Source organism: Morus notabilis, unplaced genomic scaffold, assembly GCF_000414095.1.
Source record: "Morus notabilis unplaced genomic scaffold, ASM41409v2 Scaffold2108, whole genome shotgun sequence".
NCBI classification, from domain to species: Eukaryota; Viridiplantae; Streptophyta; class Magnoliopsida; order Rosales; family Moraceae; genus Morus; species Morus notabilis.
In genome coordinates this window covers 1-54,974 of record NW_010361488.1, presented here as the reverse complement: position 1 = coordinate 54,974, position 54,974 = coordinate 1, and the positions used below count along the sequence as shown (strand labels likewise).

Here is a 54,974-nt window from a genome sequence, read left to right as displayed (position 1 = left end):
CCTGTGAGACTTGATGAGACATGAGCCATTCCCTTTTTAAGATCATTATGATATTTATAACACCATGGTCTAATGTGTCCCGGAACGTTGCAGTAGTGACAAATGGGAATAAACCTCCTACGTCGCTGTTGAAAATCTGAAACACGTTTTCCAATCACAGGTTATGGTTCCTGTGTGACTTGCTCCTTCACAAAGACAGTTTTGGATGTAGAACCTTTTCCAGAGAATCCAAGTCCATGATGATCACCATTAGCTTTTCCCATGGTTAGGATATGATCCAATTTTGAAGTTCCCGAGTTCATCATTTTCAATGTCTTCTGTGCATGTTCCAGTTCAACTTTCATCTCAGCCTCCTTCTTCTCTTTTTCACCAATCAACATTTTAAGATCATCCATGTTTCTTTTCATACCTTCCTTTTCTCTAAGAAGGTCATTCACACGATCCTCCAAATCCTTGCTCAGTTTGCATACTTTAACCCATTTTTCAAACATGGTTTTGTAAGCTTCCTGTATAGCATCTTCTGTGAGTTCTTCACCATCACTGCTGTAATCTGATTCTAAGTCAGACTCATATTTTTCTTTACTAGCTGATTCTGTCGTAGCAGTTGTTGTAACACCATCTGCAGCAATACTTGTGACACTTTCGGCAGAGGCATTTTCATCAGTAAAAACATTAAAAGCAACATAGTTGCTCACATGATCATCTTCTTCTTGACTCCCCTCTGATTCCTCGTCACTCTAAGTTGCATTGAAGGACTTCTTTTTCTTCTTAAGAGTGTTAGCGCACTTGGCTTGAATGTGCCCATATCCATCACACTCCCGCATTGGATACCCTTGTTCTTCGTTTTCAGGTCAACGCTATTTGCTGCAGATTTGTTTCTTTGAGAATTGTTGGTGTTGGGGTAATTAGTGTTCCGATTGTTGATGTTGCCAAAACTTGGACTCCGGTTCTTCTTGTTGAATTTTTTTGCCAGTAAGGTAAGAGTCTCTGCCAAGTCTTCATGATCATCCGAATCTTCTTCATGGTAAGACTTTTGTACCTCTGCTTGTAAAGCTATCTCTCTCTCTTTCTTGTCTTCATTTAAGTTCATCTCAAATGTGCGTAGAGAACCCATTAACTCATCAAGTTTCATGGTTCGAATATCTTTGGCTTCCTCGATTGCAGTCACCTTGTAAGCAAACCTCCGTGGTAGAGACCTCAAAGCTTTCCTCACAAGCTTCTCCTCTGAAATCTTCTCACCAAGGGCAAATGCCTCATTGGCTATACCACACAATTTTGAGTTAAACACAGAAATTGTTTCATGTTCTTGCATCCGGAGATTCTCAAACCTTGTAGTAAGGATTTGGAGTTTTGAGAGCCTCACGGCAGCCGTTCCTTCATGCGCCGTTTGCAGTATCTCCCAAGCATCCTTGGCTGTTTCACACGTTGAAATAAGCTTGAATTGACTCGCATCTACCCCGTTGAAAATGGCATTTAGCGCTCTAGAATTGTTGTTTGCCAACCTGTCCTCTTCGGTTGACCAAGTAATTTTGGGCTTCAAATTTTCCTTCCCCTCAGAGTCCTTTGTTACTGGATGATCCCAGCCAGTCCAGACAGCCCGCCAAGCCTTTTCATCAATAGCTTTGATGAACGCCTTCATACGTGCTTTCCAATAGGAGTAGTTTGAACCATCTAGGAGAGGAGGACGTGAAACTGAGCCGCCTTCTTTCATGAAATCCATACCTGCTGTAACAGACCAAATCCCAAAATCTCACCAAACACATATAACAACATCATTATAACATTGTCTGATACCAATTGAAAGGTCTGTTTTGGTTACTGGTGTCACAGAAAGCGTTACAACACTTTACTGTAACACTGTTATAACAGAAATTTCGATATTAAGTCAGCAAATCAGAAATGCAAGAAACTAAATGCAGAAACGTAAAGAACACTAGAAAATGGTATCGCAGTTCGGTACGCACACCTACTCTACGGGGCCACGCCCAGACAGTGATCAATCCACTAAGTTCAAAAGATTACAAGGACCGAAACGGTCTTACAAACTCAACGACTCCCTCCTTGAAGATGTTGCCGTTGCCTAGAACCTCCTTAGAAGACTTGATCAGCGAGCACGACTCATCTTGATGGGTTCCTCCCGAAACCAACAAAATCTTCTTCCGAAGAACCAATTCAAAATATGTTCTCACAATCCGTCACAACGTATCAAGTGATTCTTGGCCTTACAATCTCATTCTCACGTACACAGTTCTGTAATCCTCAGTACACTCTTACTCAAAACATTCATTCAGTGTATACAACCTAAACCGTGCTTCACCCCATCAAAAGACCATCACCAACATTCAAATCTGTCAACCATTAATTCACTTAGTCAACTATACACTTTCTGCAACCAAATCAATACGATTGTTGTGCCACCAAAACTTTCCTTAAGAAACTCCCTCCGTCTTGCGCCAGCCAAGGTTACCACCAAATTACAACCAATCTGCCTAAAATAGTTTTTCAAATAGTTAACCAAAAATAAGCCAATAACAAATACACTAACAACCGGTAATGTCCATTGACTTGCTTCTGATGTAAATTAAATTGTATACCATTTTTAAACTCTAATCGCTCATATTTATCATTTTTAATGTAAAATTTAAACTTAATTCTCTAAGAAAAGATACACTTGCATTTGAACTATTTAGATGTGGTATTTTCTACATACATTGGTTCGGCCTTTCTCTACCCATAGTGGCATAGTGGAAACTTTCAACAAGAAGCACCAGGCCCAGGTATTAATCATGTGACATTGCATGTATTCCACGTCCTTACTTGCTCCACAAATACTTGCGTCCAAAACCAACTTTGAAATGGACGGAAAAAAATAAGAATAAGAAGACGTTTGGTTCATGGATTCGAACCATGTGATTAGAATTATTTTCGATTTACGTGTGTTTTTTGTGAGAGAAAATATTGTAGCGAATCACGAACTATGATTCGAATTAGGGTACGAATCCCCTAACCAAACAACCTCTAAAGGTCTATTCCTCGTGAAAAATGCTCGGGAACCCCACCCGTGCTACACAATACCACTAAAAAAAATGGGTTGATCGACATGTAAGTTAGGATGTGGTTCAGGGCTTCAATCAATGTTTTGGAACTATCTGAACAGTGTAATTTACGTACTGCGAGATCCACATTCTATTAGTAAATGATGTTCAACGCCACAAGAGAGCGCCTATAACATTGCTCATTCTTAATATATGGAATGGTTTTTCTTTCAGTTTTCATGAGTAGTAGAGAAAATAGACTCGTTCACTCAACAAATTTCAATATATCCGAGAGTCAACTTTCCACTTTTTCGTTAAAAAGAATTATAGGGCCGAAAGCATAACACAGATTTGGGGTCCTGAAGTTTATTCTTATCAAATGAATTTTGGCATCTGTAAACGCACTGTAATTAATCTGCCGATGACCCAGTTGGCCAAATAATGGGAGCTAGGTTTTTGCGTGTCACACTTTCTTCTTCTGCAGCTACAAAGACTGGACAAACATTCAAACCAATTCAATGGACTATTATTTATTTTTTTTTTATGTCCTTTTTTGCAGGTAAAGCAATTAAATTGATATTGCTAAATCGATGTAAATGACATGGGACATGACGCTAGAGCTTCATGATGACCCTCACAGAGCCCCTTCACGGGGTATGGATCAGACGTTACATTAAAGTTGGGTTAGTTGGTGCACTCAAGTATAAGGAATTAAACGTTTTGCAGCCTTAGAGGTGTGTGTGTGTGTGTGTGTGTGTGTGTGTGTGTGTGTGTGTGTGTATGTATATATATGAATTATAATATCATGCACTAGCCATCACGTGATTTTCATGTCGTCTTGGTATCTGTCCGTGTAAGCACAAAACTTCAACGTCAAAAAGACCAGGAAACTCACAAGTGTTAAATATTCTCAATGTTTCTACATATGTATATTCGGGTGTCATTTGGTTGATAGCTAAGTTTGAACCATAATTCGTGTTTTTTTTTTGTCTCTTACAAAAATTTGAATTTCTATTCTCACTTTATGTTCAAGTTTATGAATCAAGCTGGTGTTTCTCAATAATCATGTAATACTTGGTATCGATGTATACTTAGTGGGAGTTTTCTTAAAAGTAACGTTACTCAAGAATTCATTGGATCATTAAAAAAGATCATATAAATGATATAAAGAAACGATATGAACTGTTAATTTTTTTTTTCCAGCAAACCGTTGACAATGGTTTTTTCAAAGGCTGAATGTGTGTGGTTTTTTTTTCATATTTTTTTATATCATTTAGTATGTGGTATAATTTTCAGTGCTCTTTTATTCTTGTGCACAATTTTATTGGAATGTAAAGTGAGACTGTTGTGAGATGAGAATTGTATGGGAAAATTCAAACTTATTTAGCTGCCAATATTATGTTAACCTAAAGCTACAAACTAGAATTATTCTTTCAATCTCGGAGCAAAAAAAAAATGTATAATCTAGATTATCAGAAGAACAAAGATTAGTAGAGATTCCAATTTGTTCGTCATATATATTTTTTTCTTTTTCGAAATTAGTGTAATGCAAATTACATAATCAATAGTACTTGATCGCCTTATTTATTAGACAGTAATTATTTACCAATAGTCACTTATATAACACTTTCTCTAAAAAAAAAAAAAAGTTGTCTATGACTAGTTAAATTCTATGTGGTCAGAATTTTACTATATGGTCTGGTCAGAAACAACAAGATCATGAAAATTTTGGGGTCAAACTGAATCAAGCAGCATACTACACTGAGAAACCTCATCAAGAAAATAAGTACATATTCAATATGTACATATCGAATATGCATTGAGCAATAGTATTCAAGTTTTATTTAAAGAAAAAAAAAACCCCCCAAATGCCACAAAAGGTAACAAAATGTCAGAAGTGATTTAATGGGAGGGCCATTTGAGATTGACCTTACAAGGCAGGCCCCTACTCAGAAACTGCAATGAATAATTATTACATAAGACATAGGAATTAGGAATATGGGTTTGGTTTTTTGTGAATTTGGGAGTTGCAGAGTGAGACAAAAGGAACAGTCAATAAAGTAGAGCTTTTGGAAGACACCTATTTGTAGCTAAACCCCTAGGGTTTTGTTTACGTTCTTTCTCTTTCTGCCTCAGCAATAGAGAGAGAGAGATGTGAGAGAGAGAGAGAGAGAGAGAGAGTTTTGAATTGTAGGGCAGAGATTTTAGATCCAAAAGGGATAACGTACTGATCAGTAGAATAGTAGAGAGGCATGTGGAGCAAAATGAATAATTCAACGGTCAAACTTCACCCACTCATGATCTGCATGCATTAATACTACCACTGCCTATCTTTTTCTTCCTTTCTTTTTTTACCGCCCTTCTTATTAATAAAAAAAATGTCCACCAAATTAAAGTATTTTGGCCAAGTGAAAGTTTTTGCAAGCTTTGAAGTTTGCTTTTTGAAGTGTTTAAAATTGCTAATTCAGCAACAACAAAAAAAGGTGTTTAATTGCTTGCTGGGCAGCTGGAGATATTAGAAACATATATATATTCTAAAAACCAATTGCAATATGTATCTAATTGTATGAACTAGGGTAGGTCCTTTTCTACGGTAGGGTTATTTACTAGTAGTATCCATTTCTAAAAATTAAATTTAATTAAAATTACATCAAACTAATAAAGTATGCATTTAATTTCTTATCTATCGATATTATTAAAAACAGTATCGGCAGTTCATTTTTCAAGACTACTATAGAAATCTCTATAGATACACGGCTTGATGAATTTAATAACTAACTTTTGTATGCATTTATACTGTTACAATCGCAGTAATGATCTAATGCGATACGTATAATTGTAGAATTTAGAAAAGTTAATACTATAGAGGTAGCACATGACATGCACGTTTATACTTGTACTACTAGGTCAAGAGTAATTTTGTTTGTATGTTTGTCTTTTTGCATAAAAAAGGTTAAAATTATAAGACTTTCTGGCACGTCAACTTATCGATAAGTCAAGTTTTATGTCCGTTAAATCTACATAAAATCACGTCAAAATAAAAAAATATACAGATTTAATAGTTAAAAAAATTTAACTTACGAATACGCCATGCGTATAAGAGAATTTCTCTAAAACTATAGAGTTGTGAAAAATAAGAATCTAAAAGCATTTGCAGACTAATCCGGGGATAAAACTTCTTTCTTCATTTTTTTTTTTTTTTTTGCTGAAATAAAAACTAGTTTGACTTCGTGACATTGGCAAAACAATTTTTCGTCTATCAAGAATACTCGTGCCTCGAATACATATCATTAAAATTAAAGAAAACTTATAATCAACCAAAAGTATAAAAAAAAAAAAAAAAAAATACGTTAATATATTAATAGATCAAATTTTTCTTATTAAATTTAAATAAAATCACGTAAAAATTAAAAATATATATAAATATATATAAATTTAATAATTAAAAAAATCTAACCTCTACGATCTCCGCATTACCCGTCAAAAGAAAAGTATGAAACAATTTAATTCCGTCTCTAGGAAGAGTTTAATTTTCGAATCCCAAGAAAACCAGCTCTCATCATCATATATATCTGTCTTGTCTCTTCGTCTGCAGAAAATGACACATCAACCTAATTTCCCGTTAAACAGCCAATTATAACATCAGCCATTAATATTTCATGATGACGGTACCAAATTCTTTGGTATATATAAGGAGCCATTTTCACCTTCTTCTTCATCTTTCATGGCACTGTTTTCCTAGCCAACTTAAGAAAAAAAAAATTTCTAACGCCATCTTCTGTAAATTTTGGCTCTAACCACGTAGTAGATATCTGGTCTCAAAGTCTCAACAATGGCTGATCAGTTGGTGGGTCAAAGAAAAGTGGTCTTGGTCACGGCTTATTATCTGGGACGTCAACTATTTATCGGTGAAGAAGTGTGTAATATCATGTGGTAGGTTTAACTCGGCGATATCTCTCCTGAGCTTATTACTCTTATATTTTTTACTTTTTATTTTGAATTTCACAAAAATCGTCTGTATTTTCTTGACCTTGCAAGTCCTATAAATTAAAGGATGTGGTCGAGATAATTCAGTGTGGTCGAGACAAGTTTAATGTACAAGAAACCCGTTATAGATTTGTGGAAGTTCTTCTACCCTTTGCATCCCTCCTGAGCTTCTTCAGACTGAGTTTTTACTCCATGAAACGTTAGGTTAATTAGCAGCCTGCTCTGTCACTTGTTTTGTAATAGTACGAGGCATATTTTATGTTTCAGTATGCATGTACAAGCGGTTTGGTTTTATATTGTTCTTTTATTCTATGTTTCTTTTATATTTGATATATATACGTGTATATATATACATATATATATTAACGTAACGCGCTTCAGGGAGTAATACTTAATTTCAACTGAGTATTGCTGTTTGATACGCTGTTACAGATTTCTGAAATAATCATCTGTTTGTTTATCTTTGCCTTGTAAGAACGTTATGAAACTAACTGTTGCCTGTGAGGAATGAAAAGGTGTAAAAGTCGTACACTATATGTGTGTAATATGCCCCTTTCTACACTTTCGTCCTTATGAATAAGGAAAGGAGATATATTCTCTTTTTCCTTGAGTTACCATGCAAGTACTTCCATAATGTCACGGCGTTAATTTGTTGACACAACTACGGATAACCAAGCAAAAAGTAGGTAAAATGTGCAGATAAATTTTTCTTAAACACCATTAACACAAACTGAGCTCATAAATCGGTTACTTGAAAACGAAGGGATTTAATTTTGGATATGTATACACTTAAGGGAATCACAAATGTCATTTCATCCCCCTCAAAAAAAAATAAAAATAAAAATAAAACAGAGAGAGAATCACAAATGTCATTCTGTTGAAAGACTTGCAGCTGATTGATCAGTGTTTTCCATAACTATCTTGGGAACCTTCCCTTAGTGAACTTAACCCTCATGTAAAAAACCGAAGAAAAAACACCTCGAAAAGCTAACTTTGCTTACATCAATCAAGAAGTGAGGGGAATAAGGCAGAACATGAAAGTAGGAGACCCATCATACCGTTGTTGAAAGCAATGCTCTAAAAGTTGAGAGTTCGCCCAAGTCATCAATTCTTAAAAATCTTCTATTTACTATAATGGTAATTAATCTGCCTAAAAGCTCGTTAAAAGTACAAACTATAAACCATGCCCTATAAACTCACCCATTTTACATTTCAATAATATATACAACACAAGAATAATTACACATTCAATAATACATCAAAAGCTATATCCCAGCTCATCTTGCAAAAAAGAGCAAAACACTCATCCTGCGTAGGTTAAAAAAAAATGAATATAACATCTTCTCCATTTTCTTATCAGTTTCTTGCAACATGTTAGGCCGCAAGAACCAGCACTTTAATTGTTCCCTGACTGTTGGCGGTGAGCATGGTGGGGCTATCACTCTTCCAACACACTGCACTAATGAAGTAAGATGCCGCTTCATCTTCCACATCATCCAAATCGGGCGAGCCAAATCTGTGCCACGTCACAGGCTTTGAGATTTCCTGTAAAAGTATATCCACAGAGCTTCGCTCAGTTTCCAGGTAATAAGTATGGAGGGCTGTTGTTTGAAGCGATGCTTACCTTATGGTAGACGTAAACTTCATTCGTTTCGCTACCACATGCAATGTACTCGCTATTTACTGTAAGACCGACGAAGTTCTTCTCATTTGAATGACCTCTAAAGGTTCGAACCTGTAAACAGTTTAATAGATTATGAGTTTCAACCACTTCGATCTAATTTTCATGTTCTGTAACCAATAACAATGAATGAAAAGAAAGAAAACAAAACAAAATCGTGTAGACGCCACCCAATGAACCGAAAAAATTACAAATGAAAAACTCCCTGGACAGAAAAGAAAGACATGGTCTTGTAGCCTCTCTAGCTTAAAACTCCAATCCTCCTAGGTTCATGGGCATAAAGAAGAATCTTATTACCATTCATGCTGTTATGTCCACTTTCCATCAACATCTTCAGATTAAAACAATTATTTATTTATTTTCTCTGAACTCATGTTACTGGATAAAGGTTACACGCTTAAACAGTTCTGCAATGCTCGGAATTTTCAACAGAAGTAGAAGAATTTCAAAATGAACAATCCTAGACAATTTCCAAAACATAATTGTCAAAATTGTCATCATATCGCCCTTTTTTCTTAATAAAGCAAGGCATCACTTAGCTCTTGATTCTTAAAGCATAAAAATTTACTTTTTCTTCATAAGAAAATGAATTACCAGCGTATTTTCCTTCACATCCCATAACCGTAATGTACTGTCTGTTGATGCAGAGGCAAGCTCATTGTTAGACAAGAATTTCACATATGACACTGTTTTCTTATGCCCGCTGAACACGTGCAGCGGTTGGCTAGCATTCCTTAAATCGTAATAGTGGATGTGATGATTTGCTGAACCAACCTGAAAATGGCAGCAGTTACTCACACGTCTTTATTGTTTGAAGACGACATATATAAGGAAATGAATGGTGATACTGGATAAGGAAAAGCACTATGACACTTGTTTTTAAGGTCCATTATACTAGGGGCAGGTTTACGTAAAACAGGGCTGATATGCCATGCCTGATTCAAATAGCATCATAAAAAAGGTTGGGAAAGAGAAACCTAAATCTTGAGTTATGGATGAATTCAAAAGGTGAAAATTTATAAAGACCGATACATATTCCTCTACTCAGTCAGGACATTAAGAGGAGCTCAAAGATGATAAATCATGAAGTCATATAAGTCCAATGTATTTCAACACTTAAATCAGGAGAATAAAATCTAAGGGCTCTAGATAAATTAAATGTAGATTTTCAACAATGACGAGAAAATTACCAGCTCAGCTCCTCAAAATACATTGTAGTAAGACGTGGATCAATCATGATGAGAATGGAAAGATTAAATTAAACAGATGCATAAGGCTTTTCTTTAAACTTTGTTTCCAGTAAGAGCATACCGCAATGTAATTGCTAGATCCAGGATTGTACTTGACACAACATATGTTTGCTTTCATGTCAATGTTAAGAACACTAGCTTCCTGATTTGTGCACCAAACCTTGACCTGTTTATCATATCCAGATAGTCAATATGGCCACTCAATCATGAATTACCCATTAATAAAAAATAAAAAATAAAAAGAGGATATATATGGACAAAAAATAATTCAGAAATTTATAATTCTTCAATAACAAAGTGAATGCGAATGAATCAGCTTGATGGTGGCAGTAAATTAGATAGGAACCAACGCAGCATTGCTATATTTGTTTTCTACTCCTGGCTTTAGTGTCTCTCTCTTTCTGGTTAGCACTTCGATTGATGTTTTACTCATCAAGAAAGAGAAATTACTCTTTCCACTTGTCCTTACGTGAGCTACATAAATCATGATACTAAAGTTCATAATCGCAAGTTTACCCATACAGGTGAAAGTGGGTGGAGTCATCTATCAGAGACGCAGAAAATGCATGTATTACACTACAGATAACAGAAACAGATGAGCACATATTAGTACCTTACAATCATCACTACCAGATACAAGCATTGAAGGCTCTGTACGTGAAAAATCGACACTCCATGCACGTTTTTCATGCTCTTCATATTCCATCACACTCTGCAGGAAAAAATTAAAAAAAAAATTAAAAAGCAAAGAAAAAAGTATAAAGCATAAATATGAAAAGAACTTGTGCAATAATTTAAATAATAAAAGCCAAGTTGAATGTTATATAATAATTACCTGCCGAGTGTTCACGTCCCAAACAGTTACAATCCCCTCATAATCACTACTAGCTATATGGTTCTTAACAAATTTGTTCCAACTCAAGCAACTAAGCTTTGACCGTGTAGACATCTCAACAACTGGGCAGTGCAGATCAGCAGGTTCATTTACAACCTGGAAATGGAAGCATATGCAATCATGAGCAAAATGACCAGTAACTTCCTTATAGTCAACAAGAGGATACAAAGCACCTATAATTTGAGATCATACCGAGGAGAAATCAAAAACTTTTATGCGCCGGGACACACCAGCAGTAGCAAATAACTCATCATCACAATCAAATTCTATGCTGCAATGAAAGTTAAAACAGTACGTGTAGATAATTGGCTCATAAAATTAAAAGGGGGAAAATCAACAAGAAATTCTTGGATTTTAGTCTCCAGTCAAAATAAAAGCCTTACTGGCAAGTCAAACACAGCCTAACCTAAAAAACTGCATGGATGGGATTAGTAATCAAAATAGAGGGGGAAAAAGTGAAGAAAACGTAAAAGAGCTAAAGGAACTAACACACTCACAACTTCATAAACACAAAGGTTCTATTGGATGTATGCAATATTAGTTTGACAGAGAGACAATGATATGCAAAAGAATAATTCACCTTGACACTATATTGGCTGAGTGAAACAGGTCCCCATGCCTAAGTTCAGCAATGACCCTCAAACGGCTGTTTCAAATAACCAACAAATACTGGATCAACAAATGAAAATAAAAAGAACAAACGAACAAAAGAAAAGACCATGGTATTGCTCATTCAGAAACTTTTTTTGAAAGGAAACCAATTTCTGTGTCCGTACCTATACCGCGTGAATGTACTCAACACTGACTGAAAACTTGCAAGACCTGCATTGTAACCCTCTCTATGTATGACATTTTTATCCCTCTCTTGTGGATTATATTGTTGGTTTGCCAATTGACGTCGCTTTTGCAGATAACACTCTTGAAGGTCATTAAACTGCATCCAGGGATGAAAATGAGAAAGAATCAAGGTCAGAATTTTTTTTAAAAAAAATAACGAATCAATAAATAAATAACAGTCGAGTTTTCTCAAAGTAACTTGGTTAAAAAAAATAACGAATCAATAAATAAATAACAGTCGAGTTTTCTCAAAGTAACTTGGTTCACTCAGATAACGAATCAATAAATAAATAACAGTCGAGTTTTCTCAAAGTAACTTGGTTCACTCAGATAATGAAACACTCATTAATATGCATACCAAGCATGTAAATGTAACCAAACTCAATCAGCTTGCATAAGCAATTTTGCAACAAAGTAAAAGAAAAAAATTCAACAGGAGATTGAATGCACTTATGGAGAGTTGGGGAAGTTCTTGACAGTTTATCCTTTCCTATTGTCCTCCCTTAACCAGAAAACCACCAGCTTATATTGAGATTATAGGAATATTAAAATGACTATCAGGCACAAATATAAGGAAAAGGCAAACATGGAAGCCAAAAACAGAGTCCTGTAAAAACAGACTCACCTGTGCATGGACTCGTTTTTTTCTCACAACAGCTAGACCCGATTGGTTAATATACTGTGAATCTGATCCACTCATAGAATCCTTTCTCTGGAGTCCCGAAGAATTTACTTGACCCCTTCCATCCAATTTCTTAATTTGAAGATTCCCAGAGGACATTCCTCCACGAAGATTAAGAGGACTGGAGATAGGACCGCTACTATTCTTGTCGATCAATGAATGCCACGGTTTTCTGGCACTGGAATCCTCTCCAACTGTCCGGAGCTTCAAAGAGTACCTTTCCTTTGCACGATACAAGTCCATCCTATGTCTCTCCACAGAATTTATGTCCTCTTTAACAAACTGGAGATCAGTTTGCACCTAAAACAAGAAACTGAATTCCATTAACTTGTCTATCATTTACTCTAAGTTATTCTGCAAAGATTAAATGCCAAGGCCACAAGTAGATGGGTTTAAATTTTTCCAATAAAACAGCAAACCTCGTTGAGCTCTTCGACTTTTTGCTTCCTCAAGCAATGCAAGAAGTCTAGCAGTATTTGCATGTTTCTCTCAGCTTCTTCTTGTTCCATTTTCCTCTTTTTGTCCGCGAGGAGGGCCAAGAGCGTATCTACCTCCTTAATTGAAACTTCGCAGCCCTGTCTAAGCATCAAAACAAAGTGTCACACGGGAATTCGAAAATCAACATATCCGGCAAAAATCACAAACCGTCAAAGAAATCGAGCACCTGCTGCAGCGCCTGGCGAAAGTGCTCCACTGGAGATGCCGTCTTCGATATTTGACGAGCACAAGTTTTCTTCAGTAACTACAAATATAGCACAGAGAAACCGTGTATAACAATTAACAATAAGCCACATTGCATTTCCAAGCATTCCATTTTTTCCGATTTCACAAATAGAACTTCTCTTAACCACATTCAAACACTAATCATAAATTTCGTCTCTAAACAGAATACTATAACACAAATAGTAATTGGCTCTAAACTTATTTATCTAGTTAATATATCGGCAAGCTAATATATAATGGCCTAAAAACAACTGAAATTCGTAAAGCTAAAAGACGAACAAGTTCCCCTGATCTCTGAGACTAGAAACTGATCGTAATCATATAAAACCTGAGGGTGTAAAAACGTAATCTTAGTTGTCATTTGTTTCCGGTTAATTCTCAATAATTTCTCGTTCGATCTTGATTAGATTCAGAGGATTATTCAATCTCTGCTACAACAACACTCCGATGAACGCATTTGACAGAAAAAGTGAAAAGAGAAGCGGTGAACAGAAGAAAAGGAAATCGAGAAGAAGGAGGCGAACCTTGTCGAGCAAGAAATTGGGGAAGAGCTGCTTGGTGGTGAGGAAATGGGAGCAGCAAGGGCAATCGCTCTTGTTGCGGAGGTGAGTGATGATGCACATGTAGCAGAAGCTGTGCCCGCACGCCGTCAGGAATGCGTCCTTTATCGTCTGCATGCAAATCGGGCAGAGGAAATCCTTGTCCACCTCCGTCGCTCCGGCAGCCACCGCCGCCGCCGCCGCGGCGTCCCCGGCAAGCGGATCCTGCGACGACGACGCGGCGCCGGCGACGGACGCCGATGTCCTCGATTCCGGCTTCACCGCCGGGACCAGAGCCCCGCTCGAAACCTCGTCCATCGGAATTCAAGCTTGATTCTCTCTCTCTCTGTGATATTGTGGTGTGAGTTCGTTTGGGAGAGGAGAGAGTGTTCAGAGAGAGAGAGGGAGGGAGGTGAAAGAAAGGAAAGAGTTTGAGAGTGGGACCCAGGGAGGGTGTTATGAGGATTGAGGATGAGAATAGTCCACGTGATGTTGTTGGCTTTTGCTTGCTGAGGCGGCTGGGTCCGATCGTTTTTCCTATGGCTGAAAGATGTGTTCTGATTCTCTGAAACTCTCTCTGCAAAAAGTAATTAGGATTTATGTGGCAGGCTTTTTTTTCATACTATATAATAAAAATCACGTTAAATTAAAAATATATATAAAATAAATAATTTGTGATATACATTTAATGATTGAATATAGAGAATTATAGAAATTTAGCCTCATTCATTTCATTGATTTGAGTTTTTAATTTTAAATTTTTACAGTGAAAAATTTTTAAAAAATGTCTTATCTAACTTTTTCTGCTACAGTGAACAACTCTTAGAAAATGTCACATCTCTAACTCGAATTGAAAACTCGAATCCGTGAAATGAACAAAGCCATATTTTTCTGATTCTATTACATAAATTCCAATATTTCAGTTAAAGTTTGTTAAATAAAAAATAAACAATTGAAAAAAAAAATAAGAGTGGTGACTACAATACAAAATCTTTGGGGCCCTAGTTGAGGTTTTTCTGTTAGAAAATGGGACAAACAACAATAACTATCCTCTTAATACATGATTATTAGTCGTGTACTGTACATTCATAATAAATTATAGGTACGTCGAGAGACTAAAACTGAATCTGTCATGTCGAGAGACGTGTTATTTTTTAACTCCATCAAAAGCTAAGCATATTGAGTTGTTGAGTTGTCACCTAATAAATAGTTTCAAAGTGCTTGTTATAAAACTCAAACTTAGGAATTCCCATTTACCCTAACTAATTTTCTTTCCATGCCTTCTGTTAATACTCTTCTTTTTTTTTTTTCCTTTTTTTTCTTTTTCATTTATGCAAGCATTGCCTTCTGTTAGTTGTTAAATTTGACAGCTAAATGGACAAGGCTGAACGGGCAAACTCTATTAAAATTGTATTGGCCTTAAAACGGCTTAGGACTTGGGCTTTCGATTCAAGGCTCAAGTAGGCCGAACCGGCCCACGTTCCAACCAGGGGCCCATTTAATTAGTCTATAGTAAAACCCTTTTTTAAGAGTTGAAATAAAATGTGGCTTCCTTTTCAAATATCACATATATCGCCTTTTTTAAAAATTGTATTTTTTTACACCCAAAATTGCCCTTCTATTTATTTTACTGGGCATTTTTTGTTTATAACTAACTGCCATAGTTTGTCTCTTCCAGCAAAGAAAAAAAAAAAAACAATTCATTTAAATCTGAAAATTTAAATTATTACCGCCCATTTCATCTAGCTTTTAACGTTTTTTAATTACTTTGGCTCCCTGCAATAGTTTTTGAGAGGTTATTGAGTTTTGAGAGCCGTGTAAGATTTTTTTTCTTTTCCCCTTTAATTTGCGTTTACATATATTACTACTCTTGTTATTGTTTCGTAGTTATATTGTCGTATCTTTTTTATTGTTTTGTATATATAATGATATGTGATTTCACCGGTATTGTTTTTTTTTTTTTTTTTAAGGCTTTTGACGTTTGAACTGATGGGATCGGCAACCAATAGTATTGAAGTTGGCAATGTATTTACGGAATTTTTGGATAATGTTTGATGATATGAATGATCGTGAGATGCACATAACCGACGATGATTTTGTTATTGACCATGTCGATGTAACAAGCATGCCAGATACTTACGATATAGACGATAATGCAGCTTTCAAATCCAAGTTTGAATTGCAAAAGGCATTGCATATGATCGCGTTGAAGAACAATTTCAAATTCAAAACAAAGAAATCAAATGGCACAGTATTAGTCGTTCATTGTAAGGAAGACAAGTGTGATTGATACTTTAGGGCTTCCAGGTTGAGAGGAGGGCACTTGTGGAAAGTTCGTAAATATGTCCGCGAGCATTCTTGTAAATTAGAGATTGTTCAATCAGATCATCGTCAAGCGAGTAATATGGCCTCGTTCATTTCGTGGATTCGAGTTTTTAATTCGAACTGAGATGTAATATTTTTTGAAAGCTTTTCACTGTAGTAGAAAAAATTAGATGTGACATTTTCTGAGAGTTTTTTACTGTAGAAACCTAAAACTGAAAACTCGAATCGGTGAAATAAACGAGACCTTAATAATTAATAGCCGCATGAAGGATAGATTTTCTGAAAAAAAAAAAAATGGAGATAGGACTACCCCTGGAGACATTATTGACCACGTGCGTCAGAAGCATAAGGCAAATATTAGTTATAACAAGGCATGGAGGGCACAAGGATTGGCATTAGATGCTATATATTAGGGGATTGTCTGATGAATCGTACTCAGAACTGCCATCTTATTGCTTTGTTTTGGAGTCCACTAATCCTGGTATAAACTTTATTCTTTATTTTTTATTTTTTATTAGACAATTAATATGTTTCCAGCTATTGTTATCTACATTATTTTAATGACACTATCATTATTTTGATGGACTTTGTTTTTTTTTTTTTTTTTTTTAACAAATGCAGGAACAATCACTGGATTAATGACCAATGATAAGGGTCGTTTCTTATACTTATTGGATTGCGCCATTGTCGCCCAGTCATTTCTATTGATGAAACGCATTCGAAGAACAAGTATGCCAGTGTGATGTTGATTGCTAGTACTCTTGATGGTAATAACCAGATATTCCTACTAGCATTTGTATTCGTGGACTCTTGAAAATAATAAATCATGGGAGTGGTTTTTAGTTAAATTAAAGGGAGTTAAAATATAAAAATTATTGTTGGTTCACCTCTTAATAGTTTAAGCTTTTGAGATTAATTGGTAAACTAACATGGTATCAGAGCGGAAGGTCTTGAGTTTTAATTTTTGTAATTGTATTTTTTATTCCCATTTAAATTATCATCATGTGTTGCGTTTTTAATATATCTCAGGCTTAAATATTTACGTGTTGAGCTTTCTAATTAATCTACCCACACAATTGCTCATTGTCCAACCCACACGTGAGGGAGAGTGTTAAAATATAAAAATTATTATTGACTTACATCCTAACAGCTTAAGCTTTTGGGATTAATTGATAAACTAACAAAGGAAGTAATCGGACAACGTGAAGATTTGGTTTTCGTTTCAGACAGGCATGATAGTATAGCTTATGCTGTTGCGAAAGTTTTTCCCATGCCCAACATGGTTTATGTATCTACCACTTGCATGGTAATCTGAAAACAAATTTTAAAGTTGCTGTTAAAGTATAAAATTATTGTTGGTTCGCCTCTTAATAGCTTAAATTTTTGGGATGGATTGGTAAACTAACATGGTATCAGAGCGGGAGGTCCTGTGTTCAAACTCCTGTAATTGTACTCTTTATTCTCATTTAAATTGTCATCATGTGTTGGGTCTTTAATATATCTCAGGCTTAAATATTTCACGTGTTGGGCTTTCTAATTAATTTACCTATATGATTGCTCATTGTTCAGCCCACACATGAGGGAGAGTGTTAAAGTATAAAATTATTATTGATCCGCCTCTTAATAGTTTAAGTTTTTGAGATAAATTGATAAACTAACATTGTTAGTGCTTTTGAAGCTAGCGCTAGGGCTTATACAATTTCTGATTGCGAGAGGTACATGCGTCAGTTGAACGACATTAATTCATAAATACGTCAATATTTAAAAGAAGTCGTCGGGTATAATAGAGAATTTTCAGTATCAAGGGTCGTTGATTGTTGGATCCAGTTATTATTGAAGTGGTTTAATGAACGAAGGAATGGTACCGCAAACATTTTTACTCCAATTACGATTTGGTATGATACAACACTTTATAATTATATACAGAAATCACGGTCTATGAAGGAACATTTCGTAAAAAAAAAACAAAAAACAAAAAACGCAAACATTAAAATACAAATAAATAAATACAAAAAAAAAAAACAACAAATGGTTCAAAAATACTAACATATCATCAAAATAGAACATCATTAATATAATGTAATATTAATTATAATATAATGCGTCTCGTACAACATGTTCAAATGAAAGAACAAAATCAAAAGTAATTTTTACAACAAATTTATTTTTTAAAAGAAAATTAAATAACGTCATACGATGAAATACTTACAACATATGTTGTTACTACATCAATTCCAATAGGTGGCGGCAAGTTAACGCCCGCTGATTGTGAATTATCTACGGGGGTTTGAACACTCACAACCCCATCAAAAGTATCCCTAACAATAGGGCCAACCATGGGACTGATTGGGCGAGGGGAATTGGCGATGTTTTTTCGTTTTCTTTTCTGGCAGTCGTGTTCGAGCCATTACTCTAGTGAGGGTTTGTTATTGGTGTTGTCTTCGTCGAATGAAGCAAAGGTGAATTATAAATTTAAACCGCACTCTTATATCCCCTTTTAAATGTAAAATAATGATAACTAATTGTCAACTTTTTTATGATTAGATATCCCACAAATCATGAGAAAAAGTAGAACAAATTATGTAAAAAAAAAAAAGTAACATATCATTATAAAGTTAATAATGTAATGTTACGTACCAACTCAAAATAACAATTTAACAGCTAACTTAACAGCTAACGCAGAGAAAATTACTTGAAAATGGGTCAAGTTCTTTTTATTCATCTCACATACATCTCTCATAGGAGAGGAATTCCATACACAAACAAGTAAGAAAATGTAAGAAAAGAAACAATGGAGAATTCGAGTTGTAAGCGATATTTCAATTAGGACATGTATGAAATATTCTCAAACCTAAGCCATATTTCAATAGAGTTGTAATACGGCCATATGTCTAAATCTCCCTAGTCTATACGAAGTACAAAGGGAATGAGAATGGGTTTTAAGGCTTCGCTTAGTTGGAGGGATTGAGAATAAGAAGGATAGACAGAGTCGGATGGATGGGGATAGGAGAGATGGAGAGGGTTGTAGCAATCATTCATATTGTTTGGTAGGATGGAGAGGGAGTTGAAAGGATAGATGGCAATTCTTTGTTAAATTACTATATTATCCATTTAAACTTTTTGTTAATAATTTAATCAAAAGATAAAATAGTCTTTTAAAGTAATAGGTAAATTGATTGCTTCAATCTTTCCATTAATGGAAGGATCCAATTTGGTGGGCCATGAGGGAGAGCACACCCCTCCACACCTCCTCTCCTTCCAACCAAACAAGAAATTGATGCTCTCCCTCCATCCCTCTCCCTCCCTTCATCTCTCATTCCTACCAAATATACTCTAAAAGAAACTGCCACGAATTTTAGGCTTGTATTAATATATGCCAAGGGACATAAAATATTACAGAGAATATCACAGTCATGTCATCACACTATATTTGAAGAGATATTGCCTTCCTTGGTGCCAGTGTTGGGAAGCGTGAGGGAAATTACCAGATGTTTTGGCGTCTTTAATCATTTGAGCCAAAGGAGCTCTAGCTGATTCGAGATCTCATTGCTGAGGCATGGGAAGCAAAACTCAGATTCGCATATGAAATATCCGGTGCTCTTGTCGACGCAGATCAACGTGGACTTTGACGGAGAATCTCACCGGTGAGAAGGAAGATGACAGACAACAGTGAGAGGGAAAAGAGAAAAAGGAGAGCAGAACCCAATAGAAGTATGGTGTAGTTATAGGACCGACTAAATTACAATACGTAAACCCCACACGCCACAACTAGTAATCATTGTTGATTCTAGTGATTCTAGTGACATGGTTTGGTAGATTATTGGTGATAATCTAGGAGATCGCCTCAACGTCTAGCAAAGGCCGTAGACAAGCGATGATGAATTTTCAACGACGTATCTTGTTGATTTTTGGCCGGTATTTTATAGTGAGATAATCTTATCATGTCTCATTAAAGTGACATTCCTTCAGTTTCTATTATTTCGAACACAAGCATTTATGTCATTTAACTGTATTACAAGGATAAAAATTACGTGCTTTACATGCATGTTACATGGATTGAGAGAATGTTATATATATGGCATTTTAGTATGTATATTATCGAACTTTTTCTTCTGGGGGCACATTGAACATAATTTTACTACCACAAAAGCATTACAGGGAATTTTTATACTTATTTGAGATATAGCGTGAATGGTTTCAAAATTATTTGAAAGCTTATACTAAAAGCGTATTTCTATTTTTCCCCTATAAATTCCATGTTATATATATATATTATATATATTTTGGTTCTCGAAATATAACAAGACTACCTGTCTTTTTCCTAGGTTTTATTCTAAAAATTACAGAAAAATGTCAATTTCCAGAAAGCGGATTAAATTAAAACCTTAAAAAAAAAAATGTTCCGTTTATTTTACCAAATGTCAATTTCCAGAAAGCGGATTAAATTAAAACCTTAAAAAAAAAATTCCGTTTATTTTATCGATTCGAATTTAAAATTTGAGTTTTGTTATAGTAAAAAACTCTCAGAAACAGTCACATCTAACTTTTTTATTACAGTAAAAAATTCATACATAAAATTATATTTTAACTCATATTAAAAATTTAAATCAGCGAACTAAACGGACCTAAAAATCTATTACGCGTAGATATTTTTCTCCACGCCAAGTTCGCCTAGTCAAATACATCCAAATCATCAATGGGGGCCCACGCGATGAGCTGGACAACTGTTGCTTTTCAATTTGAAGTTTCCGTTATAAAACAAGGACAACTAGACTAGGCGCGTTTTGACCGTAACGTAGTCGGAGGTAGATCCACGCGTCTAACAGCGAGTGGTCATTTAAACACACTGGCGAAGAAATTATGGCACGCTGCGAGGTGGGGAAAATGGGGGTGCCTCAAAAGGTCGTTTCTCTATGCACTTTTTTAAAAAAACAACGACAACAAGTGAATCTTAAGCTGAAAGTAAGATTCAAGCATTTAAAAGGCTAGTGCATTACATTTGAATTTTTCATCTGTGTTTGCTTGATTGAGAAATACTAACATGAAAAATGTTAGCATTAATATTTCTGTTATTTTTTATATTTATTATTTGATACATAAGTTTTATTATATTATTTTCTGTTTAAATAATAATGTATCTGTTAATAAAGTGTATGTGTCAAATAATAAATGATAAGAGTGACAAAATGAGTAACGCTAACATATTCATCATCTTTTGACATATGGACTCTATTATCTTATTTTTTGTTAACAAAGCCTATATGTCAAATGATAAATATAAAGAATAACAAATAGAGTGATAGAAAGAATGATATTAGCATTGCTCCTACTTAATTATGGGTTCATGCCGCATTGTAAGGAAAGTCATTGTATCATGCTTTAAATTTATGCAAAGCACTCTTTTCTAAGCTAAGTTAATGGTGCAATTAAAGTTATTGATAAGATTTCTATTTTCTAGCTTTATTTTATGAAGATTTGAAACAAGAGAAAGAAATAGAAACAGACTTAAAAGAATATGAGGGAAAGGAAAAACAGGGGTCCATTGTTGAGTTATGTGTTTTGCTTTTATTTTTTGAGATTTTTTATGATGTTTTTTTTTTTAAATACCGGTATTTCTTATTTATCAACCGTCGGATCTGTATTAAATATGGTCAAAAATCAAATCAGATTGAAAAAATAATATAAATCCAACGGTTGTTAAGTAAGGAACACCAAACAAATTCCCTTATTTTCTCATGCTAATAAACTTTCGATTTAAGAAAAAGGTGATTCGAGAATTAGGAGCTAAAAAAAATAAAATTAACCATGTCAATTATCAACCTCTAAGCTATAGAAATTAAATATTAAATAATAAGAAAATAAACGGGAGAAAAGAAGACAATGATTTAAGAGAGATAATTTACTAGTAAGAAGCATTAACCTACTAATAAGCTGCATATAATTACAAGTTATAATCATATAATTGGATAAATTACATAAACTATTCAATGTGATCTAGAGATTTTTAGTATAAAAATGAGCACAGATGAAGTCAAAGTACTAGTAAAGTAAAGGCAACAATATGTAAAACATTGAACTTCCCTCATTACAAGCATGCCCTAATTCCTTTGAAAGATTCAAGTTTAAACATATAAATCATTTGCTCGTATGGTTAATATTTTTAATTACCAACCCTTTGGTTATACGAAGACAAAATAAAAATAATATAATAATAATAAAAATAATTAAATAAATAAAGATCTCCAATTTAATTCACCTTAAGAAAGCTTGAGAACCGAAACTTCAAACGTACTGCTTATATTTCTTAATAAGGTGGAGAAGTGTTTGTGACCCCTCGAGAAAATCAAGCTCGTTGCGACTTTCTTCTTTCTTATTAAGAAAACAATATTCAAGGCTTTATGTTGACGTGATGAAAAAAATGTCCAGTGTTTATATTGACGTTGCGACATTTTATTTGTACACGCAGGTATTTTTGTCTTAGTCGATGGGATCAACATTTCGTGCAGTCTCTTCTTAAATTTGTAGCTTCTGAGTGTTGTATCTAGATGATTTTAAGCCAGTTAAAAATCAACAAATTCGTTATCATATCAGTCACGAAAAATTAGTGGATATTTTAATGCAAAGATAAGACATTTAAAGCCCGTTTGGTTTGAGGATTCGTTCTCTGATTCGAATTATAATTTGCTACAGTATTTTCTCTCACAAAAAATATACATAAATCAGAAATGATTCTAATATCATGGTTCTAATCCATAAACCAAACGGGTTCCTAAATACGATTTGGAACGAAATAAGACGTTTGCAAGAGTCAAAGATTTATTTCTGATATATATCGAATTTATCTCCCTTACGGAGTTTAATACACACCAATAAAAAAAAATGAATATTGAAAAGTTCTTTCTATTTTTATAGTCAAATCAATAATCTAAATGATTTATTTATTATAATGAATTATTCATTACATCAATCTTCTTATTGTTAAAATTGCAATTGTAATATTTTATTTCGGCTGACTAAAATACCATCTTTATTAAAAAAAATTCAAGTCAATTTCTTTTAGGAAAAACAAAAGATAGTTTTATGAGTAATCACTTTTTAAAGTAAAAAAACATTGGATTTCTATGATAATTTAGGTTAGTAACCATATAGTATACTAAATGGTAAATTTACTTATCTTAAGTTGTTAGTTTATCAATCCATCCTAAAAACTTAAACTATTAAAAAATAGACCAACAATAATTTAATACTTTAATAATCTTAAGTTATAGTTGTTATGCACTAAAGGGATGACGGAGCTAAAAAACGAGAGAGGGATGGCCAAAGCGCCGGTGTCACCTTTGGGTAAATTGCCGAGTGCCCAACTTTAAAAGCTTGACCCATACGTATTCACGGAGGTGGTGGTGGCGGTATGCGCATAGGGCAACAAGTAAGGCATATCTCAACATCAGGTTGGAGATGGGAAGCTAAAGGATTAAGTTGCCATTGTTGGTATGTCTATTGATTGTAATAAATATGTTAAAAGAATACTCAATCTTCAATTTACCTATTTTAGTATCTTTTATTTAAAACATGTTATCTGTCAGTGTCTTGTTTTTAGCCTTCCATTCGAGTTTATAAGTATCATCTATGAATGTCATGTTTTTAGCAATAAGAAGGTGTACAAGTGTAGATTGGTGTTTGTATTGCCTTGTTAGGCATCAAAAATATATTTTTCCTTTTTTTTTTTTAATTTAGAATTGAAGTCACTATATATAATTTAATAGATAAAACCGAATCCAGAATCCTTTACTTTTGACATATGTGCACATGAACAAAAGAAGGGCTAGTCCCATTGATAACATCACTCGAATAATAACAGCTAAAAGTGCTTAGATCGTGAAATATGATTCTACCATGTGCTTTATCCGTTGATGATTAAAATTTAAACTAGTGACACAACAATGTATCAAGATGTTCCACTTCAACAAGAGACATCCAAAATTAACTTTTGGATAAAATAAGGAGACAAGGCTTTTAAAAAGGAACAGTAATGATGTCAATTACCGTTAAACAACCCCTTTTCTTTTCATTTTTTTTTTTATTATTTTGCATTGCCCTGATTACTACTAAAGATCTATTGCCATGTAATAATGTAACGCTGCTTAGAATGTAAAGGAAACTAATGCGATAGTCGTCCAAAAAAAGGAATAAAATGAAAAAGAGGGAAATTTCCCATTCAAAAAACAATGAAAATCAAATACACTAAGCAAAACAAAAAGAAATAAGAAATAAGAAATAAGAGAAAGAGCAAAAACACCGCAACGCGCTTTCTATGAAACGCGCCTCCTTTGTTTCCTTCTTCTCCCATTTGCATCTTCCGAAGCATCTCTCTCCTCTCTCTCTCTCAATCTCTCTCTCTCTCTCTCTCTCTCTCTCTCTCTCTCTAAACCAATTCTCTCTGTCTTTCAGATAGGGAAGATAAAGCTATACACGAATATTCGGAGCTTCCGTGCCACCATTTCTTCCGATTCAACCCTCTCATGAGCCTCCGCCAGCGACCGCCCCCACCTTCGCGTCCGGGCCCGGCGGCGGCGGCGGGAGATCCGGAGTCGGAGCCGTACAACATAATCCCGGTGCACAACCTGCTCGCGGACCACCCGTCGCTGCGGTACCCGGAGGTTCGAGCCGCGGCGGCGGCGCTGCGAGCCGTCGGGAACCTCCGTCGGCCGCCGTTCGCGCAATGGCTCCCTCACATGGACCTCCTCGATTGGCTCGCACTATTCTTCGGCTTCCAAAACGATAACGTTCGGAACCAGAGGGAGCACCTCGTCCTCCACCTCGCCAACGCCCAGATGCGCCTCACGCCGCCGCCGGACAACATCGACACACTCGACGTCAGCGTCCTCCGCCGCTTCCGCAAGAAGCTGTTGAAGAACTACACCGATTGGTGCTACTATTTGGGGAAGAAGTCCAACATTTGGATCTCCGACCGCCGCGAGGCGTCGTCGGACCAGCGCCGCGAGCTCCTCTACGTCTCGCTTTATCTCCTGATTTGGGGTGAGTCTGCTAATCTCCGATTTGTTCCAGAGTGTATTTGCTATATATTTCATAATATGGCCATGGAATTGAACAAGATTTTGGAGGATTACATTGATGAGAACACGGGGCAGCCGGTTATGCCCTCGGTCTCCGGCGAGAACGCGTTCTTGAACTGCGTTGTAAAGCCGATTTACGAGACGATTAGGGCCGAGGTTGAGAGTAGTAGGAACGGGACAGCCCCGCACAGTGTGTGGAGGAATTATGACGATATAAACGAGTATTTTTGGAGTAAAAGGTGTTTCGATAAGTTGAAATGGCCTGTTGATGTTGGGAGCAATTTCTTTGTGACTTCTAGTAGGAGTAGGCATGTGGGTAAGACCGGGTTTGTGGAGCAGAGGTCGTTTTGGAACTTGTTTAGAAGCTTTGATAGGCTTTGGATCATGCTCATTTTGTTCCTTCAGGCGGCCATTATTGTTGCCTGGGAACAGGACGAGTATCCTTGGCATTCGCTGCGGGATCGGGGCGTTCAGGTCCGGGTTCTCACCGTATTCTTCACATGGAGTGCGTTGAGGTTCTTGCAGTCGTTGCTCGACGCGGGGATGCAGTACAGTTTGGTTTCGAGGGAGACTTTAAGGCTCGGGGTGAGGATGGTGCTGAAGAGTGCTGTTGCTGCAGGGTGGATTGTGGTTTTTGGGGTGTTCTATGCGAGGATTTGGACACAGAGGAATAATGATAGGAGGTGGTCGGCCGAGGCGAATCGGAGGGTGGTGACTTTTCTTCAGGTGGCATTGGTTTTTGTTCTCCCGGAGATTCTAGCACTGGCTCTTTTTATTCTCCCCTGGATTCGAAATTTTATTGAGGGTACAAATTGGAGGATCTTTCGCATGATGTCGTGGTGGTTTCAGGGCAGAATCTTTGTTGGTCGCGGGTTGAGGGAAGGTCTTGTGGACAATATAAAGTACACTTTGTTTTGGATTGTGGTGCTGGCTACAAAGTTTTGCTTCAGTTACTTCATGCAGATCAAACCCATGATTGCCCCATCAAAAGCACTGTTGAGAATTAAGAACTTGGATTACGAGTGGCATGAGTTTTTTGAAAGCAGCAATAGATTTTCTGTTGGGTTACTATGGCTTCCGGTTGTTTTGATTTACCTCATGGATTTGCAGATTTGGTATTCTATCTATTCCTCTTTTGTGGGGGCAGCAGTAGGGTTGTTTTCACACTTGGGCGAGATCCGGAATCTGCAACAATTGAGATTAAGGTTCCAATTCTTTGCAAGTGCAATTCAGTTCAATCTCATGCCAGAGGAGCAGCTGTTGAATGCAAGGGGGACGCTAAGGAATAAGTTTAAAGATGCTATTCACCGGTTGAAGCTGAGATATGGGTTTGGTCAGCCATACAGGAAGCTCGAATCTAATCAGGTAGAGGCAAACAAGTTTGCTTTGATATGGAATGAGATAATAATGACTTTCAGGGAAGAAGATATTATCTCTGACCGAGAACTTGAGTTGTTGGAGCTGCCCCAGAACTCTTGGAATGTCAGGGTAATTCGCTGGCCTTGTTTCCTTCTCTGCAATGAGTTGCTGCTTGCGCTCAGCCAGGGCAAGGAGTTGGTGGATGCTTCTGATAAGTGGCTTTGGTATAAGATTTGCAAGAATGAATATAGGCGTTGTGCTGTGATAGAAGCTTATGATTGTACTAAGCACTTGATTCTTCAGATTATCAAACGTAACAGCGAAGAGCATTCCATTGTCACGGTTCTATTTCAAGAGATTGATCACTCTCTACAGATTGAGAGGTTCACGAAAACTTTTAAAACGACTGCACTTCCCACACTCCACTCGAAGTTGATCAAACTTGTTGAACTGTTGAACAAGCCTAACAAAGATGCTAGCCAGGTGGTAAATACTCTACAGGCCCTCTATGAGATTGTTATTCGAGATTTTTTCAGGGACAAGAGGAGCATTGAACAGTTAAAGGAGGAGGGTTTGGCTCCTCAAAATCTGGCTTCTACAGCAGGGCTTCTGTTTGAGAATTCTGTTCAGTTTCCGGATCCTGATGATGAAGCCTTCTATCGGCAGGTGCGGCGCCTGCACACCATACTCACTTCTCGGGATTCAATGCACAATATCCCGGTTAACCTTGAGGCAAGACGCAGAATTGCTTTCTTTAGTAACTCCCTCTTTATGAACATGCCCCATGCTCCCCAAGTTGAGAAAATGATGGCTTTCAGTGTTCTGACCCCTTACTACAGCGAAGAAGTTTTGTACAACAAAGAGCAACTCAGGACTGAGAATGAGGATGGGATTTCGACCCTGTATTATTTGCAGACAATTTATAATGATGAGTGGAAAAATTTTATGGAGAGGATGCGCCGAGAAGGAATAGTAGATGATAAGGAAATATGGACAACGAAGTTGAGAGATCTCAGGCTCTGGGCATCGTACAGAGGCCAAACACTTTCACGAACTGTGAGGGGAATGATGTATTACTATCGAGCTCTTAAGATGCTGGCATTTCTAGACTCTGCTTCAGAGATGGACATTCGTGAAGGATCACGGGAGCTTGGTTCAATGAGGCGAGACATCAGCCTGGACGGTTTCAACTCGGAGAGGTCTCCTTCATCTAAGAGTTTAAGTAGAACAAACAGTTCGGTGAGTTTGTTATTCAAAGGCCATGAGTATGGGACTGCTTTAATGAAGTTTACATATGTGGTAGCGTGCCAGATATATGGAACGCAGAAGGCAAAAAAAGACCCGCATGCTGAGGAAATTTTGTATCTAATGAAAACCAATGAGGCTCTTCGAGTTGCCTATGTTGATGAGGTGTCAACTGGCAGAGACGAGAAAGATTATTACTCTGTTCTGGTGAAGTATGATCAGAAGTTAGATAAGGAAGTGGAAATCTACCGTGTAAAGTTGCCTGGTCCGTTGAAGCTCGGAGAGGGAAAACCAGAGAATCAAAATCACGCCATTATCTTCACTCGTGGTGACGCAGTTCAGACAATTGATATGAACCAGGATAACTACTTCGAGGAGGCCCTGAAAATGAGGAATCTATTGGAAGAATACAGGCGCTACTATGGTGTCCGAAAACCTACAATCTTGGGAGTCAGAGAACATGTTTTTACTGGTTCTGTTTCATCACTTGCTTGGTTTATGTCGGCGCAAGAAACTAGCTTTGTCACCTTGGGTCAGCGTGTTTTGGCGAACCCTCTAAAAGTTCGAATGCATTATGGCCATCCTGATGTGTTTGACAGGTTTTGGTTCTTCACTCGAGGTGGATTTAGTAAAGCTTCCAGGGTGATTAACATTAGTGAAGACATTTTTGCTGGCTTTAACTGCACGCTGCGTGGAGGCAATGTTACTCACCATGAATATATTCAAGTTGGAAAGGGAAGAGATGTAGGGTTGAACCAAATTTCCATGTTTGAAGCCAAGGTTGCAAGTGGAAATGGGGAGCAAGTACTGAGCAGAGATGTCTACAGGCTGGGTCATAGGCTGGATTTCTTTAGAATGCTGTCATTCTTTTACACTACAGTGGGATTCTTTTTAAACACAATGATGGTTATTCTGACTGTATATGCATTCTTGTGGGGCCGTCTGTATCTGGCTCTTAGTGGTATCGAGGGTTCTGCTTTGTCGAACGATAGCAATAAAGCACTTAGCACAATCTTGAATCAGCAGTTCATCATCCAACTTGGTCTCTTCACTGCCCTTCCAATGATAGTGGAGAACTCTCTTGAGCATGGTTTCCTGCAGGCTGTTTGGGATTTCTTGACAATGCAGCTCCAGCTTTCTTCTGTTTTCTACACATTCTCGATGGGAACTCGTACCCACTTCTTTGGCCGAACTATTCTTCATGGTGGTGCAAAGTATCGTGCCACTGGACGTGGCTTTGTTGTTCAGCACAAGAGTTTTGCAGAAAATTATAGACTCTACGCTCGTAGTCATTTCATAAAAGCTATTGAACTTGGGCTGATACTTATAGTTTATGCATCGCATAGTGCTGTAGCCAAGGACACGTTTGTATACATAGCCTTGACCATCTCTAGTTGGTTTCTTGTTGCCTCATGGATCATGGCTCCCTTTGTCTTTAATCCTTCCGGTTTCGATTGGTTGAAGACTGTAGATGATTTTGATGACTTCATGAACTGGATTTGGTTTCGTGGTAGTGTGTTTGCGAAAGCTGAGCAGAGCTGGGAAAGATGGTGGTATGAGGAGCAGGATCATTTGAGAACCACTGGCTTATGGGGAAAGTTGCTGGAGGTAATTTTGGATCTCCGCTTTTTCTTTTTCCAATATGGTATTGTGTACCAGCTTGATATTGCATCTGGAAATAAAAGCATCATTGTATATTTGTTGTCTTGGATCTATGTCCTGGTGGCTTTTGGAATATATGTGGTGATAGCATATGCTCGGGACAGATATGCAGCAAAAGAGCACATATACTACCGTCTGGTCCAGTTTCTTGTCATTGTACTCGGGATACTTGTGATTATTGCATTGCTGAAGTTCACAAACTTCAATTTCATGGACATTTTCACTAGTCTATTGCCATTTATCCCCACTGGGTGGGGCATGATATTGATTTGCCAAGTACTTCGCCCGTTTCTGCAGTCTACGATACTTTGGGAATTGGTCGTCTCTGTGGCTCGATTGTACGATATAGTATTTGGTGTGATTATCTTGGTTCCTGTGGCTCTTCTATCATGGCTTCCTGGGTTTCAGTCTATGCAGACTAGGATCCTGTTCAATGAAGCATTCAGCAGGGGCCTCCGGATATTCCAGATTGTTACGGGCAAAAAATCTAAGGTTGACATGTAATGATTTGAGGTAATTCTTCATCCTTGTCTCTGGGAAAACTTCTGGGTGGTGCCATTATGCATCTTTAATTCTGTGCTTGAAATCGATTAAATTATGCCTGCTTTGGCATCCAATATCCATAATCATTTTTGTTTTTCTATGTTAAATATAAATAGCTCAAGTCGGTGAATTTGCATGGTTATTGCCTGGAATCATTCTTTTGATTTATTATAATTATAATTATATTATTATTGTTGTTATTATTATTATTATTACTATTAATCATGTCTTACCTGATATGCATCTCACTCGTACATGGTTATCACGAATTTGCAGTTAAATTTAGTTCTTTTAGCAAGTAAAATTTGCATTTTGAGGAAATCCATTTTAAATGGTCATGCGTTCAGCTTGTTTAGGTAGATAGATACCTTCACTTCCTGTATCGAATAAAATGCCCCTTTTTAGTAAAAGAAGTTGAAGTTACCCATGGGGTGTTGGTTGGAATGGTCAGGTTTTTAGTTTTCTCCCACAAGGTCTGGGGTCCGAACCACCTCATGGGCACCTACATGATCAAAGTCATAGTTTTCTGCTTTTCAAAGATGGTAGGGTTTGACGGAAGGCTCAAGTTTCAAGCTCGGGCTCATAAAGTGAGTCCGGGGGATTTTGGAATATCAAAAAATATAAAAGAAATTGAAGTTGTTAAAGCACATATTCAATGAATATGGGCAGGAGGAAATGAGTACACCTTAAAGTTTCAATATAAAGAGATTGTAAAGAAGGGACAACCAAGAACATACTTGTATTCTTTTCCCTCTTTAGTTTAGTTTGAGCAATTCTTTTCCCTCTTTATCATGCTGAACAAGATATTTTGTGATACTTGTCTTCTTTATTAGACTTGTTAGTTTGTAATATATACTTTCTGTAATTAAATTGTAAGACACACATGCCGTTGCATTAAATGATTCAAATTCAAGCAAATAGATTTCCAACTCTTGTGTACTCAGTATGGAAGAACATAAGAACTTCGGTTGACTACTCCTGTAAGTTTTAAAAGTTTTAAGGTTTTAAGTGCGAGGGAAATGGATAGGTAGCTTCTGCAACTAGTCAAGTCAAGCATTAACGCTGAAATTCTTTCCACTATAACACTCTTGTATAGTTCCCACACTAATTACTAATTACTAACATAGCTGGGTAACTTTGTACAGGTTTGATGTAATCGCGAGGCGCATGGAAACTCCAAAAGACGAAAAACAAGGCCGTTTCAATACGCCGGAGGTTCTTGTAGGCATGTCGGGTTTCTTCATTGCTACCCTTCTTTTTTTTTTTTTGTAATTTTTGGTCTCTCATTGATTGGGTAATTAGAAAAATTTTTAATACCTAGAACAAGCTCACTTTTAATCGGGAGGAGGAGCTCTTGATTGACCCTTCCATATCCTAAAAAGATACGTCTCCTTCGCGGTGTGTATAATGAGTATAGCCAGTGTTCTGCTAGTTTAATTCAGATTTTGTTACTCATTTTTTTATTCTTTTCTCAGGACTATAGCTGTTTGTCTACTTGTACGAATACGTTGCTAGCTTTCATCTTTATCCATGATGCTGCAAATTTTGCATTGCTTCTTCCGCTGCTCAAGTTTCTCTCTCTTTTTCTTTTTCCTTTCATTTTTTTTTTGTTCATTTTGTATTAATTTGAAAAAGGTCCCTGAAGTTCACAATCAATCTCACTTTGGTTCTTGACTTTTCAAAAGTTCACAAATGATTCTTGAGATTTTATTTTGTTTCAGTTTCAGTCTTAACATTAATTATGCGTTACAATTTGATGAAATTTATATAAATTAAGGATCAAAATTTAAAACAATTAATATTTTGGATCAAAAAACTAATAGAAAGACTAAAATTGAAACAATATGAAACTTTAAAGACTAACTGTAAAACATTTAAAAAGTTAAAAATTAAAATAGAATTGAGGATAAACTTCATGAATTATTTGTAAAATTAACTCTTTTATTTTTAAGCTCATGAGTTGTGAGTTTCCATTTGAATATGGAAAAGGACAATGATGGAGATTTTTTTTTTCTCTCTCTCTTTACTAAGTGATGTTTTTATTTATTTATTTTTTAAATTATCGTGGTCCTCGAGCTTTGTCTCAACTAATCTATTAGATTCATGCATTGCATTAATCTACAGGATCTATGTAAAGCGTCCATGTTACCCTTAACATGGATCAGATAAATTTCAGACCTCTGGAGGGAAGAATTAATAGTACTGAATGAAATCTAACTTTAGCAATTAGCACTAATGCTTATGTGCAACAGTCAACCTTTTGGGGTTTCTATTAAGTGATATAATTAGTGAATTATTATTATTTTAAATTTTTTTTAGTACGTTAATATATTGATATGTCAATTTTTTTATCTATAAGATTTATATAAAATCACATAAAAATAAAAAGATATACACATTTAACAGTTAAAAAAATTTAACTTACTAATATATTAGGCGTATAAGAGACAGTTGGTAAATCTATTTGTAAAAAATTGTACAGTCGGTAAATCTATTTGTAAAAAATTGTGCTTTATCAATTGGAAACTGATGATTCAATTTTGATGTTATTTGATATGAAAATAATAGAAAATATGCCAATTTGAAAAGTTTAAGGAAGTATATAGACCAACTTTTAGTTATAAAAATTAATAGGCCATAACTTGTCAAGTTATGGTTCATAACCAGATAAATTATAGACAAATTTGTTAAGTTATGGTTCATAACCAGACAAGTTATGGACAAAAACCGTAATTTATGGATAATAACTTGTTAAGTTATAGTTCATAACCAGATAAGTTATGGTTCATAACCAGATAAGTTATGAACGAAAATAGTAATTTAACCTATTTATTAACTTATGTAAATTACTGACCTATTAATTTTAATTCATTTTAATTATTGACATATTTCTCTCTTCCTCCCTATTTGATATTTAACACTATACATGATTTGAGATTTCTATAAATATCCTTACAAAATGGTAGTGTCTCGATTTTATGGTGTCACGCCACGTGATTGATGTGTGGGTCTCGTAGCGGGGTTAGACAGACAAAAAACTAGATGTGCATAGTGTGAAGTGTAGAATTGGATTTAGGGAATGGTATCAAAAGTCAACGGGATTGGAGCATAGATCAGACAAGGTGGTGATTGCATTAAGTTATCGTCTCGTTGCCTTCAACTTTCTATTTATGGTCTTTGGACGTGGTGGGCTTGAAGTTGTGGCCGAGTCCACGTGGCCCACGTTCACCTTCTTAGTCATGGCCCCACGGCGAGGTGGTGTTGCTGTAGTGGAGTGATCTAACAGTCTCTTTTACTTTGGTAGTTTTGTTTCTTTAAGGGAAACTCTCCCTGATTGCCACTCAGATGAGAATTTGTGTTAGTGAATTGTGTTGATGTTAATTTATTTATTAATTATATTAAAAAATATTAATTTAAATATGATTTATTAATTAAATATGTTAAAAATATTAATTAAATTATAATTTATTTATTAATTGTATTAATCGTGTCAATTTATATAATCGGTTTAAATTAATATATTAAATAAATAATTAATATAATAATGATTTATTTAACACGATTAAGACATGTTTATCGGTTAATTTATATGTTCATTTAAAAAAATAAATGAATTTTACCTATAAATATTAAAATTCACATTATTTATATTTAATGTCATAAACTTTCATGTTATATCACATATTATTATATTACAGATGACACATATAGTTAATCATATGTCACTTCGTATTAAGAGGTCAATCCTAACCTAATTTATTTATTAATTGTGTTAACCGTGTCAACCCGATTATGACCCAAACCCATTATAGTAAGCCCAAACCCAAATTTGTTCGGGTTTCAAGTCGCGTCGTCGTGTTGCAATCCGGATTGCTAGCCCCAGTTGTCACTTTCTATGTTTTGTATGGCTCTCTATTTATGTCATATATCGTATAACATTTTCTTTTGTTGGTCTAAAAAAACCTTTTCTATCATAATATATATGAGACTTTTTCGATATGTCAATATATCGATGAATCAGGTTTTACATTGTATAATCTACATAAAATTACGTAAAAATTAAAAAATACGTAAATTTAACGGTTAGTAAAAACATATCTACCGATACATCAACTGCATTAAAAAATCTCTCAAAATATATATTTATTCCTTTTTTTTTTTTTTGGCGCAAGAATAAAAGGGAGATTCATTGTAACGTAAGTGAGGACACACATTCAATAACCTTGCCCGTGCCGACATGGAACCCGTCCTTCAATTCTATCCTCTTGGTCACATTTCCTTTTTTTTCCCTTTCAATTGATTACCATCAGTTTCAGTCGCATTCACGTATATTACCAAACTAGATATACACGATGATTCCACATAAAGCACAGATTGGGATCCAAAAATCTTTCACGTCACACTCACTCCTTTATCCTGAACATTTAATAATATTCTTAGAATTTCTCTCACAGGATTAAAAAAAATAATGTCTTATTAGTTATTTATTTTTCAACGTTAAATTTGTATCAAAATTTATTTATTATGCATACTTTTTAATGTGTTTTTTTATTATCAAATTTAATAATTAAAAATTAATCATACCATTATACTGGCATACTTTAAAAATATCTAATATTCCCTAATAAGTAATATAATATGATGATATAATTTAATGGGCGTGTTTCAAAGATTATAGGTTACTTTAATATATATATATCTATCAGTTAGTATTGTTATTCTAATTTTAACATATTAATCTAATGATTTTAATAAATTAAGTAATTGATCAAATCATAATTAATAAGATTAAATTCTTATTATGATAAATTATTAAATTTTATATTTATTAAGTAACCATAACTATTCAAAACTCGCATAATATATATAATATGTAATAAAATGACTGGATGCACAAAAATAATTACAATAATAATCAGTAACGTTTACCACTGAAAATAAAACGACCACACAACATAAAATATCATTAATTAATATTTAAAAAAGTCAAAATTAACGTTTTCGGTCTCATTCTCATAAACAATAACGTCCTTTATAGTAACTTCAACTAAATTAACCGAAATAAAAGAAATTCTAATGGTAACCAATGAATAATGGACAAAAAAACAGTACAGACATGTCCAAAGAAAGAAAGGAAGGAAAAAAAGAAAAAGAAAAAGAAAAAAGCAAAGCCTCGCATTAATTGCCTCGTTCACTTTGTACCAACCTCTCTAACGAATTCACCAAAATAAATAAATAAGTACTGTAGACGTTTTTTCTTCGTTTTTTGGACGTTCCATTAGTCACCTTATCACTGCGTTTTTTCCGTCAAAAAAAGTCTCGTTATTACAGAGTGTGAAAAGAAGAAGAAGAAGAAGATGGAGAAGCCTCTGCTAAGCGGAGAAAGCAGTGGCCATGCCAGGAGCGTTGGGAGGTCGGCAAGCTTCAGACGACGATCGGACGCCATAGCTTACGGCTCTCCTTACCAGAAAGCTGCTGCGCTTGTCGATTTGGTCTGTTTCAATGCCTCTTCTTCTGCAATTTCATTTCGATTTTTCTGTGATATGAGCTTGCTTTCAGCTTTGATCCTTCACTTTCGTTGTTCTTGATCGTTTTTTTTGGGTAATAGTGATCTGATTTACGCTTGAATCTTGCTTTAGAAATGGATTTGTTTGAGCTCGTTGACAAATATATAGAAATGGAGTTGTGTAAGCCGTTTTGGATTTTCGTTCGAGATGAATTGTATTCGTTGAAACAGAAAGAAAAGTAGGATATGAATGCGGTGCTTTTTTCGCAATTTCGATTACTGTAGGCCCGTTTTTTTGCTGATTCGATTTTAAAATTCGAGTTTTGCTACAGTAAAAAACTCTCAGAAATAATCACATTTAACTTTTTTATTACAGTAAAAAGTTCTCACATAACATTACATCTTAATTCGAATTAAAAACTCGAATTAGCGAATCGAAAGTGCTTTTCGTTTATGTTCCGAGACTCTTTTGGAGGCTTCCTCAATAAGGAAATTGAAAAAAAAAAAATATGGAACTTATTTTGTTTGGTTTTCTGTTGGGACTTTTTTTTCTACTAGGATTTTGTAATTTCAGGAAGAATTATAATCTGCATAACGAAATAGAAAAGGAAGGAGAAGGCCTTTTCCAGGCTCTTTTGGTTAATTATTGATTTGACTCCTCTCTCTCTCTCTCTCTGTGTGTGAAATAATCAGTAAAAAATTAGTAAAAGTTTAGTCTTTAATTGGAACTTCAAACGAATGATTTCATATCTTAATTAGTTAGCATGAATTCTGCAGGCTGAAGATGGGATTGGCTTACCTGAGGAAATACTTGAGAGACCCAACTTTCAAAGTGTTGCAAAGCTTTATTTCTTTTACACTCAACTGGACTTCATTTGGTCGCTCAATTATTTTGCACTTATTATCCTAAATTTCATAGAGGTTTGTATGGTTTTTTCTACTCTTTTAGAGTTATTATTCCTTTTCTGTACCATGTAGTATTATATAATTGGTATTCATGAAAACATTTATACTTGAATTCTTTGCAGAAACCTTTGTGGTGTTACAAGAGTACTACTGCATATTCTTGCAGTGACCGGGATTACTACTTTCTTGGGCAGCTGCCATATTTGACTGGTTGGGAGTCTCTTATTTATGAGGTAAGCGTCACATCCTCAAGATATATCCGCAATATATAAAGACCTCGGAGCTTATTGTGTTGGATTCTTATTCTTCAATTTTCAGTAGAGTTGAATAGGAATGATTCTGCTTACTTGTGCAGGGAATAACGCTTGTTATACTCATAGTACATACTTTCTTCCCATTATCATATGAAGGGGCCCGTATTTATTGGAAACGTCCCCTTAATCAGTTTAAGGTACTTGGACTTATGTTTTTTTTTGTTGAGTTAGTTTACCTGGGAGCTTATTGTGTCAGATTCTTGTTCTTTAGTTTTCAGTAGAGTTGAATAGGAATGATGTGATGGATTTGTGGTTTCTGCTTACTTGTGCAGGGAATAACGCTTGTTATACTCATAGTACATACTTTCTTCCCATTATCATATGAAGGGGCCCGTATTTATTGGAAACGTCCCCTTAATCAGTTTAAGGTACTTGGACTTATGTTTTTTTTTGTTGAGTTAGTTTCTGATTTTTTTTTTGTTTTTCCTAATGGAGTTCCTTTATTTATTATTTATTTATTTTTTTACATCTTTAAAATCTTCAAATTTTAAGAATTATTTGTAAGTTAGATTAAATAAGATTCCTTTTTTATTTTATTTTTATTTTTACATTTTTAAAATCTTCTACTTCTTAGGAATTATTTGTAAGTTAGATTAAATAGGATTCCAAAATCTTCAATTGATAGGAAATTGCCATAGAATTGAGGTTATATACTTTGATTTACATGAAAATTCATGTATCGAGAATTTGAGGTGTTTCTTTGTTGATTAGGAAAGGACATATCTAGAAAACACATGGATGAAATAATAAGAAATAGAGCATTTGTTTATCCGGAGAACTGAAACACTTGATGATATTTATTTTCCTTCGCTGAACTAATAATATTCGCCTTACATTATCTATTTCCTTTATTCAGGTGTTTTGCCTGGTAATTTTGGTTGCTGATCTGCTGGTTTATATTCTCTATTTGTCACCGGCAGCTCTTGATTCTCTTCCTTTCAGGATTGCACCATATATCAGAGTTGTCTTTTTTATCCTGAATATTAGGTACTGCATGATAAAATATTCCTTCCCCTTCATAGTTTGCATATATCAATCATCATGCCATTGTATGTACATACCTAATAACATCTACACATACGGTGGAACGTGCAAGAACTTCTCACATTGAACTGAACACTTTTAACCTTAGCCTGGAGTAGCATGGTTTGCTAATTATGGAACCATCTTGTCCAGTTATGCGCAGTAAATTATTGGTTATTCGAATATCAACCGAGACGAGAGATATTTATGGTCTACTTTTTTTTTTTTTTTTTTCCATTTAAACTTTGTTCATAGGGAATTAAGATCGAGTAGCGTAATCCTGGCTGGAATGCTTGGCACGTACTTAAACGTCATGGTTTGTTGATAACCTTCCTTTTTATTTTATTAGTTTTTGTTAATTGTGATTAACTCTCGTGTCGTTTGGTTTATGAGATGACAAACTTCTATCTGCAATTATTCCTGTTTCAAACACCCTTTTCTTTTTAAATTAATAATGCTTTCATATTTATGGCTATTGTTATTTTAATTCCTCAATTGCAGGCTCTATCAGCTCTGTTTCTTCTGTTTGCTAGTTGGGTCGCCTATGTCATGTTTGAGGATACCCAACAGGGAAAAACATTGTTTACTTCGTACGGTACCACATTGTATCAAATGTTTGTTCTATTCACTACATCCAACAATCCAGATGTCTGGATTCCTGCTTACAAGTAAGTGCAACATTGAACAAGGGTTAGCGTTCTTCATTCTTTTAGTTCCCAATCCTAAAGTTTACTCTTAAGTTTTAGTATAACTATATGCTTTTCTAAGGCCGAATTCAAAAGCATGTGTTCATTAGACTTGAGATTTAATCTTTCTTGTAACATTTGCTCTAAAAAGTTTCTTTCACTTTTGAAGTTAATGAAGAGTACATTGGAATAGTAAAATTATTAGCTTCGTTATGTTGGACAAAGGAAAGCAATTCTATCTCTGTCAATCATTCATGGCCTTTAGTTTTACGTCTGTCAATTGTTATTTCTCCCTATTGTGCTGTTAGTGAACTTTTCCTTATGTTCAAATGGATTGTATATTTATGATGGAGGGATTTCTAGGTTTTGAAACTGGATGGGATTTCTATCCAAGCCTCAATGTCTTCTATCATCTCATGTGTTCTTCAAGCCTGAAAATGTTGTATCTAATAAGTTGTATTTGGATCTTGGGACACAACCTAGTACCTTGAGGTACTTCGTTGAGTTGCTAAAGGCTTGGATTTCATGATATCGGTCATTGGCACTTAGTTAAACTGGCTCTTAACGTGTTTCCAAGTTTCTACCACCAACGTGGGAGCTTAGTGGCATTGGGCTTACTTCCAAGTGGTTTGGTAGATGGAAGGTGTCAAGTTTGAGTCCCATGGGAAGCGTCGGAGACTATTTCTAGACTACCAGTTCGATGTTCCTCCTAGGAGTAGCTACAACTGATCACTCCGCCCCGCATTTTTATTAAAAAAAAAACATGTTCTTGAGTTTCTATATATTGCAATTAAGACCATCTTAACATTTTCTTTTTGTCTGATGAATTTATAAGATCTACCTATTGATACACCGTACTTACGAACATAACATCTTAAGTCAATTTTACCTCAGATGTGTCTTGTTTAACCTGCCAGTTACATTCAGATCTTACTAAATTTATAACGATCAATCGAATGCACTTCCTTTTGTTTCTTAGGGTGTCACGCTGGTATTGCTTGTTTTTTGTTCTCTACGTGCTGTTGGGTGTTTACTTTGTCACCAACTTGATCCTTGCCGTTGTTTATGACAGCTTCAAAGGCGAGGTAAAATTTATTTTTCTATTACGCTTCTCTTGTATCATGATTGTAACACAACTGCAACTCTTGATATGTGTCTCATTGGTTTCTTTAGCTGCTATGTTCAGTTTACTGTTCAAGGACTTTAATGCATATACTGAAAATATTTCTTTTATTTTATAGCTCGCTAAACAAGTTTCTGAAATGGATGAAATGCGGAAGCGTACACTAGAGAAAGCCTTCAATTTGTTAGATAAAGATGTAAGTAGTTTATCACTCATTGGTTAAAGTTCCTTTCTGCATGCCTTCCGGAAAGCTTGCATCATCTGCTTCACCACCGAGGATACTATATCTTGCCATGTTGGTTATTTGGTTTTTTGTTTCCATATTTATTTGGTCCTGAACCATGAATCTGTGGTTTCATTCAAGATCGATTTTTGCATTTATTTTCAAGTGCAGGGTGTTTTTAGCTCTTCTCCATCTTCTTTTTATGATCTTTCTGAGTCTTTTGGAACTTCACGTTTCTTGGGTACTCTTAGGTGTTTATTTCTTGTACTTGCTCTGTTCAACCTGTGTTGTTAGTTGTGAGTCATTACTTTTAGATCTAAACTCATTTTTTTCTTGCACAAATTTTTGTATGTAGTAGACATTGATAGAGTTACACCAAATTATTTGTTTTAATAAATTTTTTAAAAAAATTATGAAAAAGTAAAAATATTAGCAAACAAAAGTCCGAACAAGCATAGAATTGAATGAAGAATATAATTCTTTTCATTGATTTAGAATAGTATAGAGGCTGAATATATATGCAAGAAGGATGCATGATCTGCTGTCTTATTCTAAGGAAATAATACTGATTTCTAGCCTAATTTGATCAAGAAAATATCAGGAAATATTTCCTGATTTCCTAAATTAACTAAATAAGGAATGTTTGACAAATCAAGGCTAATCTACAGCCATTCACAGCTGGAGCAAGGCTGTACAATCCAGAAGGTGATGCAGTCCAATCCGGATTTTCAACACTCCCCCCCAAACTGGGTAATAGATGTTAATCATACCCAGTTTGATATTTAAATCCTTAAAGTTTGATCTTGGAAGAGCTTTGGTTAGAATGTCAGCTGTCTGGCATTTCGTTGGCGTGTATTGTAGCAAAATTTCTCCATCTTCTATCTTCTCTTTGATGAAATGGCAATCAATTTCCACATGCTTGGTCCTGTCATGATGAACTGGATTCTTGGCAATGCAGATTGTAGCTTAATTGTCATAGAACATTTGTAAAGGCTCTTCATATAGGATTCTGAGTTCCTTCAAGAGTCTCTTAAGCCACATTCCTTCGCAAATTCCATGTGCCATAGCTCTGAACTCAGCTTCTGCATTGCTTCTTGAAATCACTGTTTGTTTCTTACTTCTCCAAGTGATAAGGTTTCCCCATGTGAAGGTGCAATACCCTGATGTGGATCTTCGATCAGTAACTGAGCCTGCCCAGTCTGCATCAGTAAAGATTTCTATTCTCCTGTTTGTGTTCTTCTTAAAGTACAAGCCTTTGCCAGGAGTCATCTTGAGATACCTCAGAATTCGATAAACAGCCGTCATATGCTCTTTCATGGGATTATTCATGAACTGGCTCACAACACTCACTGAAAAACCAATGTCAAGCCTAGTGTGTGAGAAGTAGATGAGTTTCCCGACGAGTCTCTGATATCTTCCCTTGTCAACTGGTGTATCATTCTCCCCAAGTCCTAATTTAGTGTTCGGATCCATAGGCGTATCTGCAGGCTTGCATCCGAGCATTCCAGTTTCTTTTAGGAGATCTAGGACATATTTTCGTTGAGAGACCGATATTCCATCTTTTGTTCGAGCCACTTCCATTCCTAGGAAGTATTTGAGGGTTCCTAGGTCTTTGATCTCGAACTCTTTTGCAAGGAAGTTCTTCAGTTTTTTTATTTCTTCTAAGAAATCTCCTGTAAGGACAATTTCATCGACGTAGACAATGAGAATGGATGACTCCCCTCTTCCTGATCGCTTGATAAAAAGAGTATGATCCGCCTGACACTGTGCGTACCCAAATCTCTTTATGGCCTTAGAAAATCGGTCGAACCAAGCTCGAGGTGACTATTTTAGTCCATACAATGACTTCTTGAGTTTGCAGACTTTATTATTTATTGCTTGAGTTCCGAGACTAGGAGGAATCTCCATGTATACTGCTTCTTCGAGGTCACCATTGAGGAAGGCATTCTTGACATCAAGCTGGAATAGTGGCCAGTCTAGGTTAGTTGCAAGGGATATGAGAACTCTTACAGTGTTGAGTTTAGCAACCGGGGCAAATGTTTCTTGGTAATCAATGCCGTAAGATTGCGTGAATCCCTTTGCAACTAGTCGGGCTTTGAATCGTTCCACACTTCCATCTGACTTGTGTTTTATCGTGAATATCCATTTGCAGCCCATGGGTCGTTTTCCTTGTGGCAAGTCAACTATCTCCCATGTATTGTTCTTTTCTAAGGCCCGAACTTTTTCCATAATAGTTGCCTTCCAATGTGGTATCTCAATGGTTTCATGAATGTTGTTGGGAACTTGTATCTTGTCAAGATTGGAGACAAAAGCACGATATTCTGGAGATAATCTTTTGTAAGACAAGAAGTTATAAACATGATGATTTGTGCATAATCTCACTCCTTTTCTTATAGCAATGGGCCGATTATCATGATGCTCGAGAGTGGAAGAGTCAGGTTGGGAGTTACCTTGTATTACTTCTGAAGGACTTGGAGTTGGTTCCGACTCTTGGACTTGCTGAGGGAGTGCTTGTTATTCTAACTCCTTTAGATGCCATTTCTTTTTGGAATAAACACGGAGCTCACTATTTTTAGCAGGAGAATGGTGTGATGGAAATTTGTTTAGTAACTCTTGAGGTGGATTCTGAGAAAGGATTTCAACAGGAGACTCGAGAGACTGGGTGATTGGATTTGGATCAAGAACATGAAAGTCATGATAGGGTTGAGTTTCAATGATGTCCCAAAACTGATGTTCTTTTGACACACTCTCCCCCTGAACGTTAGTTTTTGGGTAGTAGGGTTGTTCCTCAAGGAAGGTAACATCCATCAAGTTATAGAATCTCCTTGTGATGGGTGAGTAACATTTATACCCTTTTTGATTTGGTGAGTACCCAAGAAAAATGCATTTGATTGCTCTGGGATCGAGTTTGCTTCGATTATGAGGATAAACATGAACAAAGGCTGAGCAATCAAACAGTTTGGGTGGAATGGTGGAAATGACATGAGTTTCTGGATAGGCTTTGAGAAGGACTTGACTTGGAGTTTGAAATTTTAGCACACGGGATGGCATTCTGTTGATAAGATAAGCTGCCGTAAGGACAACTTCTCACCAGAAGTGTTTTGGAACATGAGAAGTGAACATCAAGGACCTAGCAACCTCAAGGAGATGCCTATTCTTTCTCTCGGCTATCCCATTCTGTTCATGAGTGTCCACACAAGAACTCTAATGGATAATGCCCTAGCTATTCAGATAATCTCCTAGAACAGTTTTGTAATATTCTTTTGCATTATCTGTCATGAAAACTTGGATTTTTGTTTTGAATTGTGTTTGGATCACGGTGTTGAAATTTTTGAAGATTTTCTCTACTTCTGATTTTTCTTTCATGAGAAATATCTAGGTAATTCTTGTGTGATCATCAATAAAGGATACAAACTAACGTGTCCCGGTGATATTTTTAATATTAGATGGTCCCCAGACATCACTATGAATCATAGAAAAAGGATGTGACATGTTATATGATTGACTATGATAAGAATTACGAACATGTTTTGAAAGATGGCACACTTCACATTGAAAATTCTTAGATCTTTTATTTCTGAATAATGAAGGGAACAATTTTTCAAGATAAAAGAAATTAGGATGTCCTAGATGATAGTGCCATAACATAATTTCACTATCCTTATTTGAAGAAATAGAAACACAACTATTGTGAGACTGACTTGAGAAGACTACTTCGTGAGCTTGTTTTCCACAAAGTGATCGCCTTTGAGGAGATAGAGTCCCGAGCGTGCCTCAGCACTACCAATCATCTTCCCCGAATCTGAGTCTTGAAATTCACATATTTTGGAAGAATTTAGCAACGCAATTCTTATCTCGGGTCAGTTTACTGATTGACAGTAGATTATAATCAAGATTCGGTACAAGTAAGATAGAATGAAGAGACAAAGTCTTAGAAATTTTAACCGAACCAAAGCCTGCAACTTTTGAAATGGAGCCATCTGCAATCTTAACTGAGTGATTTTTATTGCTAGGCATAAAATCAGTAAGAAGGGATTTATCTCCTATCATGTGGTCTGAAGCGCCCGAGTCAACAATCCAAATATAATTTCTTTCCCAGCTAACAATTAAGGCTTTTGAGAAATTACCTTTTTGAGCAAGGGACCCTGTAGCAACAATGGAAGAACCGGTGGATTGATTGATCATCTTTTGAAGAAGTTCAAGCTGTTCTTTGCTGAAGAGAACCGGTTCGGTGGTGCTATTCTCACTGGTTGAGGATGCAATATTGCCACGGCTTTCAGGTGTTGGGCGTGAGGGTTTCCAATCTGTAGGTTTCCCGTGAATCTTCCAACAAGTATCCCTGGTATGGCCTGTTTTCCGACAATGCCCACACCAGGGCCTGCCACTTCTTGCCTTGTTCTCTGTGTTGTTCGGTTAAGGTCCACGCACAACAAGGGTTGATCCTGCAGTGGTTGTGGCTGGGGGCAGATTGTTTGGTGTTCCCAGCATCACTTTCTTTCGGCTTTCTTCCCTTCTTACCTCCGAGAAGGCTTCTCTTAGACTTGGCAGAGGTTTTGTGCCCAAAATTCTCCCACGGACTTCATCTAGATCCTTGTTAAGTCCCATTAGAAACTTAAACACTCGTTTTTTCTCAATGATCTGCCTATACCGATTTCGATCATTCAGACTCTCCCAAGTATACTCTTCAAACAAGTCTAATTGTTACCAATAACAAGTAAGAGTATTATAGGATTGGGTAACAGAAGTTTCACCTTGTCGGAGATCATGGAGAATGGTTTCCACACAAAAAGGTTCAGAGGCGTTTTCGTTGCTGGAGTACTTGTCTTTGGCAGCATCCCAGATTTCTTTGTCAGTGCTATAGAGGAGAAAATTTTCTTCAATATCGTTGATCATAGAGTTGATCAACCAAGACATTACCATGCTGTCCTCAGCCCTCCAAGATCGGTACTTAGGGTCTTTTTCTCCTGGTGAGGCCGACAGGCCTGTGGGGTGGTCATCCTTCCCTTTCCCACGAATAAACATGAGAACGGACTGTGACCACTGCAAATAGTTATGCCCGTTCAGCTTGTGGCTTGTGATTGGTAGAGTCCCACTGCTGTCCGCGCCTCCACTGTTTCCTGCCACTGGATTTTCCTGATTGGAGGTGAGTTCAGAGGTGGAGCTTCCTCGGTCTGCTGCCATGCCGTATTTGGCCCTTGTATATGTGACTATAGGAGAGTTGATGGGAAAAAAAGGGGTTACTGGACAGAGTCAGAGGCAGGGCTCTGATACCATAAAGAATTGAATGAAGAATATAATTCTTTTCATTGATTTAGAATAGTACAGAGGCTGAATATATATACAAGGAGGCATGATCTGCTGCCTTATTCTAAGGAAATAATACTGATTTCTAGCCTAATATGATCAAGAAAATATCAGGAAATATTTCATGATTTCCTAAATTAACTAAATAAAGAAAGTTTGACAAATCAAGGCTAATCTACAGCCTGTTACAGCTAGAGCAAGGCTGTACAATCCAGAAGGTGATGCAGTCCTATCCGGATTTTCAACACTCAGGAACACGTATTTAAAACATTTATGAGAAGCTAACAAATTACTTCCTGGAATTACTGATCACTAGGATCCTGTAGAACTGGATTATTTTCACAGTTATTTTGATACTGTCATTCCAAGTGTACTTTAGATTCTTTGTACTTGTCAATGCTTTTGTTTCTATTTTTTAGTAGTACATGTATCTCAAATGGGTCCTCATTTTTGTTCGCTTACAGAATCGTAAATATATTAAGAAGGAGGAATGCATTGAACTCTTCAAGGAGTTGAATAAATACAGGTATTAATGGTCACTATCAATTTCTAGGGAACTATCGAAATGTTTTTGACCTTTATATTGAAGAGAGTTTGAGTTCCACAGTCTTATAGTTGATAGTAGCTCTGCCATGGAGAGAAACACTGAGACGAAGTTAACTGAAAATGTTACTTCCAATCATTAGTTCTAACTTCTTCTGCACTTTGAACTTGGATGCTGTTGCACGTTCACGATTGTGCATCTCTGACTGCTCTAATTCAACCCTTAAAAGCTGACAGTATAAAAATCCAATTCTATAATGGGCTCAATAACTTAATTAGAACAACTTTGTTATTGCTTCCTGGTAGATGCTGCTGCAGAAGCCATAGTTAACAACTCTCCAGAGCAGCCTAAAATGCAGTTCAAATAATTTGTAGCGGTTTCCTAATATGCCATATTGTCCTAATTCTTTTGTGCTTGTAATATTTTTCGGTATCTCACTGCTAGTGTGGGATTTAATCCTGCAGAAGCTGATATGATTTGTTTGCCTTTCATTCAGGACTCTGCCAAAAATAACTAAAGAAGAATTTGAATTGATATTTGATGAGCTAGACGACAGTGGGGACTTCAAGGTATGCAATTAGTTTGACTAAATTCTCATTATTTTATAATTTAATCAATAACGTCTTTTTCTAATATTTTTTTTAACATTGTTGGAGCCACTTTTCCTTGTTTAAAGCTTTTGTTCTCTTTTACCACATAACCTCTCCTGTCTGTGAAAGAGTTGAAGACTTTGGATTTATGCTTTAGATCTTTGTCATTAGTGTTCGTGTAATATTTTTCTTATCTTTCATGTTTTTCGGGGCGGAGAAATTGACTTTTTCTAATTATAATACCGCATATGTAGAATAAGTATGTAGTTAATTTCATTATTGATTGACTTATGATTTGTTTTATGACCCTATCCATTGCATGCAGATCAACTTGGATGAATTTACTGACCTTTGCAATGCTATTGCCCTGAGATTCCAGAAAGAGGATACTGTAAGCCAAAGTGTATTTTTGATGCATGGGAGTTGCTTATAAGCTATAACTTTATTATGAATGAAGGAGAGCTTTTACACTGCACTGTGACACTGTTTGTTCTTGTTGCAGCCATCTATCTTTGAATATTGTCCATCTTTCTACCATTCACGCTGTTCTGAAAATTTGAAGGCCTTTATTCGGAGCCCCAAATTTGGATACATTATCTCCTTCATTCTCATCGTAAATCTTGTCGCTGTCATCATTGAAACAACGGTATGGTCTGACATCTAATAAAACGTATTAGTGCAATTATTAACATACTCTGCTTTGTTTAAGTTGATCTTTGCTTTGCCGTATGGTACAGTTACCTTTTTAACATTCTTAGTACTTTAAATTTACTTTTCTTGTGGGTGGAGCAGTCTAGTTTATTTTTCAAGGGCTGATTTCTTACTATATTCTTTGTTCTTGCTATTTGACCTAGCTTTCAGACGTTTAATCTTGTCATAAGATTTTAAGGTCAATTATGTATACCCAGGACCGGAGATAGTTCCATATGCTTGTGCACCTATACTTTTTGTTTGTTTTGTTTTGTTTTTAATTTTTTTTAATGTTTTGTTGAATAAAAATCTAAGAAGACATACATTTCTAGATTTCATCTTGGACATTTTCAGTAGTAATTAGGCTCTTTCCTCCTCAGAAAAAAATAAGAAAATAGAAAAGTGTTGGTGCATCAATAGATAGAAAGGCTAACGATATTTTTAGTTTTGATACAATTTGTGTATGGATCGCTCGACCTCCTTGTTAACTAAGCATTTGTTTAATATAACGAAATGAATAGTCTGGTCCTTTTGAACGCTATGAATAAATTCGACTACAAAGAATGCCAACTTTAAAAACTGTTTGCTTTGCAGCTTGATATAGAAAACAACTCTGCTCAGAAGGTGTGGCAAGAGGTGGAGTTCGTCTTTGGTAAGGGCTTACTAAGGTGTTATTTCTTGCAGAATTTTTGTGAAGTATTTATACAGAATTCAACGCTTATTTGGTTAAAGGACGTGTTTAGTTAGTCTTCACTTTTAAGCCGGACTAAGACTCAGGAAATGTGGTTACATCTAACTGTTCGCAAACCAATGGTTCTATAGCTATTTAAATGTTTCATGGTGAAAAATGAAGGACGAGAAATTGGTTCTTGGCTTTTGATTAAAATTCTCTTTCATCCCAGGCTTCTTACGATGTATTTATGGGAAACAGAAAGTACTACTAGAAATGTCTAAACTAAAACCTTAACTGTAAAATATTAAGACAATCCGTTTCATCTCCTAACCTCCTTTCTTTTTGTTTGTTTAGTTAATTTTACAATATTTGTACTCTCGTTGGTGATTTGCTTTCTGTTATGCAGGATGGATATATGTACTGGAGATGGCTCTTAAATTATATGCATATGGATTTGAGAACTATTGGAGAGATGGCCAGAATCAATTTGATTTTCTTATCACATGGATTATAGGTAAGTAACTACAGCAAAGACGATCCGAATTGAGAATGATGAGAAAAAAAAGGTAGAGGAAACAATTAATAATCAGAAACAAACAAAAGAAAATCAGAAAACAAAGGAAGCAATATTTCATGCAGTGGAAAAATACTGAAAATTCTTTCCCAACAGTTCCCATTTTATGACATAAAGTACCCCAATTCTTTTGTGGATAAAGTATCTCAAACTAACCTGAACAGACTTGAACGTACACGTTTGGTATCATTTTCTTTACGTTATAGTATTTTCGTTCCCCATTTGGACTTCATATAAAAGGTTGTGTTTGTTACTGTTGCATCTGTGCATGCGTTAGTTTTTTTCTTTTTACCCTTTCTTTCCCCCTTTCATTTCTTGCAGAGATACATTTGCTTGCATTTTAGTTATACTGTATTAACAGAATTATTTCATTTGCAGTTATTGGAGAAACTATAACTTTTGCATCCCCTCAAGGGTCTTTTCTTTCAAATGGAGAATGGTATGAAACAGTTGTACTTTTGTTCCTGCCGTTGAGTTTCTTTACCTTTCCAAAGCATATTGGTCGTCATTTTCCTCAATGAGTTTTCCTAATTATGCATCACCGTCAATAGTAATTTTTCTGCATGGTTTTCTTCTCGTTTCTTTGTCATGTGGAAGAATCCTCGAGGGTAAACTTTTTTCATGACTAATCTGTGGTACTTGTCATGTCTAGAACCTTTTAGAAGTTAGCCTCATATTTTAGTGTAATCAGCTTCCAAGCACCTACATTTAGGTTATATATTTTGAACTAATTTTGTTTTTCCTCTTCTTTTCGTCTGCTCTCATTTCTTTTACTTCCTTAACAGGATTCGATACCTTCTTCTTGCAAGACTGTTGCGATTGATAAGGCTGCTGATGTACGTCCAGCGTTACAGAGCCTTCATAGCAACATTCTTAACCCTCATACCGAGTTTGATGCCATATCTAGGGATAATATTCTGCGTCCTGTGTATCTATTGCTCTCTTGGTGTGCAGGTAAAATCTACTGCTCTCTTTACCTATTGGCTCTTGGTGCTACAGTTACAGCATCATCTAATTATATTACTCTCTTTTGGAAGATCTTTGGAGGAATGGTTAATGCTGGGAATCCCAAGTTGGAAGCAACAGATCTTGCTGACGATGAGTATCCTTTGTCCACTGGAAAAACTAACCGAGTAATATCATCTTTTTGCGTCAATATTGTAGCTGTCCTTTCCAACCAGAAAGACAAAAGATACAAAAATAATAGGATAGTGAGTATCAAATTTAAAGATAATGGGCTTATGGGCCAGTGCCTATATCAGTCACATACCTATATATGGTTTGGAATTTTTTCACTCTAGATCTCTTTTAGTTTGTTAATGCTCCTCAACAGGTTTCATTGCAGTTTTAATATTAAATTAATTGGATTTTCTTGACAAAAGCAGTTATTTACTCTTCAACTTCAATGATTACCCAAATGGTATGGTGACACTCTTCAATTTGCTAGTCATGGGAAATTGGCAAGTGTGGATGCAGGTAAATTCTCATGTCACAAGTTACTAAATTCTGGTCAGTGTTTATTGAGTACAGTCATCTTTATTCGTTGCTAGCAAGGAAGACACTTTTGTCTCTTTTTTTTCATCTATATTTTAATTAAATTAGTAGCATCGTTCTAATATTGCCTGTTTTAGTCGTCGTGAGGTTCCTTGGAGTGCAATGCAAACATATAAGTCGTCTGGGACCTGCCCCATACAGCCCAACCAGCCCAACCTGCATTGGGACACAATGAATGAAAAATTCGAAGAATTCTGACCAATTGTGACACACACACACACACACACACATATCACATATCCTTGTACATTTATTTATATCTTTCTCTGTGTTCAATTGTGAGTTTAGCTAGTATTGCCTTCTTTGAACAACTATTGTACTTGCAACTGATTTCAGACTGCAACAGTATTTTACTAAATTGTTGCCCATGTTTTTCCTCAATTTTGCTCTGTGAAATAATAGATAATTTTTTAAATGTCACTGTTTTGGTTTGTCATTTCAGAGTTACAAGGATTTGACGGGCACTTCTTGGACACTTGTGTACTTCATCAGTTTTTATCTACTAACTGTGTTGCTGCTATTGAATTTAGTAAGCTACATTCTGCTGCTCCATTATTTTCATCAGTGTTTTGTATGTTGTGAGTTCAAGTGTAATTATCAAAAGTGGTTTTCTATTGCCAGTGTTGGGAATTCTTAACTTGAAAATAAGGCTTGATGCGTAGCCCTTGTGATTAGCACAAGCGGTTTGCTTTTCTTTTTCTTTTTTTCTGTAAGCTACATTCTGCTGCTCCATTATTTTCATCAGTGTTTTGTATGTTGTGAGTTCAAGTGTAATTATCGGAAGTGGTTTTCTATTGCCAGTGTTGGGAATTCTTAACTTGAAAATAAGGCTTGATGCGTAGCCCTTGTGATTAGCACAAGCAATTTGCTTTTCTTTTCTTTTTCTTTTTTCTTTTTTTTAATGCATCTCTCTTGCTTTGCCTTCTAAAAGCCTATGGAAAAATTAACCAATAACTTTCTTTTTCCGTACAATTTAGGTTATTGCATTTGTCTTGGAGGCTTTCTTTGCTGAACTGGATCTTGAATCATCCGAAAGAGGTGAAGAGCGGGACAAGGTTTGGAGTTGTTCCTTGTTTGAGCTAATAACAAATGTTGCGTTGCCATGCCGATATCTGAAAAGATATTCAAATTCTTTTCCGTTTCCCATGTGTTTATTAGATAATGAACTTGTCACCAGTTTTTAATTATATTTTTATCCTCCTCCTTAAATAGGAATCAGTAGCAGGACGCCGATCTGTTGGGTACGTATTGGTATAAAGTTATCACTTCTAAAATCTTTTGCTCTTATTTATTCAAGAGGTCAAGCCTTAAAAATAGTCTAGACTCACTAATTTGGTTTTCTGCAGCTCTAAGTCTAGGAGCCAAAGAGTTGATGCGCTTCTCCACCACATGCTGAGTGCGGAGCTAAATCAAACACAGAGCTCCGATGCATAAGCTCAGCTTCATTTTCCATTCTGGTAATTGCCAGTATTATCTTTCTAATTCTTGCTTTAGTGGTCAAAGCTCTAACTTCTTCAAAGAATTCGACAATAGCAGCAATATTTATACATGAATGCATTATGATGGACAACAGTTGAAGGCTTACTCTTGACTTGTGCCTAAAACATTTCGTGTTTTATTCGATGGTCTTTACTCAATTTATCAAAGCATTCTCTATGAGTGTCGCTGTAGCCGAGATCATCTCAATATAGTGGTCCATTCTTTTCTGGCTTTTCTGCAGAATCTAGAGAGAGTGAACGAGATTGGAAAGCTATCAGCTCCTTGCTTAGGATCTCAAGATGGTCTTCAGATTGTGAAATTATTGAGAAAGTGAGACTCCCCTCAAAGTAAGCACGGTTTAAAAGGTTGAATGAGTACGCCAAAGTAGTCTTGTACTTTTGGCCGGCCATGTATTATGTGTGTTTTTAACCACTCGTGGCCTGTTATTGTCTGTGTCTTTTCTATCTGTTGTACCAGCGAATTCTTTAACAAACTTGTACTGTTTATAGTTTGATAGAATAGACAATGTAATACACTCTCAGTGGATCAGATTCCTTTCCCACCTTTATTTAAATAAAAAAAAAACTATGAAATTTTATTGGAGTCAACTTTTCTGTCAAAAAAAGAAGAGGGAAGAAGACGAAATGAAATGATATATAGAAACTGCGTTGTTTTCTTTTGTGATATTTGGCCTAGCCTTGTCTTCTTTAGTGTTTTTTGGTTCCAGGAATTATTTTGTCCGATGACAGACTATATTCCGTCAAATAATGCTATAGGGCATCAGTGCTACTGAGCACCACCCACTAATTGAAGGTAGATCTTGCAAAATGAGATCCATCTTCTATTAGTGATGATACTTAGCTGCTGATCTTAAGCATTTTTCTACTCCATTTCATGAAGCCTATTTCTTCTTTTTTTCATTTATTTACGTGTAATAGGCACAACTTGAATCTCTCTGATTATAATTTTTTTAACTAGATATTAGAACGTTAGATTTTCAAGCGTCGCTTGGATAAAATGGGCGTAAACTTGGTTAGTGGGTGAGATCTCAAGTCGATTTTATATGGTCTATGATGGAAGGAGGGGTAGTCTTTAGTTTCCATTAGCAAATGAAAGGAATCCTCACATATTATTTACAATATAACATTGAATCTATGAGCAAATTTACATAAATATATGAAGATATGAGAAGATTAGCATCTGCTTTTGAAAATGATAGTCGACTTCCGTTGAATTACCCCTCTTCTTTTGTTGCATATGAAAGAATTTATAGGCACGAATCCTCTAGGCCCTTATCTACGTGTGTGAGATAGAATGAAATATAAAGTGAGACTTTATTCGGTTTTCCTTTAATTAAACTAGTCCCTTTATGAAGATAGGTTCCCATGTCCTTATTTAATGCGTCACCCTCGTCACAAAATACAAACAATAAGAGACAAGAGAGAGATAGAGATAGAGATAGAAGGAGAGAGAGAGAGAGATATATATGAGAAGCTTGAAAGGAGAAGTGGTGCTTAATTTGCCAGCAGAGAAAGCATGGGAAATGTACAGAAACGATCAAATCATGAGCAAAATCAAACCTGAGATGCTTGCCCATGCCGAATATATCCAAGGAGATGGCAGCCCTGGAAGTCTCAGGCTCTTAAAGCTTGGTCCCGGTATTCTTCTTCGTCTTCTTCTTATCGTCCATTGATTTCTGCAAAGTCTGCAGACCCTTTTTTTATAAATGGGCATAAATATGTCTACATAGTCTATTTACCTGATTGAACTCTCTTCTCCTAACACAACCTCTATGATTACCTGAACCGGTTGCTAAGGGACAAAAACTGCAGAGAGAGAGAGAGAGGAAATTTCAGTTATCTCGGCAGTTAGAACTCCTACATAACATCTTTTTTATCTCTCAATGAGTGAATAAAATTTTCCAAAGAAGAAAAATACATTTACATAAAAAAATCCAAGTAGATCGACACTCCACTCCTTGCTAGTAAATCTTGTTATATATCGTGAAATAACTTTGTATACATGTGACACAAGATACGTAAAGATCATGTATACAGAACTCTAGGATTTCCTTTTGATCGGGTGCGTACGTAGAAAGACGGTGGAGTGTATTTTGATTTTCTTTGAAGATTTTTATCATGAATTTGCATGTGCAGAGGTAAACAACTACATGAAAGAGTCAACAGAGAAAATAGAGAGGGTGGAGAGTGGAAGGTCAGTGACTTATCGCGTGGTTGGAGGTGACCTACGCCGTATGTACGATCCGTACAGGGTCACCTTCACATTCACTCCTCTCCAAGGAAAAGAAAACAGCACGTGTATCGCAGAGTGGAAGGCGGAGTACGAGGTGCTGAACCCGGCCACGCCCCCGCCGGAGAAGGCGAGGGACGCCGCCCTTGGATTCCTAAAGTGGTTTGACAAGTTTGAGCCAATTAGCTACTAGATTGTGGCGACGTTATCCGCTAACGGTAAACTATGTATCAAGTATTAATTAGTGCATGTATTATTGTGTGCGAGTTGTACCATAATTATTTGCTGTTTCTTTTGGTCCTTTCGTTTTCATCTATATGCCCATAAATGTACTTCAACGGTAATAGTTATGCATATGTGTTGACGGTCAAATTTCGTCAATAAAGCCGTATTAGGTTATCCCGCGGTATCCTGTTTGGTTACCGGTTCGGAATTAGTATTTTTACTGAATATGGAAGTGTGGTTGTATTTTTAGGTAGGTTACTGAATAAGAATACTATATCTCATGCACAAAATAAAATACACAGAGGTTTTATAGTGGTTTATCCTTATAGAACAAGAGCTACATCCACTGTAGTATATTTCACTTCTTTGGTTCTTTACAGATTACATCCACAAATGGAGAGCCAACCCCCTCTCTCAGGGGTTTCCTTCTATTTATTGCCCAGAGGCATCTTCTCTCCCACCGTGGGCTTTCCCTGGGCTTTTTCCTTTGGCAGTTCCCCTCTGGCCCACTCACTCGAGTGGGCTACCCTCTTGGCTGTCCAATCCGCAGCCTGCCAGTGTCCTTGGGACTGTTTACTCACCTAATTTGCCCCCTATTACAGCTCTGCAGATCTTTTGTAATGCTGATTGATTTGCTCTAGGCGGTTTAGGGGGTTTGTAATCATTCCATATACATCTGACCTTGCCTAACTCCAGACGCCATCTTGGGATTCCAACGTGTCCCCTCAAGGCCCTTTCTCGGGGTGTGGGCCCTATTGCTCATGGCTTACCCTCGGCGCCTACGCTCTGTGCCGCCGACCCCATCGTAGCACTTAGCATCTGACCGGGCAAATGGGATCGTCAGTATACCTCATGTGCATTCGGTTCTTGCGGTTGTCAAGAGAGGAAAAAACATTCCTGGGCGTCGAGGACAACGTGGTGGGGCAAACGCTGGGACACGTGGAGCATGGTCATCATCCGACGTGTCTCGTGGATTTTTCCACACAACGGCATGCAAGTTATAATGACAACAATTATGCGTGGTTGTAGCTGCACTTCCATGGTTCATAATTGATGAATTTGTTCTCCAACTTGCTAGACTAGTGGAATGAGTACCGAATGATTCCTAATGGGATTGGTGTTGTGAAAAATCGTAACGCAAGTATACGCTATCGCAATCAAGTAATATAATAGTGAATAAGAATATCGTCCCACGAGGATTGTTGTTTACTAATTACCGAAATTATATTAACCCTAATTTTATTTGAATACTTGAAAAGAGAGTTTATAAAATTAAGTAAAGCAAAACTAAAACAATTAAATAAATTAAACAATGCTAAGCAATGGATGAAAATTCAATAGATTAAGATTCTAGGGTTTTCGATTTCACCAAATTAATCATGTTCAACTTCTCATAATTCAAGCAAATTAACATTCAATCCTACACTGACAGCAATTTCTCTAAAGCAATTATTATTCTTTCTCAAGCAACAA

The 54,974-nt window shown here is 36.1% G+C and overlaps 4 protein-coding genes and 1 non-coding gene across 5 annotated transcripts; 4 read left to right on the top strand and 1 right to left on the bottom strand.

The window, feature by feature from the left end:
- Positions 1-8,006: 8,006 nt before the first annotated feature.
- LOC21385527 (E3 ubiquitin-protein ligase COP1) lies at positions 8,007-14,199 on the bottom strand. The gene is made up of 13 exons (XM_010099605.2): positions 13,615-14,199; positions 13,032-13,109; positions 12,787-12,942; positions 12,311-12,667; positions 11,625-11,782; positions 11,429-11,494; positions 11,041-11,119; positions 10,789-10,944; positions 10,567-10,665; positions 10,015-10,119; positions 9,298-9,477; positions 8,647-8,757; positions 8,007-8,567 (listed from the first exon to the last, which is right to left on the bottom strand). Exons 1-13 carry the CDS (start codon positions 13,945-13,947, stop codon positions 8,397-8,399), a joined length of 2,049 nt encoding a protein of 682 aa, XP_010097907.1. The 5' UTR covers positions 13,948-14,199; the 3' UTR covers positions 8,007-8,396.
- Positions 14,200-24,262: 10,063 nt separating this feature from the next.
- LOC21385526 (callose synthase 12) lies at positions 24,263-31,397 on the top strand. The gene is made up of 2 exons (XM_010099604.2): positions 24,263-29,807; positions 30,983-31,397. Exon 1 carries the CDS (start codon positions 24,474-24,476, stop codon positions 29,796-29,798), a length of 5,325 nt encoding a protein of 1,774 aa, XP_010097906.1. The 5' UTR covers positions 24,263-24,473; the 3' UTR covers positions 29,799-29,807; positions 30,983-31,397.
- Positions 27,442-27,522, top strand: LOC112091878. The gene has a single exon (XR_002902336.1). It is a non-coding gene; the product is annotated as a small nucleolar RNA J33 (small nucleolar RNA).
- Positions 31,398-35,076: 3,679 nt separating the features above from the next.
- Positions 35,077-51,624, top strand: LOC21385523 (two pore calcium channel protein 1A). The gene is made up of 24 exons (XM_024166586.1): positions 35,077-35,329; positions 36,121-36,264; positions 36,372-36,482; positions 36,605-36,700; positions 37,420-37,550; positions 37,842-37,902; positions 38,088-38,254; positions 39,252-39,357; positions 39,514-39,591; positions 45,387-45,448; positions 45,963-46,035; positions 46,382-46,447; positions 46,559-46,702; positions 47,341-47,398; positions 47,826-47,933; positions 48,372-48,432; positions 48,779-48,947; positions 49,031-49,095; positions 49,379-49,469; positions 49,990-50,076; positions 50,525-50,602; positions 50,760-50,788; positions 50,894-51,004; positions 51,268-51,624. The coding sequence occupies exons 1-23, from the start codon at positions 35,195-35,197 to the stop codon at positions 50,979-50,981; spliced, it is 2,208 nt and encodes a 735-aa protein (XP_024022354.1). The 5' UTR covers positions 35,077-35,194; the 3' UTR covers positions 50,982-51,004; positions 51,268-51,624.
- An 844-nt stretch (positions 51,625-52,468) lies between these two features.
- On the top strand, positions 52,469-53,800 carry LOC21385522. The gene is made up of 2 exons (XM_010099600.2): positions 52,469-52,684; positions 53,183-53,800. Exons 1-2 carry the CDS (start codon positions 52,513-52,515, stop codon positions 53,467-53,469), a joined length of 459 nt encoding a protein of 152 aa, XP_010097902.1. The 5' UTR covers positions 52,469-52,512; the 3' UTR covers positions 53,470-53,800.
- Positions 53,801-54,974: the final 1,174 nt, after the last annotated feature.

Bases quoted from the DNA above. Each gene is read 5' to 3' on its own strand.
- LOC21385522 (XM_010099600.2), top strand. From the start codon at position 52,513: ATGAGAAGCTTGAAAGGAGAAGTGGTGCTTAATTTGCCAGCAGAGAAA. The intron at 52,685-53,182 runs GTATTCTTCTTC...TTGCATGTGCAG, and splicing joins GCTCTTAAAGCTTGGTCCCG to AGGTAAACAACTACATGAAA.
- LOC21385527 (XM_010099605.2), bottom strand. From the start codon at position 13,947: ATGGACGAGGTTTCGAGCGGGGCTCTGGTCCCGGCGGTGAAGCCGGAA. The intron at 11,495-11,624 runs GTACGGACACAG...TATTTGAAACAG, and splicing joins AGTACATTCACGCGGTATAG to CCGTTTGAGGGTCATTGCTG. The intron at 10,945-11,040 runs GTATGATCTCAA...TTCCATTTCCAG, and splicing joins AAGTTTTTGATTTCTCCTCG to GTTGTAAATGAACCTGCTGA.
- LOC21385526 (XM_010099604.2), top strand. From the start codon at position 24,474: ATGAGCCTCCGCCAGCGACCGCCCCCACCTTCGCGTCCGGGCCCGGCG.
- LOC21385523 (XM_024166586.1), top strand. From the start codon at position 35,195: ATGGAGAAGCCTCTGCTAAGCGGAGAAAGCAGTGGCCATGCCAGGAGC. The intron at 36,483-36,604 runs GTAAGCGTCACA...TTACTTGTGCAG, and splicing joins GGGAGTCTCTTATTTATGAG to GGAATAACGCTTGTTATACT. The intron at 37,903-38,087 runs GTTTGTTGATAA...CCTCAATTGCAG, and splicing joins GCACGTACTTAAACGTCATG to GCTCTATCAGCTCTGTTTCT.